The 72,089-nt window shown below is 42.0% G+C and overlaps 2 protein-coding genes across 2 annotated transcripts; both read left to right on the forward strand.

The window, feature by feature from the left end:
- Nucleotides 1–1,983: 1,983 nt before the first annotated feature.
- Nucleotides 1,984–11,418, forward strand: pxdc1 (PX domain containing 1). The gene is made up of 5 exons (XM_022748818.1): nt 1,984–2,510; nt 9,257–9,348; nt 9,446–9,563; nt 9,664–9,775; nt 10,256–11,418. The coding sequence occupies exons 1-5, from the start codon at nt 2,255–2,257 to the stop codon at nt 10,377–10,379; spliced, it is 702 nt and encodes a 233-aa protein (XP_022604539.1). The 5' UTR covers nt 1,984–2,254; the 3' UTR covers nt 10,380–11,418.
- Nucleotides 11,419–14,394: 2,976 nt separating this feature from the next.
- On the forward strand, nt 14,395–50,929 carry tmx3 (thioredoxin related transmembrane protein 3). Its single transcript, XM_022748760.1, has 16 exons — nt 14,395–14,461; nt 14,745–14,802; nt 16,334–16,373; nt 17,273–17,396; nt 18,076–18,121; nt 20,044–20,124; nt 20,598–20,697; nt 20,888–20,965; nt 21,276–21,342; nt 25,859–25,957; nt 29,425–29,482; nt 29,723–29,776; nt 37,065–37,121; nt 40,808–40,937; nt 42,548–42,616; nt 47,511–50,929. The coding sequence occupies exons 1-16, from the start codon at nt 14,428–14,430 to the stop codon at nt 47,778–47,780; spliced, it is 1,365 nt and encodes a 454-aa protein (XP_022604481.1). The 5' UTR covers nt 14,395–14,427; the 3' UTR covers nt 47,781–50,929.
- Nucleotides 50,930–72,089: the final 21,160 nt, after the last annotated feature.

The raw sequence follows: 72,089 nt of genomic DNA on the forward strand, positions 1-72,089 counted from the left end.
CTTTGACCTTTGACCTTTGACCTCCAAATTCTAATCACTTCATCCTCGAGTTCTATAGTGAAGGTTCGAAAAGTCCAACTCACTGGTTCCTGGTTGTCTTTGTTCTCCTGGTTTGGAGGGAAAAGGGCTTCACAGACGGATGGGCGGAGCTACGTAACTTCTGGGTGTGGTCAAGGGGATGACAGGTGATTTCAAATACCACAAAGCTGAATGTGGAAATGTGATTAATTTACCTTCTACAAAAGCCTGTTTTCTATTAGCATCTTACTCCAGAAGTAAGATGTAGTTCTTCCATCACACTGTTTATCTCATCTGCATTTTGAAAACCAGTCGCCACCATGAGAGAAGGAGCAACTCGAACATGCTGGCTGCTCTGCCTGGTTTTCATTTTCCAAGGGTCCACTGTGATGTATATGGATTCAAATTTATTTTCATTTAAATGTAAATGTTTCGTATATATATTATATTATTATCAATTATTTATCTTTCTCAGTATTTCTTACCGGCATTTTGCAGTTTTTCTTTCTCGTACTGTCAATGCAAATTTCCCCAGTGTGGGACTAATAAAGGAATATCTTTATCTAATCTCTTGTGAAATCACTTAGCTTCAGTGAGTGGTTTACATTTCTAGACAAGAATCCCTCACTTACTCCAGAATATTTCCCTGTCTGTGTCGTAGCAGCAGCATCTTTTCTGTGCAGACAGAAGCGATGTTGGCACCGAGGAACAATGAAACAGCTGAATATAAAACCGTCAAACATTAAAAGGGAATCTCTCCGGGCAGCTTAAACGTGGCAAATTGAAACTTTATATTTTCCTGACTGGCTCCATTCCCTTATTCAGAGCATTCACTTTTGCCACGGTGAGCCTGAAACGCTCACTGAGGTGCACTTGCGAGCTCAAAAGGGGGGCACGAAGGCAGACTTTCACACCTACAATCTGCTCTGTGTCGTAAAACATAATGTGCCCATTAGAGCTGGATTGCTCTCTCTCATCTCAGCTGCACCACTTCCAGTTTTATGCACAGATTTTCCTGCATTCATACGGCCCTCTTACCACATGTGTGCATTTGTGCGCATGTGTTTTACAGTTTTGGCATGATACTTCCTGTGCCGCATTGTCATGAATTGCTTTTACCAGAACAGTCCTTCTCCCACAGTGCACGAGTTAATTACAGCTGAATCGTCATTACTTGACATGGCCGTGGCTTCCTGTAAAACGCTTTTACTGGTCTCTGCCTCTGCACTCAAGGGAAACATTAGCGTGCTGCTCAATGGAGCTATGCAGAACAAATCAGTCACTCTGACAAGGAGACAAATAACAGTGCATCTTTTTCACTGTGGCTAACATTTGGCTATAATAGTATTTGTGTGTCGACTTGAGTTATATGAGGTCAGAAACTGCAAATCCTGCAAATAAAACTGATGCATTTCATTTATTGGCCTCTTCTTCAAATATTTTCTTGTGGGTTTTTTTATTTTCCCCCCAAACATCTCATTTCAAGATTAAGTGATTTGAGGAAGACGTGGCATCAAATGCAGCTGAAGGAATAAAGAGAAAAAAGGTTCAAATAACTTTTTTTTCTCTCCTTCTCCTGATTATAAATCAGGAGATGGGACAGTTTTGTTTTTGCGGCTCTTTGCATAATAATAGGCTCCTCTGTTGTCAAGGAGGGAGGAAGGAAGGAAGGAGGGAGGACGCAGAGGAGAGGGGAGGAAACTGTGCTGAAAGAAAACTGCTTCCCCAGACAGTGTGAAGTGAAAAGCTTCAGGATTTCGGAAACAGACGAGACAAGGGAGCAGCGCTTTGATTTCACAGATCAAACAATATCATGGAGCTTTATTTTTATTTCTTTTAAATCTTTTGCACTTTTTTTTTTACTGATGAAGTCGGAAAAAATAAACTTATACATTTTGCAGGGGGGAGGGGGGGAGGGGTGTTATCTTTGACTCTAAAGTCTATTTTTTTCTCTTTTTTTTTTTTTCTAAATCATGCCACGTTGAGATTACGCCTGTGATGAGCTGAGCAGACGCAATGATCATCCTCCTCCCGCTCTCACGCGCCGCTCACAGACCGCCGAGAGACGACGCGCCGAAAAGTTGTCCAAGTTTTCTTTCCTCATCCGCCGCATTTTCTTTTATTCTTCCACATTCCTGCGGCGTTGACTCCTTCGGTCCTGAGACCCACCACCACCGCCACCGCCGCCACCACCCTCCCCCGGCCCGCCCCAGCATGCTGGGCTGACGTCTGAGGAATGGCATCGGCTGTGTTTGAAGGCACGTCGCTGGTCAACATGTTTGTCCGGGACTGCTGGGTCAACGGGATCCGGAGGCTCATCATCAGCCAGCGGGGGGAGGAAGAGGAGTTCTTCGAGATCCGGACCGAGTGGTCGGACAGGAACATTTTATACTTGCACCGGAGTTACTCCGACCTGGGTCGGCTCTTTAAAAGACTTGTAGAGTCCTTCCCTGAGGACAGAAGAGACCTCTCCAAGTCTCCACTGATAGAAGGTTGGTATGAGGGGAAACAATAGAATGTGACACTAATGTGACCGGAAGTGGTGATAGAGCATTAAACAGTTTCACAAATGATATTTAAATTATGATCAGGGGCTTAGCTACACATTATGGGACCATATGCACAGGATTTAGGACCCCACCCCACCCCCACCCCCTTCTGTAATAATAATTGTTTTAATTCCTGATCAATAATTTGTTTATTAAAAAAAAAAGTCAGAAATAGAGAAAATGCCTGACAACAACAACCCCCAAAACTTCAGTTTCCAATGATAAAACATGAAGAAAACCAGTAAATCCTCACATTTATCTTGCAGACTTTTACACTATAACAAAAAAGAAAAAGTTAAATTATTGGTGATTAAGTTTCTGTCCACAACAACTAGTTTCATGTCATCTTTAAACTCCTTTCCCACTCTCGACACAGCTGCTGTTTCAGTGCTGATCACTGTTTTGGACTCATTGGAAAGTTCAGCTTTTGCAAATCAGTATTCGGGGGGGGGACTTTGCTTCTGCTCGCCACAGGAAAACTCCTGCAAAATGATAATCCTGTTTACATTTTTGCCTGAGACAGCTGTTGTTTAGATTGTTTTTTTTTTGTCTGGATTACAATCAGATCCTGTTTCCAGAACAGCTGCGTGAAGCAGAACTGTAAAACATTTCTAAATGTGCAATTTCTCGCCAGATACTTTTAGTGTTGGGTGTTGTACGGACAGCACAACTGGGCATCACATAATAACTCGTAACCTAAGATCTAAGATGGTGTAACTTATGGTGTTTTAAGGAAGTTAAATGAAAACAGGAAAACGTGTAGCTAAACATAATCAATAAGGTTTTAAGGGTCAATCTGACCACAGCCGCTTCAGAGCCTGGATTTACATGCTTTTGTTTGGACAGCTTAATAATTAACAAAAGTCCACGTTCACATGGTTTCCAAATCCTTCGTCAATATTTAGGACCTGAGAGATTGTGTGATCTGAAAGGTCAGCGAGGTCACCGTTTTGGGAATGCACCAGAACTACTTCATCGGACCTCTTTAGGGAACAGTAGGTGGATGTTACTGGGTCACGGCAGAAACATTCATAGATACCCAGCAGTGAGGCGAAGGTTGTTTGCGCTGTGCAAGCGTCACGGTTATCGGCGTCACATCGCTCTCCGACAAAGAATCAATCAATGAATTTGGTGATGTGTGATTCTTTACAGATCTGAAACTGAAGCATAATTTTTATTCCTTCATGCAAGTAGCAGTACGAAACGTCACTGACGATCTGAAAGGTTGTGATTCATCATCATCATCATCATCATCATCATCATCTGCTGATGCCAGCTGATTTAAGAGGGCCGTGTTCTGTCAGATACCGACCCGACACCGTGGTGCCCTTGCGTTGCCAGTTGGATTGGCAGTGCTCCCAGCTTTTTCTGTGTGTGTGTGTGTGTGTGTGTGTGTGTGTGTGTGTGTGTGTGTGTGTGTGTGATATCCCCACTCAGTCTCCTTGGCACTGCCCTTTTGTTTCTACCCACTGAGCCTATATGAATGTTTTGGAAACATCCCTTTAGTGGGGACTGGAAAGCTCAGCTTCCTGCCCAGACACTGAAAATAGCTGACGGATTTGTTGACAGCTCGCTCGCTCGCTTTGCCTCTGCCAGTGCAGCGTGCACTGCATTTTGGGAAGAGACATTTCAGAGCTCATGACTCACTTTTTCACTTCTTTTTTTTCTATTTTTTAACTGTCTGTCATTGTTCATATCCTCACTACAGCTCAGAGATAAATGGGGCGGTGATATCAGTGCTGAGGCAGATGTCAGTGTGTCTGCAGTGGTGACTCAAGCTGGTTTGACAATTTCATTGATTGATTGATATCAAGCCACAGGGTCAATAACAATCCCCCTTTTGGCCTTTCCTTAATTCGTTCCTCTGTTCAATATTTCATTTGCATCTCTTCTGATTTCCTCAGAGTGAGAGTCCTGAGACAAACCGAAGCTTTGGCCTTTCTCAGTCCACTTTGCTCCAGTTTCTGGCTCTGCTCATGTTTTCCTGTTTCTCCGCTGCACCCGGGCAACAGAGGGGGCGTGCAGAGCGTTCAGACTTATGTCATGATGACAGAGGGGAGCTGGGAGTGAGATGAACTTCCCATATTTAGTCCCTGTGGTCTGTGAAAGCCTCATAACACTTACCTGACATGTGACCTCAGAGTGAACACTGACAGGAAGTGATTGCTCACATTCCATGCAAACCAGATACCACCGGGGAATGTAGATGCAGGCTGCGTCTGAAAACTCCCACTTACACGTCTTCATGTCAGTCACCATGTTGGTTGGTCATCATCTATGAAAGGAGAAGCATTGGATCATGGGAACTTTTTTTGTTTTGGGGTTTTTTTATGAACATATATTTGGTCTCTGAGCGTTCAGTGGAAAGACCGGACAGGGACGTGTGATGTCAGTGGGGTGGGGCGAGTCAAGGCGAGTGCATGAGAGGAACGTCTACCAGTGGTTGTCATGGCGGCGTATATGCTCTACAACATAATCATCTTTTTTCTGTTATATACAGAATATGTGATGTGTGGGTGTGGAGACAGAGCTGGCCTGAGTTACAAGTCATTTTACTAATTCCTTTAGCTGTTAAGTAATTCAAGTTTTAAATGTATTCTCTTCTAACTCTGAGTGAACTGTTCCTTTAAACTTGAGATAAGGGTGAGTCACAGTGAGGCTCAGTTTAAGAGTTTTGAGAACGATGAAAACTTTAAATGTGTTTTGATATTTGAGTTTAGATACTGGTTATGTAAGTCAGAGAAAGATATGTAATTGAGGAAATATAGTGAAGCGCTAGTAAATATAGTGCATTAGGTAGGAAACATAGTACACTAGGTAGGAAATATAGTGCACTAGGTAAAAAATATAGTGCACTAGATAATAAATATAATGCACTAAGTAGGAAATATAGTGCACTAGTTAATTAATATAGTGCACTAGGTAGGGAATACAGTGCACTAGGTAGGAAATATTATGCACAAGGTAGGAAATATAGTGCACTAGATAATAAATATTATGCACTAGGTAGGAAATATAGTGCACTAGGTAGGAAATATAGTGCACTAGGTAGGGAATATAGTGCACTAGTTAATAAATATTATGCACTAGGTAGGAAATATAGTGCACTAGGTAGGAAATATAGTGCACTAGGTAAGAAATATAGTGCACTAGATAATAAATATAATGCACTAAGTAGGAAATATAGTGCACTAGTTAATTAATATAGTGCACTAGGTAGGGAATACAGTGCACTAGGTAGGAAATATTATGCACAAGGTAGGAAATATAGTGCACTAGATAATAAATATTATGCACTAGGTAGGAAATATAGTGCACTAGGTAGGAAATATAGTGCACTAGGTAGGGAATATAGTGCACTAGTTAATAAATATAATGCACTAGGTAGGAAATATAGTGCACTAGGTAGGAAATATAGTGCACTAGGTAGGGAATATAGTGCACTAGTTAATAAATATTATGCACTAGGTAGGAAATATAGTGCACTAGGTAGGGAATATAGTGCACTAGATAATAAATATAGTGCACTAGTTAATAAATATAATGCACTAGTTAATAAATATAGTGCAGTAGTTAATAAATATAGTGTACTAAGTAGGGAATATAGTGCACTAGGTAGGTAGCGACTTCAATACGCCTTCACAGACAATACTGGTACTCGTACACAGGATTACTGAATTTTGATGTTTGACTGAGGCATCCAGAAATAACATGGTGGCGTAGCTGCGGCGAGCTAGTGGTTAGGAGATAAAGTGTTACGCTGTCGACATGCGCTTATCAGATCCATGCAGAAGATAGCTGTTGCTTACAACATCTGATGACTGTTATGACAGCGTGTTTGAGGATGACTTGAACACAGCGCAGTTCCTATTGTAAACCTACTTGTAACTGTGTTATTTCAGCTAATACAGTAAACAGAGGGGCCTGCCAACATGGCAAACTGTCAGAGAACTAACAGATGGTTAACTTTAGCATGTAATTGCAACAAAAAACAAAATCAAACCTATGAGGCAGGATCATACACTAAATGTCATCTGGCGTGTGTGTAATTACTGTCATTTGTGAGATTTAACCATCTTGCTGCATCAGGTAGATAAATGTTGAAAACGTAGATTAATTATTAACAACACAAGGACCACTGTAGCCAGGAAGCCCATGCAGGAAATAGTCTCAGTTTATATGAAGACATTTTCCAGAGAACCACCCTGTAATTGTAACAAACACAGCAAATCAGAGATTAGATACACACAGATGAGTACTCTGTAGTTTTTGAGATGAAATTCACGGTGTGCAGTGGCTCAGGAGTAATACCCTAAGGCATGGTGGGTTTATTTTTTCTTTCGTTGTCTGTATTTATTTTGTATTTGGGCGATTCCCTGTGTGCCACAGTGGGAGGGGAGCTGCAGTAAGAGTGGAGTGTCAGTAGCAATCCGGTGGAGCCCTGCAATTTTGGAGTCTGGATTGATTGCATTCTGTTGCTGCCCGTCTGCGACACACACTCGCACACGTTCTGTGCTATTTCCAAAACTAATTAGCGAGGAGGCGCCTCGCATGTGGAGCTCTCTGAAATCGCCCCAGCTTGCTGTTTTTCAGCAGCTTGTGTACATGAGAGTCTCTCAGCTGATTAACATCCTTGTAGCATCCATGCGATGGCAACGAGTACGTATTGAATGTGCAGCCTCTAATCGAGAGATATGCGCATCCGTCTACATGTCACATCTACTGTGGTTAACGCGATTAAATCTTGCACAACCAGCACCAAACTGTTGCAAAAATAACTCCACATGTTTCTCTGTTTCATATTAAACAGGCCCGTTGCACTATATTTAATGGTAAAACGTAAAAACGTATGATCAGTTTAATTCCAAATAAAATTCTCCTCGCACAAAGACACAGTAACTGAACTTTCAGTAATAAGTGGAGACACAGCCTGTTGTATATTTGGCTTCCTATGATTGTTACCAGCTCCAAACACAAAAACCTCTGATTATATTTTATTATACATTCTTCCTAAACCCACCCTGGATGTCTTGTGTGTCTACAGCCGATAAATAATGTGCGCTGGTTTGCACTTGATCCATTACATAAGCAACCTACATGGCAGGAAGAGTGGATGAACTTCACTAAACTGTTTACAAGAGGAACAACTGACGAGACTGAGTGTGGGTTCTGTCTGTGGTGAAGTTTGACATCCAGGGCCGGAGACGAATAAATAAAATAGTTACACCGGCGTCGTGTCTTGAAGAAGAGCACCCGGAGGCGGTGTGAGGTTCAGACTTGGGCGGGCTCCTAGTGATGATATAACTACCCAATCACTCTTTCACATCCCCGTGGGTATGATGTCATGACTGTGGGACCATTATAAATGGATGAGCTTGTGACTGTGTGCGTCGTGTTGCTTCAGGCGCTCTTACTCAGAGCAACCGAAACCGCTGTGTGACTACGTTTCATCTGTAGCGCTTACATCAGACAGAGGCTCATCAGCGCGGCTGCAGCCTCCATCATTATTCTCCTCGGCGCAGCCCTTTGTCAGCAGGGCGGTAAATGATGCCGACTGCTGACTCACATGGGCGGCAGCCTCGCAGGCCTTCTTGCTAAAAGTGCTGATTTCACACTCCCACTACCTCTTAAATTACGCTCCTGGTTTTATGCAGGATTAACGCGTTATCACAGACGCCGTTGTGTGGAGCTTCTCTACTCTGCCATTACTCCTCTTGTACCAACACCGGCAGTTTGACAGTATCACGTTATACTGTGCCCTGTGCAGACAGTGATAAGCAGTCTATTTTTTTGCCTCCCTCTACTGTCTTGGGGTAAATATCAGGGTGCATTGTTAATAAAAAAGGTTACTGTATTTAATAGACTACCACCTTTTCTCTTGCATTCGTAGCAACCTTTTTCCAAACTTGAGATAAATACGAGCCTGTCCGGCTGTGAGTCCTGACCTATGGGTGGATAATAGTCTGTTGGCAGCAAAGGTCAAAGCAGCTTTTTTTTATCATCCAGGTACAGAAATAGTTACAGTTAACATTTAAATTGTGGGAAACTTTCTTTCAACATTGGTCTCAAAAGCTGTTTGCCAATTCAGGGGCAGCATCCTCAGTCTGGGTCTACGAAGGCCGAACCCCCCCCCGCCCTTTGCGACGCAAGGCCCTTGTCACAAAAACGTGAGGTTTTAGAGTCCTCGGTTTTAACAGATGAACCGAGCTGAAACATCATACTTACATTTAACAGTGTGATCCTCAGCCTCTCTGACGGTGTTGTTTGCTGCCATATTATTTTCATTAACCGGCGTGCAATGAATTGTGGGAAAGGTTCGGCCACGACGGATCCACCTGAAGGATCCTTCTTTGTCCAGGAAAAGAAGGATGCATTTCTTGGCATTTTTAAGTTTTAATTAGTTAATTAATTACATTTTTTTTTATTGAAAATGTATAGAAACAGGCATAGCTAAATGCTAACAACAGCATGCTAATATGTTCGCAATGATGATGCTAACGCGTTGATATTCAGCAGGTATGATATTAATTGGTTCCTTGTTGTAGTTTAGCATTTTAACATGCTAACATTTGCTTAATTAGCACTAAACACAAAGTAATGGGTTTAATGTGTTGGTCATTAATTCTGCATTTTATTTTATTAAACCAAATTATTAAAATGTCTGTACTGTATTTATTTGTTTGTTTCAGGGCTGGTAAAAATCAAAGAGGCACACGACATTGAGGAGAAACTGAACGAGGTGGAGAGACTACTGAAGAATGCCATCAACATGCCGTGCAAGGTACGACATTCAACTGCAAATAAGTTTTTACCGGGGGCCCGAAAGGTGGATGTTGGGGAAACCTGCAACTAAATCCCCCATAATCCTCTCTCCGCAGTATTCCAGGTCAGAGGTGATGTTGACGTTCTTCGAGCGGTCGCCGCTGGACCAGGTGCTGAGGAACGACAAGGTCCACAGAATCCAGCCGTGCTTTCAGAGTCCGATCAAGATATCAGGTACGACGTCTCTGTGTTTCTTTCCTTTTCGTTGCACAAAGACGGAGACGTTAGGGGCGTCGTGGCGACTCAACAGGTGATGTGACGTTGTACCTTTCAGAAATCATGCGGTCCAACGGATTCTGTCTGGCCAACACGGAGACCATCGTGTTCGATCACAATATCCCTGAAGAAAAGGAGAGACCTTCGTCCACTGACTCTGTGGAACATACGTAAGTGTTAAAATCGCCCCCCGGTGTTCCAGCGTTTGATGCCATGAAGCTTAGGTCAGAACCTGAAGATGGAGTCAAGTTTGCACAGATTCTTCGCTTGTTTACTACGTACGTAAGGATTTCTACATTTGCTCTTTAAGTGCTTCGGCCGGGGGGAAGAGGCCATTGAGTGTGAACTCACCCTGTGACCCTCCACCCTCCTCTTTATGCACCACAGGAAGTGTGTCTATGCACCTCTTCCTTCCCTGGGTGTGTGTAGGAAACAAAAGAGGAACACATTCCTCTCGGGTCTTCACACAAAACAAAACTTTACATCGCTGACATTTTTACTGATGCAATGCTCTTACCTTGTACTAGTAAAAAGGATGTAGACAGCTAACACGGGGCTTTAGATAAAAGGCATCAAAGATTTGATTCCTGGGTTAGACTACATGGGTGCTTCCTGTCCCTGCAGTAATGTGTCTGTCGTTCTGTTGTCAGGTATGAGGACGGAACAGAGTTTCTGCCAATGGAAGCAGACGTGTGCGACGAAGAAACAGAAGCGTATGTCACCAACCTTTCCTACTACCACCTGGTCCCGTTTGAAACCGACATCCTGGAGTGACAGAGGGATTTTTCACCCACAAGACGTTTTTTTTTTTGCCAACGGACGGTCGACGCTGTCGCCGCGCGCAGCCGCTCCGAGTTAACGCTGCCGCTTAGCGTAGCATCCTCAAGAGTTGCTTAAAGTTTTCTAGCTCACGTCGGAGTCGGGCAGGTGCACACAGTACGCACCGAAATACTGACAGAACGCGACGGCAGCAACACTTTATTTTATTTTTTGCCATTTTCTGTGACGTCACCGGTGTGCCTCATCCAGAGCCTTATTTAAAAACAAATCAGGACAAGAGTCTTCAGACTGACTATTAGAAGGATTTCAGGTGATGTGATGCAACCTGTGAGGACCGCACGTCGGCTGAAATTTGGAAAGGAACCAAACCGCATTGGACCGGTCACTGTTACTCATAACTCTGCTGAAGTTACCAGCACTCTTTCTTTATCTTTAGTGTTTAACCGTGCGCAGCCAGTTTCACCGGTGGACCTCGATCATAGCATCGGATGCATCTTTAAACTGCTTCCCTTCCACTGGTGTTTTGTTTGCTGTGGGAATGCAGGAGTGAAGCTTTGTGTATGAGCTTTGTTTATGGTGCAATTTACACCAGCATTTAGGGATTTCTTTTTGTTTTTTCGTGTTCAAGCTTATAACTCCGATTTGTTGCTGTGATAAAAGACGTAGCTTCTTCGGCATGAGAGAGCTCCGAGATCCAGGTGAAACTGGACGTGATGCGTTCTCATGAGAAGGTTTAGCTGCCTCCAAGCTAAATGAATAGAAATCATAGGAATTTGAATTTAAGGTTAAACAAATAGTGACTTAAAGCTGCTGTTAAATTAATTTACAGTTTAAGCTACAGAAACATTTTTCACAGTTAAAGATATGTGCTTCTGTTTCGCTTGGTTCAACTATCAATTTCAAGAACGTAAAAGAAATATGAAGTGCCATTATCATCCTGTTACAACACAGTCTTTCCAAAGTGAGAGCTCAATGCTGCCTTTTTGGATGTTGGTGAGATTTTGTTCCTTAAATAAATGTAGAATGCAATATGTGTAAATAGTGTAGCTGGTATTGTTGCTTGTTTTTAATGTGTATAAACAAATAATTTGATGTGTCTGAGCAGAGAATGAGTGCTGCCATTATGTGGATAACTGAATCATCTCACCGCTATTGTCGCCATCTGATGAGTGATAAAATGGGGCAAAGAAAGCTTTGTTTTGTTTTATGGGTCAACTGAGGTCACATCTGACCCCGTCCTGTAAGATGACGTGAGTGGGTTCAGTCAGACAGCTGACTACAGTGAACGTGGGAGTCTGCAGCTTGGCCTGCGATGGTTGGAGAGAGAGAGAGAGAGAGAGAGAGAGAGAGGGGGGATACAAGTCCTCTCTTTTTCTAAAGAAGAAAAACAACATGGCTGTACTGTGTATAGGAAAACACTTGATTAAAATGCATGCCTTTTGTATGTTTTCTGGGTCCCTCCCACAGTGAGGAGGCTGCTTTCACTTCTGCATCTAAAACCGTGGAGCTCGGTGCAGCGCTGCACGGGTTGTGAGTGCAACTGAAATGCAGAAAATACATTTTTTTGTGTGTGTGTGTAGGGTTAAATGTATGGAAGTCCGTCTGCACGCATTGTTTTGACGCTCCTGTCGATGCAGAGGTTGCATTCACCGTCTTACAATGTGGGCTAACAGCTTGTGTCCAGTTTTCTGCCCTTCTTAACACAAAGGCATTCAACCCTCACAAACTTGGCACACAAGACTCCAACAGGACGGTCCTCCGCATGAGTCTATTTAGTAACACAGTCATGATCACTATTCACCCCGTGAGAAAGTACAGCTCTTTCTCAGGGCGTGAAACTATTTCATGCTCTCTTTTTTTGGATACTGGGCCGGTACTGGCGGGGAGGGGGCGGTTCTTTCTTTTCTCTCTTCTCTCCAAGAATGACGTCTTGCATTGATGGATATTCTCTGGATGTAAAGGTTTTTCTGTTGTAGAAAACAGCCACATGAAGGCATCGATTAAGATGATTCAGTAACAAGGAAACTGGAATTTGTCATTTAAATTTTCATACTCTGCGAAGAGGCGCTTGATGTTTCCTGTGAGCTCGTATTCGGAGATCAAAGAATATCGACACCCCTCCGTCTGCCTCAAGGCCCTTCATGAGCTTAAGCAGTCGGTGCATTATAAATATTCTGCCACAGTTTCCATGAAGTTATGACTAAAATGGTACTCAGCTGATTCAGCGCAGTGACAGGAATGAGTAACAAAACACTGGTACTCCAGTTTCAGTTGTTTTTGTTTCAAACATATCACTATGCCCATCGTTGTCAGCCAGGGGTGTGAGGATTCAGATATGACAGGTAATATATGAAAATAATAATTCACAATAGGTTGTTATTTATTGTGTAAACTCCAGCCACACTCCTGTGAAGCTAACCGCTCTATGCCTTGTAACACGTATGTATGTATCTGGTGTGTAGACGTGTAAATGAAGGAACCGACCGAAGATGACCTTAATTATAAACGTTGAAGATGAAGTGTATGTTTGATAACTTTAAAGATATTCAGACAGTATTAGATACAAATTATTATTCTCGAAGCTTCTCAAAACAAATAAATACGTTTTCAATAAAAACAAATCTTCATGGTGTTTTCTTTTTCTGAGAAATGCATGATGGGAACACACTTATTGGTCTGAAGTTGTAGAACAAAACTGAATAAATTAACTGTATTTCAGTACAATTTCAAGGTATTTTCAGTTTATATTTTAATACTTTCATTTCAGTTGGAAATATTGCACTTAATTTACTTCACCACATTCATCCGACAACTATAGAGTTAATTTGCTGATTAATTTTTTAAATACAAAACATTATCTCATGTAGTATATATGATATATACTGATATAGACTAAACTTCTCAACAGGAAGTAGAGTAGCTCATGAGCAAAAATTAGCTGCTGAGGATTTTACCTTTTGATTTGAAACAGTGATTTTTAGAAGAATATGCATCATATAAACACAGTATTATTAGTAGTAGTGTGGCTTTTAATTTAATGATCTACATGCTGCTTCCACTACAGGCAGGGAATGGTTTGGTCTGTTGCCCATTTTAATTATCTTAGAGCACCACCTTGTGGTGAGTATTGGTAATCATCAGCTCAGTATCTCTATAATAATTAATGCACATAAATACACATTGAGGTTCATTAACATGTTTATCAGATAATTTCTTAAAGTCTGTTTCGCTCTGGAGCAATTTCCAAACAAAGTGAATGTATTATTATTGTTGAGTATACACACAATACACAATATATGCTATTTGAGGTAGAAATAATGACAAAACAGTAGATAAAAAGGAAAAGATAAATAAAGTAACATAAAAATAAATTGCAGATCAAACTCATGACATAACACAAGGCTGCAGTGATCACAGCTTTAGAGCTTGTGCAGTATTTCAGTGTGTCCAGGTAGGATATGAGATTCTGTAGCTACATGGTGTAAATTGAATTTTGCTTGTAAAGAAATGGAATTAATGACATGCATGTTCTTGACAGACATTTAATCGGTAACAAATACGAAATAAAATAAATTAGATTTGAAATGATGATTATCTATTGTCTGTTTAAACAGCTGTAAAGGTCAAACCACAAAGTTTCACAAAGTTAGTTATAGTTTCATCCGTGTTGTGATAGAAGGAGGGTCAACATTTAACTTATTTTTTATTTTTTACCTGAAATAACAAGATAACATCTGTGCAATATTTTCACAGACTTCTCACTTTATTAAAAAAAAAAGAAACAAATAATTCCAAAAGTAGGTTTAATAATTGTAGTAATTTTATTTATTTCTATTTATTATTTATTTATTTTTTCTAATTATATTATTTAAAAGAGAGAATATCTTCACTTAATTTTTCAATTTCAAAATAAAATCCCCCCCGAAAAATATGCAGCTGTTTGTGCTCGAGTGCGTCGAGGAGGCTGCGTAACCTCTCGCGCATGCGCGGAAGTACCTGATTTAGCCGCTGTATTTCCTGCTTGCTGTTGCAACTCGAAGCGATGGCAGAAGTGAAGGCTTCCCTGATTTCTGGAGGTACGTTCACTTTTCTATTCACACCGTGTACCTTTGAATGTTAACCCGGGTGTTATCACGGACGTCTGTTCAAGCGGCCATTAAAGCTGCCGCCGTGGAAACTGTGAGGCGGACAGATGCACAGTTAGCCGGGACGGCAGCTTTAGCTGGTGATGCTCCAGTCATGAGGTCTCAGGCTGGAGGGGAGAGCAGACTGTAAAGCTGTTGTTCACATTAACACCAACGTGTACCCTGTCTGATTTCATGTCTCTTGTTTGTTTTTGTTTTTGTTTTAATATTACAGTTATAGCGGTTTTCCTAAGTTCAGCGGTGCTTGCATTTGTTGAGGACCTAGATGACACGTAAGTGATGCACTCCCTGAATGATCCTTCAGCCTCCTGCCGCTCACACACTGTAACACGGTCTGTAATATAACTTGCTAGTGTACACACACACACACACACACACACACACACACAAACACACAAACACACTATCTGTTGTAAATCCGAGTTTACCTCGCTTTGGCTTGGCTTCCTTCCTGTCAGGCGCCAAAACACAGTCATGCTGTGCAGGTTTTTTAAGGGGCACATCACATTTTCAAAGGGCCTCAGGGTTAAATAAAACAGAAGCAGAAATGGATCTTCAACTTAAATTAAAGAATGCATTTAAATGTGTGAAAATACTTTAATAGAAAAAGTAAAAGTAGAGTGTTTCTATAATGTTGTCCATGTCATTCACAGTATATCAGTGGGGGCAGGGTATACCTCTCTGTAGACAGTGATGCAATGACAAAATAATAATACAGCTGAATCAGATTGCAGTAGTCCTACCGAGGTGTACCTAATAAACTGACAATTCAGTGTATATCATATAGTTTGAATATTATTATAATGCTTTGACAAGTGAGCAGCATTTTCATGTGCAGCTTTTTTAATCTGTGAGGATGCATCGTATTTTTTTTTTTTTTTTTTTAGTTTGTCATATGTTGTATGCAACTTTAGCTTCTGGATAAATGTCGTGCCGTAAAAAGAAGAATATATCCCACTGAAATGTGGTGGATTACAAATACAAAGTACCTCAGGATTGTACTTTAGTAAACGTACCACTGGAGGAGGAGGAGGAGGAGGTTGTCTGGATTTCTTCTCAGGTCTCCAGTTGCACACTGCCCTTTAATTGGATGCATGTGGTGGGAAGTCTCTGAAGGTTATGTCTCTAGTGTGTATTTGTGTTGGTGGGAACTGCTAATTATGTCTTTTGCAATTTTGTTACTAATGATGATTAGAGCTGCAACCCTCATTTTAATCCCTTTTTTTTTTTTTAAAGGCAGAAATGTGTTTTTCTCATTGTTACCTCACTTTGAAGTGAGCGAGCTTTTGATATCTGTAATTTTTATCCAACAAGAGAGAAGGAGTAGATTTTAGTTTAATAATTTTTAATGAGGTTATTGATTTTTTTGTTTTTGTTTTTTGAAAAACCATATCAGAGACAAATAATTATTCTAGGCAGGTGTTTCTTTTTTTTTATTCGTCCTAAAATGTTTCTTTTAAGCAAAAATACCAAACATTTCCTGGATCCAGGTTTTCAAATGTGAGAATTTAATACATATCTTTGTCATACATGAATATCTTGGGTTGAATTTATTTTCTGACATTTCACAGACAAAACGATTTATCAAGGAAATATCCCGCGATAATGATAATGATAATGATAATGATAATGAAAGAAATAGTTAGCTGCAGCCCTAATGATAATTTTAGTGTCTTACATCCATATAGCTGATAATATTATATAGCTTGTATTATTTTGTAGTGTTTAAAATGTACCAAGCGTCTCTTAACAATATACAGAATATGATTAACTTTAATATTTCTATTCTTTTCTTTCCAACAGTTTTAAAGACACCAGAGTGAACGACATCTGGCTGGTTGATGTAAGTCTGACATTACACACACACACACACACACACACACACACACACACACAGTCTGGGCCCATTCAGCTATGCTTTACTTCACGTCCAGCGCGCCACTGTCCTGATCATCCCTTGCGGAAACGGCAGCCGTCAGGGCGGGACGTGGGAGGGTGGAGGCGCAGCGGGTGTGCAGACTGTCCTCTGTGTTTGTGATTAGTCAATGAGAAGTCATGCATGCCGGGCAAAGCCTGGGGGCTCGGAGGGGTTTATATCAGATAGGAGTCTGGGTCCGTATAAGCAAATCTAGCTCGGACACTCAAAGCTGCTTTCACTGCGAGTTTGGGGATGAGCTGTGACACTGGGGCGTGTCAGTGTATTGATAAGAGGTTACACACAGTCAGACTACTCCACTAGCACATTACTGTTTGATTTAAACTGTAAATCCACTAGAAGAGGAATTTGAATTCAAAATATTTGCCAGTAACTTATGAGTTTAACTTCATATTTTTAGCTCCACTAATCAATATTTAAAACACGTTTCTGTAATAATAATAACAATAATAATAATAATAATAATAATAATAATAATAATTATAATGCATCGTGTTGAATATGGAAGGGTTGATGAATTATCAGCTAACTCAGCAGGTTTTTTCCAGTGTGTTTTTAGCCTCTTTTAGCTCGTTGTTTTGTTTTTTCAGCACTTTACACTGAATCTCCGGCTCTTATCAACATGTAAAACTGTTGATTCACAAAAGAATTTACTTATTTTTTGTGATGCCGAACCCATTTACTGCTGGTACTTTTTGATATTTTGATCATGAATAACAAATATATGTTATCTTATTTTATTATCTATTATACGTGGTGTTGAAATGTTGATCTGAAGATTGCTTTCTTCTCCTGCTCGTTCTCAGTTCTACGCGCCGTGGTGCGGTTACTGTAAAAAGCTAGAGCCGGTATGGTACGACGTGGGAGTGGAGCTGAAAAGCTCCGGGTCGCCGGTCCGTGTGGGAAAGATGGACGCCACTGCGTACTCTGGTGAGTAGATGATGAAGCAGCTGAACGTGTCCCCTCGGAGCCCGTTTGTCCCCAGGTGATTATCTCGCATGTTGGAGACGAAGGCAAAGACAAATCATGATCATTCCCTGTATGTAAAGGGCTTTCAGGTCCCATCAAAAGCTGCAGTTACAATTTTAAAGATGGATTTTTGATGATAATTTAATTATGTCACAATATAATAAGCAAATTTAATATATTTGCCACAATAAAAGATATAATAACCATAAATCAAGTCAGTCAGTGACCTTATTTATGTTCCACTTGTCTTTTAAAGGAACAGTTCCACATTTTGTTTTATCTCTCTGTTAAATATGAAGCTACAGCTAACAGCTGGTTAGCTTAACTTAGCCTGGCAACTAGGTTTCCAGCCTTTATGCTAAGCTAACTAGGCTATTTATTTATTTATTTAGTTATTTATTTGTTTATTTGATAATGACAATGCATGTTAATGAACATCAGTAGAAATTACACAATGTAAAGACGCTGGATTGAAGCAGAAATACATATTTACTTCAGTCGTCCAGAGACAGTTTCAGCTCCAGCTTCATAGGTTCCTTTAATCAGCTGTTTTCAGATGGTTTTCTTTTTTTTGTTGGATACAGAAAAAAATGTTTGTCACTTCTTCTTTGAGACGGTTTATTTCCTCTCTGTGTTGCAGGAATGGCGTCGGAGTTCGGCGTTCGCGGTTACCCCACGATAAAACTGTGAGTGTCTCTCTGAAGTTCTGGACACCCAGAACCTATAAACACAATTTTTGAAGTTAGAGAGTCAAATTATTTCGACTGTTTTCCCGCTGCCAGACTCTTCTTCACACGTCAGCGCAACTTCGAACAGGCCTGAAGAAATCCATATGAGATTAAAGGGCTCGTTGAATCTGGGTCCGGTCACAGTCTGCGGATCACCCTCGTCTCTGTGAAGCCTCTCGTGTTCCGCACTTGTTAATCACCCCTTCATCCCCTCAAGTGTCTCGACTTAAGTTTGTATTTTTGTTATCATCAGGATCCTTTTCCCCACTGTTGTGTTTTTTCCCCCCTGAGGTTTTGGCCCGTCGAGGTTCCTGTAGATGACTTACTCAGGAGAGATCAAGGTGTTGTTGCCGTCAACTCGAAGCATAACCAAGTGACGACCTGTGTTCACACCTTCTGAACTTTAATTTTATTAAGTTCGTCACGCTCAGATGTTGTTAATGATACGTTTCCTGGGTGAGGAACCCGTTTTTAAGATTAGCTTGAGCGATTTTAAATTGACACCTCCTGTTGCTTATATTTATACTTTTTCTCCGGGACAATTTATCTGGGGGAATCTGTGGATCAACAAATGTGATCCGCGTGATTTCTTTCTCCAACTGTGAGCCAACTCGTATTCTTCATCTAACTTCTGACAAATTGTTTCTTGGGGTGCGAGTGACACTGTTTTGAATAAAATGAATGAATCTTACGTAGACGCCAGCTGCTCCGGCGGCGGCGGAGCTCACGTTGGCTCCTGGAGAAAACGATCGCCTCGCGCATTACGGAGTTTTCCGACATATATTTGAAACGGAATCATCCGTCTTCACGCTGCCATAATGGCCCTCCCCATTTAGTTTCATCAAGCTCATTTGGGAAACTGCCACAGGATCACGGCAGGGTTCATAACATTAAACCAAGCAAGTGATGAAACATCCATCGACGAACACGAGACACCTCCCCCGGTGACGGAGGGAGACTTGATTTAGAGTTTCTGTTTCCCCCTGAGTTCATTAAGCCCTGTGGGCTGATGCAACCTTAGTAATCCTTAATGCATTCTGCTTGTTGTACGAGCTCGACTCGGGCACTTTCCTCCGCTGGAACTCAATTAGAGAAAGTCATTTGGTTTTTTTTTTGTCTTTTTTCCTTTTCTTATTTTTTTTCCCGCTGGAGGTGCGATGATTTAGATTAAGTTGACCTTTCTCCCTGATAGATCTGCTGTTTCATCACAACACCTCGTAAGAGACAGGTTTCGGTTGCCATGCGCACGTTTCAAGACAGAGACGAGAGTTTAATGGGCTAAAGAAAGGCTGCAGCTAATGATTATTTACATTATTGATTTAATCTGGTGATTATTTATTTATCTTTGGCTATTAAATGATCGTTCAGCCCAGAGGTTTTCAAAGTGGGAGGTGGGCGTCACCAGAGAGAGGCTCAGTGAAAGTTATTACATCAGTGATCAAAAGGAGATCAGGTAAATGAGCCTGAATGTGTGTGAGTCAGTTAAAGTGATAGTTCAGAGTCAGAAACTAATAGAAACCTCAGGACAGACCTTTTTTGTAATGTGTTTGATTAAGTCTCAGTCGTGTCAAACAGCTGTATTAGGCTTGAAATAACACGATCATGATCCCGTGGGTGTCCGGGAATTGAGGGAAACAAAGCGAGTAAACTAAGGTGGGGTGAGGTTTGTCTGAGGGGGAGACGCAGGGTCAAATCAGCAAACGTTCACCTTTTGAGAAGCTGGAAGCAGCTAATATTTGCCAATTTGCCTTGATTAGATAATTAATCAGATGTGAAAAATATTCAGTTCCCCGCGGGGAGTTAAGAGCAGAGAGCGGTGAGTGATGCTGAGCGGTTTCATAATGAAATGATCTTGTTTTGTTTCTGCCTCTCGTCCTCAGGTTAAAGGGCGATCTCGCCTATAATTACAAGGGGCCGAGGACAAAAGACGACATCGTGGAGTTTGCCAACAGGGTGTCGGGGTGAGTCGCAGCCCTTCGAGCCGCCAACATGAAACCGATCAGTCAGTGCAGCTTCCCTCATTTCACAGGAACAGACGCCACGAGAAAAAAAACATCCAAGCCCGAGCTTATTGATTGCAGAGGCCATATTTGTTTCATAGCTCAGTGGATGTCTGCCTCTGATGCTCCAGTTTAGCCACTGTATCAACTGAGCCTGACAGATTTCCTCCTCCTTAAGGGAAATCAAGCCAGATCCGTGACAGAGGGGTTGATCAAAAGCTTGGCTCTGTTTTTATTTTTTAAGTCTGAGGCTGCAAGTAGTCGAATCCCCACTGGGTGGCGCCACCAGCGCATAAAATCAGCAGAGCAACACTTGGTGCACATTCATACATTAGTCACTACATCAGTGTCTCATTTTCTGTGCTGTTTTTTAAGTTAAATACACATTTAAATAAACTAACCCCCCCCCCGCTGTGGATGTTCTTCTCCCGCAGACCGGCCGTCCGAGCGCTTCCCAGCAAGCAGATGTTTGAGCACATGTTGAAACGACACGACGTGCTGTTCGTGTACGTCGGCGGGGAGTCTCCCCTCAAAGTAAGGACCAAGCTTCACCCCCAGCGTCGACTGAATAACAGACACGCTGCTTAACAATAAACAAAGACCAGCTTGTGTGAATCACCGTGCAGAGACTCAGACTTTACACCTGTTAAACACTGATTTAATGAAAGCTTTTGTGCGATTGCTAAAAGGCCCCTGTTTGCCTTTTTTAAAAATTCTTGTGCAGGAGAAGTACAACGACGTCGCCTCCGAGCTCATCGTCTACACTTACTTCTTCTCGGCTTCAGAGGAAGTCTTGCCAGAGGTAACGCTTTGAATATACATCATTGTTTTCTCTTCTGAAAGTGTCATGTAATGCATTTCTGAAAGATTGATACTCTTTAAGAGTCGTGCACCCAGTTTCTCTTTTTAATTTTTCTAGCTTGACGTGAATAATTACATTCTTTTAGCACAGATATTTTCCTAGAAGTGCACGCACAGATCCCAGGCTTGCATAGAGCTGTAGAAGATTCACAGTCAGCTGCAGAGCCGTGCTGCCGACAGGTGCACACACACTCAGAGTAAACATGATTACTGAAACTTGAAGTATTTTTTCTTTTGTGTGTCTTCACCAGTCGGTATCTTTGCCAGAACTTCCTGCGGTTGTAGTCTTTAAGGACGGAGCCTTCTTCACCTACGACGGTGAGTGTTGCGTCACCCTGTCTCCGGGTGGTTTTTCTTCCATTAAGTGTTGAGTAGAAATGAGTTTTTTGGGAGCCACGGTGGGCCACACAGTTTCCCTCCGTCTATTCCCTCCTCCTCCTTCTCTGGTTTTAATCCCTGTAACTGGAGCCGGGGCTTCTCCAGTCTTCCCGTCCCGGCTGCTCCTCTTTCATCTTCCTCACCACACTGAGTTATGGCGAGCCTGGCCCATCATAAAGCACCCGGGGCTCTGCCCACTATTGTGTGCGCGGTGAGGCCAGTGATGTTGTGGTGGTTTGTCTTTGGGCGGACACACATAGCAAAGCGGGGTGGATGGACTGCGACGGACCGCAGTTCGGGCCGGAGGAACCAAAGCGAAGCTGTTGCTGTATATAGAGTCACACGGAGCCGAGAACTGAATCAGCCGCCAAGCGTCAGCAAACTAAAATCATATTTGACATTGAAAGTTGAGAGGAGCTGCTTTCCCTCTGCCGCCTCACCGCAGCAGTGTGAGTTCTCCACGTCCCTCCATGATGTCTTGTATCGTGCTGCCGCTGCGGGCCTGAGGCGGGAGGCGGAAGCGGAAATGAAGAGCGTCCAGGCACAGCGTCAACACAAACGGCCCCCAGTAGTGGCTGTTGGGTAGGTTCGGTGCACGGTGGAGCACCCGGAGAACAAAATCCATCTCCGCCGCCGCCGCCGCCTGCGACCTCACGTCCGTCTGTTCCACCTGACCATTCCGGAAGGCGGGCTTCCTGCGCCAGAACCTCAGCAGGAGGGGCTCGCCGCAGCAGACGCGAACGACAAAGACCCCGCTCTCCGCAGAGTCCTCCAGCACCGTGAAACGGAGGATGCGCTGAATGTCCAGCATCGCCATGGTGACACCGTATTAAGCTTGTCAAGGGTGGTGGGTGGGTGCGGTGGGGGGGTGGGTGGGGGGGGAAGCGGCGTCTAGAAAATGGAGAAAGTAAAGCGCTTGTAATGAGATATCACAGGTGAAGCGATGCGGCTGTCGCTCGTTAAACACTCACCTGCAGCGACGGCAGAAGAAATTCCCCCTTTTCCACCGCCTGTGGTCTTCAGCATCTGGTTTCCGTCCAGCTGTGCGGCGCCACGTTTCTCTCAGAGGACCGGTCTCCCTGACAATCCACCGCCTGGAGCTCCGGCTCCTTGTGTGGTTTTTTTTTTTTTATTGCTCTCACTTTGCATGATGTTCTGTCACAAGCCTTTTTTAAAATTTTTTAATCAAATGTTATTCGCCTGAACTTCCGAGACACATTTGCATCAACACCCGGTGACACACTGTGACGTTTATTCAAGTGTGTGTGAAATATAACACACACCTTTATTTATATACTGTGCATATATGTATTTTTAGGGGCTGTATTGTTTGTATCCACCGGCTACAGAAGCAGCTTTTGTCACTTTTCTTCTTGTATTTCGTGAAGATGCAGATTCAAGATACTTATTAGAAATCCAGCGCTGGTTGTTAATGTGCAGATCCGTGTTGTTGCTGATCAAAGCCGCCCTGTCCAAAACAACGGCTCCTCGCTTTGTGTCGGATGATATTTGACACGTTGTTGTGGAGCTTTGATTGGTTTTAGTGCGCGTCACAAACACAGGCATCCCCCTTTCTGTTAAAATATAGTACAGCACAGAGGCTCATACATATTTAATTCTTCAAATCCTCAGCTTCTTACTGCTACAGAGGTTCGCACTGTTATTGTGCTTGAAGAGCCTTTTTCTTTTTCTCTTTTTGATCACTGCGTGTCTGCAGCGAAAGCTACTGGGCCACATGATAGTGCTGTGAGAAAAGTAGGGAAAGATATAATTAGGATGTATGTTTGTGTACACAGTGCGCTACCACTCGCTCTCGTAGTCGTCTTCAAACATGTTAACACACACTCTGGAGCTCCACATGAAGGCTTTCCGTGTCGCGGCTGTTTATGGTTCGGCCTCGGCCCTGACTCCTTCTATGGAAGAGTATTCGACACAGCGAGGCCAGGACTGTTTTGCATATGTGTGTCGGCAGCGCTTAAATGACTGATTAACAGTCCAGGACTGTGATGACGGGATGAGAAAAAGGTGACAACACAAAGACGACATTTTTCTGACGGCGGGTCATTTGAATCGACGCGGGGGGGGCGAGGCGAGGCGAGGCGAGGCGTCAGATCATATTTCACCTTCCTTGAATCGTTGGACGGGTGTGTTAGTGTGTATTGACATGTCGTGCCCAAACACACAGGCATAAAAGTTACACTTGTGTTATTTAGCTTATTCAAGTGGAAAATCAAAGAGGAAAAACAACAACATCCCTCATGTGAAATTCAATATTTCACTGAAACATCTCATGTGACGTCGTGATTTTTCAGCTTTGCATGTGAATAGTTTTAGTTTAGTTTATTTCAGTCATTTTTCCAACTTATAAAACTCAAATACGCTGATAGATACAATAAATAAACTAAAAACAAAAGATAAACAAGAACCAGCTCGGCTTATTATTATTCTGCCGGCTGCTTTTAAATGTAAACAGAGCAATAAAAGGAAGTAAGTATTATATATTAACTTATTATTTACCCATGAACCCCCCCCACAAACTGTGATATAACTGTTTTTATTGTTGTGTTTTCTTTTTCTTGAAGTGAAACACGAGCTTTCTGTTTCTGTTTCATACATCCTCCTCCTCCTCCTCGTCCTGCGTCTCACCTCGTTGGAGTTATCTGCGACGATATCGCTCCCCGCCTCTCTTCCGTCTCTTCCCTCCGGTTCTTCTTCTACTCTATTTGCATTGTCTTGGAAGGTCTTCTGTGCCATTAACCTTCATCCTTGAAACGTGTCAGAGCCGCCTCCTCCCTCCACTCAAAACTCTTGACACATGGCTCGTCCTCACTCCTCCTCCTCCTCCTCCTCCTCCTCCTCATCTCTCTCTCTCTCTCTCTCTCTCGTCTCCCGCTGTGTGAACTCTGGGCTGACAGGCTCCTGTAGGGCAGTATGGAGATGTGCGTGGCTGGCGCCCAGGAAGAGAGCGGCTCTAATTTGTTTCAAGGTGAAGCAGGTTCAGTCCATGTAGAGGTTCATCAGGCTGTATGATCCCAGTATGGGGCCCTTCAGCTCTCGCCTCGCTTCTGGTGGGGGGGGGGGGTGGATGGAAGCTGCATGCCGTCTTTAAAGCCAGAACATCTGTGGAGAGAACTCTCTGGAATGTCTTCCATATTGACTGACTCAGCAACAGCTCTGCTCTGCACACAGCAGCAGCAGCAGCAGCAGCAGCAGCAGCAGCACTGAGGAATAGATTGCATTGCATTAAGGTCATTTTTTTTGGATGCCAGTGCTAGCAAAAGCTACGACCTTGGGCTTTTTTTTAAAAAAGCGCGTCACAGGTTTTTAGGTTGTCATGTTCGCTATTGCGCTCCCGCCTCCTTTGGGGCCCTGCAGCCTAAAGAACCATGTAAAAGTCATCAGCGTTCTTGTAATTACTGTAATAGCAGCAGAAAGGTCATGATAACTTATTAACATGTCATAATGAGGTCCCGGCTACATTCGACATCAATTATGAGCGTCCTGCAGCCTCTTTCTCTCAGCCGGAGAGAGAGCGGTGCCGTTTATCCCCGCCCTCCCGGGACGCTCTCCCAGTTGCATGTTGCCTCCAGATGTTGTGGGGGAAAACAACAACATGTGGCTCACATTCAGGAAACAATCCTTTTTTTTTTTTTTTTTTGTTTTTTCCACTTTATTTTTTATTTATTTGTTGCACTTGATGGTTTTTTTGTTTTTTTTTTTTTTGTTTCCTGATGCGTCTGTTGAATTATGCATTCACTCTCCAAATGTGTAAAAAATCTGCCAGAACTGTGTCCTGAAAATGAATGTACGTATGTGTGGAGAGTCATTTACAAACCAAATGCCTTTTCCTTTGCTTTCTGTTTTTTTTTTTTGGAAGACAGAAACATAATGGCTGTGAAAATGAGGTCAGGTGTGGCAGAATCCCAGGAAAAAAAAAAAAAACATCTATTGTGAATGAAAATTACAGGTTTTCTTTTATTCTTTATTTATTTTTTAATAGTCTTGACAACCAGCTATTTGATAAATAGAAAATTAATCTTTTACAACGTGATGATTGTGGACAACCCGGCCTGAACAAACGCTTCTTTCACGTACGTCTCGACAACCGAAGCGTTACCTTTTTGATTGTTTACATCTGGCTCGACTCCCGGTCTGCTCGCTCTGACTCACGTCACGCCGTTTCAGACCCATAATAACCTCCCTGTCTACTTAACCCGGCGGCAGCCCTCTGTCAAAATAATTTCTGATTGCTGTTTGGCTGACCTCTGTCCAGGCATGCTCAGCTTGTGTCCCGCTCTTTATTCCCTCGAGAGCGTACAGGTGGTGAACACTGTGATCTTCTCACACACTGTTCTTTCTTTTTTTTTTTAATACAGGTTGTGTGCTGAATGTCGATTGGCTGTTTTTCTCGTTTCTTCTCCTCCTGAAAGATTTCTTCTTCCTGTCTGTGTTGCAGAGTACGAGGACGGCAGTTTGTCATCGTGGGTGAACAAGGAGCGCTTCCAAGGGTACCTGCAGATCGATGGCTTCACGCTCTATGAGCTCGGGGAAACAGGTGGCGTACGCATTAGATTCTTCATCCATAAGATGCCGTTTTCTCCCAAACAGCATTTTTACTTTTTAAAGTTCAGGTTTTGCTTTTTATTACACTTGAAAGTTGTACATATTCATGACATCTTGTTTCAAATAATGCAACTAATCTATACTAAGGGGGCTGCACGATACGCAAGGTAACGATGATGATTGTTGTTGTTGGGTCTCGTACCAAACACACGTTCCTTTTTACGTCTGGAGAATATGATTTGTAGGCCAGGGCGTTTCTGTAGCAACACGATGCTTATATTTACTAACAATGGACAACAATGTTATGACACATTTGACCTTTTATCAAAAAAAATGGCAGCTCCTGCGATTTGGCCATATTGCGATTTTGATTATTCCAGTTATAATAATATATAGTAGCAGTCATAATCCATAGGTTACAGTTGCAACTTACATTTATTTCAGCCGATTATTATAAATATATATATTTTTATTTTTGGATACATTTTTTCTTCTATAAAATGCCCCAAAAAAATACTGAAAAACGTCCAACCAGGTTTTCCAGTGTCCAAGGAACAGTCCAGAACCCGCAGATTTTCAAAATAAAGTTTATTTATGTCGCGCTCTTCGCAGACATGAGTCACCAGGTGTCAACGGTCATCACAGGAATACAAGACAGCGTCCAGTACGACACACAGACTAAAAGTTCACTCTCATATCCTCACATTTGAAAAAAGATGGAGCTATGAAATGTTCTTTTTGTTTTTTTGTTTTTTTTTTTCCATTTTTGCTTGAAAAAAAGACGTCAGCAATTATCGAAATCATTTGCAGTCATCTTTTTCTTTTTTTTTCTCCGGCTGGGCGACTAATTGATTAATCAACTGCACATTTCACAGCTCCATTTTCTGTGTAAATGGCGTTGTTTTGTCAACTGTGAACATCAGCTGTGTGACTTGTGATTGTGAAAGTCAATTGACGACATTTTTTAAACTGCAAAATGAGCAGCAGCGTATATCATTTGTAGTCCATCAGCACTTTGCAAATACCTTTCACTCAGCCTGCCCCCTTCAATTTATTACATCGTTCTACAATCCCTAATATTTAGCTTCCCGCCCTGAAATATCCAATCTACCTCATGTCGACTTTGTAATTAAAAATCAAACCTATGAAAGCTGGTCTTGTAAAGACTTCCTAGTAAAAAAAAAAAAAAAAATACAAGCTTTAATTGTGCATTGGAGCCATGATGGGGAAAGAGCGTCCCTTCCCTCCAGATAGACCACGCTGCTCAGATGTTCATGCGCTTTTTCGTCCCATAGGAAATTTAAGCTGAAGAAATACAAACCGTCTCTTCAACAGCAGTAAATCGATGCAGTGCAGAGAAAACGGGGCTTTCTCTTATACGCAGTATTTTATCTCTCTCTCTCTCTCTCTCTCTCTCTCTCTGTGTGAGATCAGCGACTCTCAACTGTTGGATGTTGCTCACATTTGTCGCTGCTTAAATTCACTTTTTAGCCCATTTATGCTAAATTCGCTGCGTGGCGGGGGTTAGCTCTGCATACAAAACACTCACTAAAAGCGTCTTAATTGAGTCAGAGTGATTAAAGGCGACGCAGTCTGTGGCTTCAGTCTGTTGAATTAACTTAGCAGAGTTTCCATCAAAGTGAATTTGTGAAAACAGTGTAAGCCTTTTGTCTCTAAAGACATTTCAATCAAGTATCAGATTCCGTAGGAGAAGTAGTTCCCAAACCCGGAGGAGGAGGAAATCCAAAGGGCTGCTCCATCGACTTGTATACATGCGATTGAGCCGGTTTCAGGGAGTATGACGTGTGCAGGTCGGAAGATGGATGTATCGTAAGATTTGATTTACATCACCTCGCAACATTGAAGCGAGATCTTCGGTCTCCAGGTCGTAAAAACATCTGGACCCGTGTGTTACAGCGATCGTAAGACTCGATGAGCTTCAGTTATTCTCTCAGTTCCTCTCAACAACACACCTGTTGTTTTAATGCTCAGAAACAACACCTAAATGATACATGAACATATTTTTTAAAGGTTTATACGTGACTTTTATTTATTGTTAATAAATCTAATGCTTTGTAGATCTGTTATCTGCCCTCTGTTAGAAAACACCTTTGGGTTGCCAGGTTATGAAAAATCCATTTGGCTGGTGTTTATCCTCCTCCGGCATGACATTTGATTTGTCTTTTTAGCTCGGACGGACTTTTATCATCTGGAGACGAGATATAAAAGATCTTGACGAGTGCAGACATGATGGATTATGTTAAGAACTCTTCATTAATGACTCGCATTTATGATTGCACAGACCTCACTAACCTTTGCCATCAGCTTTTGCAGAAAGTGGGAAGACTTTGACGCTTTATTAGTGATGTTATTAACATTTCTCCACAGTAGAATTGACATTTTAGCTAGAAAAGTGGAAATGAATGAGAATTTTATTGTTGCTTTATCAACATTTCTTCATTGTTACCATGGAGAAATGAGCAAAACTGGCCAAAATAATCTCAACAACCCAAATGTTGATCGTTCCATTCGTTACAACTCTTATAGATTTCCAGATTTCCTTTTTTTTCTTTTTAATTAAACCTGAAATTGGCGAGATTATAGGCGACCAAACGTCCCGCAGCCGAGTGGCTCCCTTCGATGAATCTCTCCTGATTATCCAGGGCTGCTAATTAGCTAACTAGCTAATTCGGCTACATCAACAGTGGAATCTGTGCACCTCGTTAGACGCCACAGAGTTAATTATGCACATTTCTACAGGTTGTTTTCCCAAGAAGAGGCACTGTAGGAAAAAAATAAATAAAAAATCACAAACACAACATTTCTTAACAACCACATAAGTATGCACCAAAGGTTACTCTGGGGATGATGCATTCAGGTACATGTAGAGGATATCAACATCAACATATACAGTGAGTGCAGACATTTTACAAATACTTTCATGGATTAACTGCCTCGTCCTTTTCCACTCATCCCACTAGAAACTGTATTTGAATGTAAAATATTATTTGTCTTCACATAACCTTAACCTCGCTATATATAACTACCACCGGTGACCACCAGGGGGCAGGCTGGCACTCTCCTTCCAAGCAACAAGGGGTTTTCTAGCTTCAAATCATACAAGTCAGGGTAACAGAAGTTTTTTTTATTTTTTATTTTAAGTAGACCTATTTGTCATGTCGTGGGTTTGGGTTTTGAATGGCACTGAAATAGCTCCTCTACCAGAAAGTGACCACTTGTTTCCTGTTCAACCAAGTAGAAAGCCTAAGCTAGTTTAATGTTTGAGTGATGAATGAATAAAAAGCTCTCGCTCACCCCCCTTTGCGAGGTGATGCGTCTCATCCACAGCCTCTTAATCTGCCTGCCATTGTCTTCTCACCCTCTTTTTTTTTTTCCTGTGTGTGTGTGTGTGTGTGTGTGTGTGTGATTGTGATTTGTAATCCCTGTCTGCCACCTCAGGCAAATTGGTGGCGATTGCAGTCATCGACGAGAAGGACCCCACAGAGAAGAGTGGCAGGTACAAAGAACACCGAAATTAAAAAGCATGACTCTGTATAAATGACTCCCATACACTCCCACACTTTGCCGCAATAGTTGTGCTTAAGTGCAAGGCTTTCAAATAAAGATAAGAGTTGCTGTCATTGTTTGGATCTTCCCACAAATTGCAGGCCCCGACTAAAAAAGAAGAAGGGGAAAAAAAAAAAAGGGTTAGACGCCGACTCATGTGGTGTTTCACTCTCTTCTCATTTGCTTTTAGATTAAAGAGCTTGATTCAGAGGGTGGCGAAGGAGTACAGAGAACATTTTAACAGGTAAGGCACAGCAGACGCACGACGAGGTCAAAGATGAATATCCAATTTCTACGTTTATTGTAGGATGGTGCACTTACTGGGGGAATGCCGCCTGTCTATATCCGCAAGCAGGTTTATGCCTTTTTGTCGGGGCACGTCTGTTTTGGTTGAGGTTCAGCAGAAAGGTAATTATGCAAAATGTCAGCTTCCAAATATAGGTGTTCTTTTCAGCTGTCACTCAAAAACTCAGCACGGCTTGTATTAATTCGTAATTTTCTGTTTTCTCCGTCTTCGGTCGGGCAATAACAACTGGAGATGAGATGTTCTCTCTCTCTCTCTGCCATGTTTGACCTGTTCTTTTCCTGGAGGAACTGATTTGACAAAGCACCAAATGAATAAATTGAATAAATAATAACTTAAATTTATATATATATATACATATAATTGATTATTTACTAATAATAATAATAATAAATTATGTATGTATGTGATGATTTAGTGAGCACAGTAGGAAGGTCATCCTTCAGACGGAGAACCCAGGTTAAAGCCAACGTGTGCTCTGCTGAAGTGGTTTGAATTCAGATGAGGTCGCTGCTCTGTAGCTGACCCTTATCTCTGATCACCCCCCTCCCACCCACCTCACCCACCCACCCCCCCACACCCACAATAGGGTGAAGGGTGATTTTTTTTTCTCACAAAGATCAATTCGAAACCGAATCACATTTCTCACGTTGTGCTTAAGTTCCTTCCTTATACTCACGTCATCATCGACCATGTTGCTTCATCTGGTAGATTTCTGTATCTCAAACCGCCACGATCAAAGTGTTTCGTCCCCTCTCCAGGCATTCCCATTAGGACTGATTGAATTACACAGATCCCTATCATCAATTAGACTAGTATCCGCCACACTACCCAGTCCTGTTTTTTTGTAAATTTTTTTTATTTGAAGACTTTTGAGTTTGAGATTCCCCACTGAGATCAGAGCCGCGTGCAGCGCTCCGACACACCTTTAAACGGCACTTGTAATTACAAAGTCACAGGCTCAACTGTCGCCCCCGGTGGTGGGCGGAGGCAGCGCATTCGACAGATCATAGGTGGTGACTGACATCTGAATGAGCTGATGCCGTTTGATGCGGTAATAAATGTCGAGGTATTCAGCTCACCCACCATTTGTACCATTTTGACAGAACAGTGAATGCAAATCTCAGATCTGAGAGGGAACCTGTCTGTGTGTGTGTGTGTGTGTGTGTGTGTGTGTGTGTGTGGAGGGGGGAGGGGGGGGGGGCAGATGCCTACATGTGAGCAAATTGTACTTGTGGGAAAGTTTCATTTTGTCAGTTGGTGGGTGTGAATTGTGATGAAATCCTGCACTGCGACAGGACCAGACATGAATGTTTATCATGGGTAAAAGCCTGTGCCGTGCTTTTGCCACAAGCTGAAACACCTTTGACCCGTGACTTCCTGTCCGCAGATAATTCTGGACTCAAAGCAACGAGCACCAAGGGGGAACATTTTCTTAACATTTCAGAACAACCTTACTTAACCTTGCACTAATCAACAGTTTAACTTTAGCAATGGATCAAATTACTGTCTCCAGATAGAGGTGGAGAGTGGATGTTAAACTTTCATTTGCTAGAAACACAGCTCCAAGTGTTGCTGGATGTGTAGGTGTGTAACTGTCCGCTCTTATGAGGTGATAATAGATCATTGTTGCCACATATTTTAGCATCAAGTGGATTCAGATTCAATAAAATATTATTGAACATCAACACCAGAAAAAAAATCCCCTGCGGTTGAGTTGTCAACAGAGCGATATTACAATATTGTGTTATCATGGCAACCCTCTCTAACCTGCTCGAGAGGACTGCTGCTTCATGTGTGCATTTCTATTTATTACTTTATTAGTTTAATACTAATTTTATTCAAACTGCATCATTCAGTCGCTGTGGGTTAATATGCACACAGTCAAATGATGGAATAAAAATAGGAGTTTACATTCACACACACTCACATACTGAGGTCTCTGCAGTAGGAAGGAAACCTGCAGCTTTAAAACCAGGTTTTTACTCTGCCTGAGATTTCTATCAGCAGCTCAGCTCACAACCAGTTAGACACAGTATAGTATACATCATACACATGCTGCGGTTGTTATTTGTTGCCGACACTTCAGGTACAGATTTGAGCTTCCTCTTTAAGCCGCCACGAAGCGTAAAGCCTCTTGTTTCAAGGCCTCGGTAAAGTCAGAGCAGAGCTTTTACATGTTGAAATGCTTCATCAATGGTGAAGTATCCACGGTCTCAAAGCCTCTCTTTGCCTATGTAGATGCAAGAATGGCTCAAATCAAAGGAATCCAGAGACCTTTTTTTTTGCGAAATGCCGGTTCTCACTGTTGGAGATTTCTATCAGCCAACCACCTGGCTGACAGACAGGCTGAACCTCTGTGCGTATACGAACCGACCTCTGGCGCGACCGCTTTCAGAAGATCACGCTGACTGAAATTATCCGTCAAAAAATAGATGATGTCCTCTTTTGCCGAGACGCTGAACCAAAGAAAAGTCCAAAGAAGGTCAAAGGAAAGTCAGATGCATTGTCTGAGGAAGACGGGGCTTCGCTTTCCGGCACAAAAGACATACCTGCATGTTTATGCTTCGAATAAACAGATTGATGAACATGTTTTACTCTTGACATCATAAAAATAGATGCAGACGACATAATTGTGCAGTCGGGTTTCCTTGCAAAGGAACATTTGCGAATAGAACTTGTCAATGCGTGAAGGTCGCGTTTGTATTTACAACACACAAGGTTCAAGGTATGACGACTCCCTTAGCAGTAATTTCCCTAAAGCACATGTCAGTTATTAGCGGATTACACATTCTGCCTTTCAGAACGTGACAAAAGCTTCCTTACAGCAGGTGATACCTTCGCTTCATGTCACGGCCAGACACCCTTACCATTGTCCACCACGACACAGAAGCACCGCCGTCCGAAACGCTGTCCCCTGCCAAACAGAAACTCACCTACGAGGACCATTTGTTTGCCGAAAAGAAGAAGTACTGTCTACGTGGAAAAACTGTATCCGTGAAAGGCAGCACTTTCTGCAGTTGTCAAGCTTGAGGCCCCCAAATCAATGCGCTGATTGCTGCTCATTCTTATCAAACCTCCAAGGCTTCTTAGATTCATTGGAATCCATGAATCATCATCCCATCTTGGCCTGCAAAGATTTCACACTGTTGGACCTAATTTTCATCTCTCGGCCACAGTGCCGTGTCCGTTCGGGTGTGCTGCATCCTGTCTATTGCATATTAGGTTCTGAAAAACCATGAGAAAAGTACTGAGCCATGGCATCGATATTTGTACGTTGACAGTGTGATTTTATTTATAGATCAAAGGCGGTTTACCCCGGACTAATTTATGAGCAAAAAACAGCAAAAGCTTAAACTGCAAAACATTACTCAACGCTGAAAGTCAGTAACTTAGGGTTACGTCACGGCTGCTGCAGGGGTTGAGGGTTGAGGGTTGAGGGTGAACCTGTAAGGTCTGAGCTGTCCTTGTCTTGTTTTGAAGCTGATGTTTCCTCGTTGTGTTGTGCAGTGTCTTTTGTATCTGTGTCACTGCTCAGCTGCGATCAAACCAGACTATCACAGGGGGTTTAGTGTAGGAAATTGTCAAGATCAAGTTTTTATTTTTATTTTTTTGGCTCCAATTCCCCATTCTGAGTCCGGGAGAGTTTTGTCATTTCAACCTCTGGAAGGTATTTTCAAACTCTTCAAACCTTTTTGGGTGAAAAAGTATTCCATCTGCTGCACAATGAAAACGGTTTTTAACCCATTTCCCAAGATGCCACTCTGTCCTGTCCAACTGAGGTGCAACTCATATGGACACAATATCTTTAGGTCCAGATGGTTAAAGAGTCTTTTTGGGGTTTCTGGTTAAACCTTTTTTAATAAAAATAAGTGTTTTTAAATGACCGTTTGGGTTTTTCAAACAACAGGAGAAACTGATGGTTTCCTCAATATATGCTCATAAGTGAAAGGGATGAGAGAGATGTATAGAGAGAGAGAGAATACAGTATCAGTGAAAAGCGACTTGGTGCTTCTCTATTTTACAGTGTGAGTTAGTTTGCTCTTAGTGGCCAGAAAAACAAAAGAAATAATCAATGAATGTGGTTGTAAATCCTCTCACTTACTGCAGTATCTCACTCGTCCTCTGACTCCACGTGGCGGGAACCACAAGCGAAGAGGTTGGTAAATCTCCTCCACCTTGAAGGCCTCCTCTTCTTTTTCTCCATCGGTGTTGCCGGCAGCTCATCGGTGCGTTCGCAGCTCACCTGTGGAGACTCAGGTGCTGGTTCGGCCCTCACTTCCTCCTCCACTTCTTCCCTCTTGACGACCTCCTCCTCCTCCTGTCGTGAGCTGTTTGGTTTCTGGAGTTTGGAGTTTTCCTCTTGTAGAGCAGCGATATCTGCCCGCAAGGCTTTTATATGGTCTTCATAATCCCGGCTGCTCTCTCCTTCTGTGGTCTTCTCCTGCCTCTCTGGTTTTTCTTTAAGCTGTTGGATCATCACCTGAAGGTCGGTATTTGTCTTGCTCTCACACTCCAGGAGTGCGTTCATCTCCTTGCGTTCTTGTTGTAGTTTTATGAAGTCCTCCTGTGTTTCGGAGGCCTCGAGCTGCAGCTCAGCCGTGAGACTCCTCTCCCATCTCAGCAACGACCCGAGCTCCAGATTTTGATTTTCCAGAACTTCGCACTTCTTTATGCACCTCTCGTGAGTCATGAGTCGTCTTTTCACCCTCTGCAGTTCCTCTCTGAGCTGCTTCTCATTCTCCCTCATTTTTTCTTTAGTTTTTGTCCTTTTCGTTCGTTCGCTCTGCAGATCTTTGTTCAGCCGTTCGATTTCCTTCAGCAGCACTTTCTCCTTCCTCGCGTCTTTCTGCGAAACACAGGCATTAGAGTTGTTTGTTTTCTGCTTTGAGTACCTCTTTAACAACTCCGTCTCCCTGATCGCTTCATCGTACGTGACAAACATCTTCTTCAACTTGTCCAGATCGTCTCTGAGTGTCTCCTCGATCTCCCTCGCCCTCAGTCTCTCTTCGGCCCACTGAGCCCGTTCGCTCCGCAGAACGTTTTTGAGCCGTTCGAATTCCTCCCGTAAACTTTCTTCTGCTGTTTTTTTCTCAGTTTGCTCCTCATACTGGACATTCATGTGGTGAGCCATGAAGAGATGTTTGTTTTTTCTTTTCTTTTTTCTCAGTGTGCTTCAAATCAATTTATGAATTAATCAGTTAATTGATTAATTAAAACAGTTCACTCACAGGCGTGGAACTTCAAATGTATTCTAACGATGATGTCATGATGATGTCACATAGATCAAAAGAAGGAAATTTGAGTGATGATGATGATGATGATGTCATAGCTCAAAGGCGGGGAATTCTAATGGTGATGATGTCACAGACAAAGGAGGGGAAATTCAAGTGTTACAATCAATCAATCAACATTTCCGATATTCTGCTGCTCAGCTCACTTTCAAATTGGACCTGCAGGTCGTCAAGATTAATTAGGCGAATTTCATTAATGTTAATGTTAAAATAATAAATGATGAAATAAACCTAATGAGATTCGAGAAGAGATTAGAAGTGGATTAGTGGCCAAAGTGTATAAATTTTTAGTGCTGGTGTAAGAATATCTCGAAGCCGTTGTGAATTTAAAAAATTGTTGACTTTTGTGGCCCCTAGTGGTCGTATGAAGAAAGACACTGTGATGCCTGGCAGTGAATCCAGTACCACACCTCCCCCTGCCCATCCATAAATAGGCTAAAAACATAAACAATGCAGCATTTACTGCATTGCTTTTGTGCAATCGCTCATTGCTCGTCCGTTATTTCTCTCCACAAAAAAAACAAACAAACAAAAAAAACACCTTTTTATTTTATAGTATTTCTGCGAGCTTGAAAGCCTGCTGGTGACAAGGGTCATGTGACTTTTACTGTGAAATACTCATGTCTATTATAAACCACCTGTAACGTGGCAATCGTTTTCGAGTTTAGCTACCGAGGAACAAAATATTTTAACGCCCACTTTCCCTGGAATATTAATTCTGTTGAAATGTTGAAAAAAAACATCTTTCCTCCATGAGAAACATAAGACGTGACCAATAAGGTAGATAAATTCGAGTATAAATATTTTGTTGACCGGGTTAAAAAGGGCACTTACTCATTTCCACAGAGAACATTTAACTACACAGCGAAAATCTTCCGTTATTGCACAATCTGACGGCATTTACCAGAAAATCTGTTGCACATTCTTGCTGCAAACCTCATCTCACATACACAAGTTTCTCAGTTACTCATAGTTACTTATTTCTGTGGTTGGCCGGCCTGCTGAGTGGACGGGCCAAGACGTGTCACTGGGAGCAGGGGGGTGGGTGGGTGGTGGACATACATGGGAAACGGATCCATAAATATTTAAGTGGATCGTTTTCCAACTATTTCCAAAGCACATCTCGCACTGCTGCAGCCTTCAGAGCAAAAGTTACAAACCGACTTTTTGATGAGCTTTTATTCCCGGTCCGACCCACTGTTGTTGGCGAGAAGATCACTAACACAGAATGATTTTATCACTGCATCCGCTGGATTTATTACATACTGTGGTTCAGACTCTCCATAATCGTGTCGTTGGTAGAAGCGCTGGCAGTATTGTTTAGCGCCCACGGGACAAATGTGCTAGATGTAGCTATGACTCAATATGAATATAATATATATGTAGAGGCCTCTATAATCAGTCATTCAGTGGAAGTCACTGGCTTCCCTGGACTTGTGCAAACCCCCCCCCCCCCCCACCCCCCCCCCCCCCCCCCCCCTTCCTCGTCTACCCACAATACACTCTGCTCAGACATAGTGCAGTACAATGAGATACAAATTGAATTCCTCCTCCTGCCTTATCGTTTAGATAAATCACCTGAGTCCTTTTCTATGCTGGAAAAGATTAGGAGAAGCAGGAGACGGCAGATGACGGAGCTCTGGGGATATATATTCCCCCCCCCCCGCACCACCACCACCACCCCTGCTTATAGTGACAAACGTGATCCCAGATTTCCACAGCGAGACCATGCAATTCCATTCAACGTGATTTCATATTTGTGTCTTATTGTGCTGGGGAGTTTGTGTCCCGGTTTGTCCGAGGTAAATAAAGTCCACGGAGACGAGGGGAGGGGGAAAAAAGTGCTCGTTTTATTCTGTTGTGTGTGTGTTTCTGTTTCTGATGTTCTGTCTCGCTTTCTCATGCCACTGATTTTTTTTGTCTTGCATCTCCAGAGACTTCCAGTTTGGCCACATGGATGGGAATGACTACATTAACAGCCTCATTATGGGGTGAGTGTCTCATATCCAGCCTCCCTTCCCTCTTCTCATGTCACCCACACTCTCTCTCTCTCTCTCTCTCTCTCTCTCTCTCTCTCTCTCTCTCTCGTCTACCCACCTTCTGTCAGCTCCTTATCCAGGTCCGCGCTGACTCGAAAATGCCAGCCTCTGCCATTAAAAGATGCTCTCTCGTGGAGAAGTCAATTACACAGTCAGGAGTGTCATTTCTTTTTCAGAGCTCTCTGCAATTTTATCGCCATCACGCACAGACTGATGCACACGCTCTCGAAAATCTGCATGTGTGAGAGCAGGATAGACGGGGAATATATGAGGAATTTACAGATAAGGCTATGGATTAAATCTATAGCAGGCGTGTGTTTTTAATAGCTTGCCAGAGAGCAGCGCTAATGATTCAGAAAGACCCTGCTGCAGTTGAGCCCAGCCAGTGGCCGACTGTTTGGGGTGTCATGCTCGGAGAGGCCCCCCGCTACTGACATCCTCCACTTTTTAATTAGACAGAACCCCGCTAGTGTTCCAGGCCGGCGAGGGCCGCAGCAGCGGGCATGTCTGTTTTTTTTTACGTCCACCAACGCACAGTGTCTAATTATGTGCGTCTTTTGTAAAATGTTGTGTGTATGTTTGTGTTGAGAATCTGCGAGCACTGCAGGATGTTATTTTAATTTGAGCGTGTTATTGTTTGCATGAGAGAGATTATAGCAGACATGGTCTCCCAGGTCCTGTGTAATTAGAAATGTGTCAGTTAGTACAGTAGGAGTCGTATTCAAATCCACATTCAACCGGCACACACACACACTTAGACAGGCGGGGTGTTTATATTTAAGGATAAAAGAGGTGATTAGCCTTCCTAATTTTGTATGAGTACATACAATGTGTATTTCGCTGGGTTTTACAGGACTGAATTTGGCCGCCGTAGCACAGGATTAATTGCCCTCCTTTTAGGAATGAAATCCTGGCCTGTCAATGTCCACTAATCCTCTCCCTTAGGAGGGCCATGGAAATAAATCTGATGGCTTTTTATCCGTCTTTCTGTCATCACAGCGATTACTGTGTTCTGGCAGCGGTCTGTCTGGTGTAAGGCTGCCCTTGCTTTCACCAGAAGCACACACACACACACTCATTAACACACACATACTGTATATATATATATATATATATATATACCCACACACAAACAACATGAGCACCACTCTTAAGTCCAAGGCTGCCTCTGCCTCTGTTTAAACGTTGGATTATTGCTAACCCCTCATATGGAATGCATTGTGCGCTGTGAAGCACTAGAGGAAGATGTGAGGTGACTGAAAAGACTGTGTGTGTGTGTGTGTGTGTGTGTGTGTGTGTGTGTGTGTGTGTGTGTGTGTGTGTGTGAAGGGAAGAGGTGAATGACTAGAAAAATGCTAACTACAGGTCGTTTGATTTGTGTTCTAAAGATAGCTTTTGTGGAACCCCTGATGAATTTATTGAGGACCTGGTGTTCAGTACACAGTGAATGCCAATTTCATGATTCTTTTGTTTTTTTGTTTGAGGGTTTAAAAAAAAAAAAAAAAAAAGTTTCAACTGATTGTCCAGATTTTATGTCCACATGCAAAATCTATCTATCACAGTTTACAGTTAGGTTTTTAATTACTTCCTTTTTGCAATAATTAACGGTTTCTGGTACTAGAAAACGAAAAGAAAACTGGTAAATGTGGAAAAAAGAACTAATGAACTGCTGATAATGAGCTAGAATCTCACTAATTAGTAGAAACAACAACTAGAGACCAGATTGTGATGGACCACATTTTTGCCATGATGACTCACAAGGTGAAAACAATACCAGCCAAACTGAAAAACACCAAACAGATAAACTACTGATTGTTTTTATAAAAGATTACAGCTGATTAAAGCTGTCAAATATATGTAGTGGAGTAGAAAGAACAATATTTAAGTTAAGTACAAGTACCTCAAAATTATACTTGAATTCCTGAGAGAAAATAAAGAGGGTGACTATTATAGAAGCCAATATCAAAAAGGTAAAACTAAACCACCACAGCTAGCTAACACTAGTTAGCTTAACTGTAGCTTAAGGCTAAAGTGAGAAACTAGCTAACATTAATTAGCTAAACGGTAAAATAAATCTAAAGTTAGAAACTAGCTAAACGGTAACTTCAAGGTAAAATTAGTAACTAGCTAACATTAGCATTCATCTGTTGACAATTTTCTAAATCAGTAACTCTGAAGCTAAGAAGGTAAAGTGTATCAAACAAGCTAGATAGTTAGCTACTGCTACTAACATTTACCTTCATTGTCTCAATTTGCCTGCGTGATGCGCGGGAGCAGAGAATGTCATGGTTTAGAAAATGGTACGGTCCACTTCAGGGGTGTCTGAAATCATAGAAGATCCAGGCATGAATATGGGAAATATATTCTATGTAATATTTACAATTACAGGTAAGAAGGATAAATGTTTCCACCCCTCTGAACTGTTGCTTTTACCTCTTTTGGAGGACGTCCAAGTTTTAATCACATCAAATATGAAAATGATATTTTAGGCCAATGCCAAACTAGGCTTGGATAAAGTTTCTGCATGCTTTTAATATAAAAAAAAAATATCAGCCCTAATTATATGGCAGCTGTTTTTCGGCAGCGGAAAGGGAACAAAATGCGTGCCTTCTGCCAGTTGTAATTCTATAGAGTACAGTATATAGCCCTTCATTATGGGCAGCAAACCCCCAGCAGTCCCTCGCACACAGAGGTGAATAGGCTAATCCATATTTATTTTAAATGGGTGCCATCTGTTGGAATAGGCTGAATGTCAGATGGAGATACACATTCATAACGAGTGTGTGTGTGTACACATGTAATTGCGAATCTCAGCTGGAAAGAGTGGCGAGATGTTGTGTGTTTGCACTCCTGATCTCAGCTGGGTGGTGGACTGGGACAGTGATGGATACGTGTGCATGGGTGTGCAATTTGTTGCCGCGTTGAGTCACACGGCGGGGATGTGAGGTGGCGGCGGCGGCATGATGGACTGTTTGTGTGCACCTGTGTGTGTGTGTGTGTGTCCGAGCACTAGGATACCTTATCTAAGCCACACTTTGGTGTTGTGCAAAACATGTGAAAGAGGGATTGTTTATTTGACCTTGTTTGTTATCTCAGAGTTTTGTAATTCCTCCGCTGATTTGTCAAAATAAGTGGGCCGGAGATGGAACGGTGTGTTACGCCTCCGCCTCTGTATTTTCTGTTCAAATGCTCACTGGACCACTGGGTGTCTTTGTATATGTTTTGTATGTGTCTCAGCATTGATGCAGAGTTGCTTTTCCCCTGGACCCCCTGCGTTTCACTTGTCAGCTGTAATTTGTAAAGGTCTCTTTAAATGTGACCGGCACAGACCCATAAAGCCCCTGAGTAGCACACTGTTTGCATAAAAGATAGAGGAAATGCCACTCTGAAATAGGCCAGGCTGCGTTGCCTTTTTTCCCTTTTGAAAAAAATCCCTTCTTTGAAAGAACACCCATGGGAAAAGTTAGGTTGCTCTGAGCACAGAGGGGTTTGTTTATCTCACTATTGTGTTACCATTTGTTCTTTAAGAAACCACAATTTGTTCCCATCTAATGATGCGCTTTGATAACGGCGAGCCAAGCCAGCGCTGAGGTTGAGAAGATTAAAAGCTGCGTTTCCTGTTTTTCCCTGTCCCTCAGCGAGGTGGCGGTGCCCTCTGTCGTCATCCTCAACACATCCAACGAGCAGTACTTCCTGCCCAGCGAGCCGACGGACACCCTGGAGCAGCTGGTCCAATTCATCAGCAGCGTTTTGAAAGGCTCTGCACAGGTCCAGATCTTCTCCTCTTCCCTCCCTCCCCGTCCCTCTCCTACTTCCTGTTTAGGCATTCAGCTCGGTGGACACCCCCCCCTCTCCCTCCCCCTTCCCTGGGGTTGTACCATTGTAATCACACCAGTAGTCCTCATTAATCAAGCATGTTGCTTTGCATTTTAAGTCCCCTGTGGAAAATATTTTCCCCAGATGAGGTATATTTCCAATCTCCTTTTACATGTTTAGATTTCATATTGCCGTCCCCCCTGAACAGATTATCCACAATAATTCCATCTTCTAAGTAAAACACCGAGATTACTACATGACCCTGTACTGTAGTATGCACACTAATCTGGAAAAGAAATGTCATCGCTTCCCCTGCGCTACACTTAACGTCACCAGATGTATGAAACCATAAGCCAAACAGCCAGAGGTCCTGTCCTTTTCTTTTTCTTTTTTTTTTTCCAGGAAAGGTCTTGGCTATTTTCTGCTTGGCAAAACAAACCACCTCCCACCAAATAAACAGCAACAGAAACCTCCATGTTCCCTGCAGCCAAAACTCAGGACAGTTTCATCCTCTTCACGTCATGCTGCTAATGTCTGCCAAGAGGTGCCTCGAGGCTGGTTTGTGCTCCGTGTAGAAACACAGAATAATGTGTGATAAATGCATTAAATTTAATTTTAAGATAATGCAAACTCTGCAAAAAAAAAAAAAAAAAAAAAGTTATAATAGTGTTAGACTTTAAGGGTTTGAATTTTTCCCTAGTCATGAGCAAAGTTGTAGAATTTTTGAGTGTATTTCATAACTAAGGTACACAGACGACGTGTTTAGCCACGCATGAAGCATGAACCAGCCAGAGGATGGCAGAGTTGACAGACTGTGGCATCGCTCTAGCAGATTTTTAGGGAACCGTTTTTTTTGTTTTTTTTTTAAAATCCCTACTCTCTGCTCTTGTGTTACATAGACCAACTACAATTTTTTTTAAGTCCTCCGTCTTCTTGCCTGTTTGCAATTAAGAAAGAACTCCAGCAACATGCTTTGAAAATGTTTCTAAAAAAACTTCTCAAACTACTTATGCAGTCCTCGCACGGCGCAGGCCTGTGCAACAGCTGCTTCCACGAAAATTATCTCATGCCCACCTTCAGCTCCTTTCGCACAAAGTCCTGCTTAGTCAGAGCTCACTAATTGGCCATCCTGATGAATTAGCATCAGGACAGATCACTCATTGACTGCCCAGGTGCTTCTGCCAGCAAATGAGCTCAGACGGAGCAGAACCGCTGGACAGTGAACAAACCGGAGTCGAGCACATCAGATAATTTTGTGCAGGGAAGCGGTTAATGAAACAATATTTTAAATGTCTGGGATGTTAGTGAGCGTATAACTGGGCACCTGACACTATATTATTCAGTGTGGGTACTGTGTGAGCAGTCGGAGAAGATTTTATTGACATGTTGACAATTTATTTTGTTTGCGGATTGTCCCCAAGTAATTGCATCACATTGTAGATGCCAAACTTAAGAATGGATGAAACCCTGCCTCTGTGCTACATAGGTGGTGAATATAAAAATTGGGATGGGCTAGAAATAGAAATAGCTGTGTTTCCATTCCATGATCTCTCTCCCTGCAGGCATATGGAGGCGATGGCATCATTCAGAGGATCAAACGTGTGGCCTTTGATGCCAGATCCACCATTATGGTAAGTTGCAGAGGGTTCCTTCTGGGCTGCTACATGTAGACACTACTAGAGAGTATTTCCTAAGGGTTTACGAAGCTCCAGGTTCCAAATGCTCAAACGTAAGTGCTTAAATGAAATGCACACGAGGTTAAATCTAAACCATTTAACAATGAATAATCATATTTATAATATATTAATAAACAAAATAGTTGAAAACAAGTCGGTCTGCAGGATATCATCATCATCATCATCATCGCAGTGCGCACTTAAAATAAAGCTCCAAAAACCACTTCAGATATATTCAGTTTTAGTTATTTTTTAAGTAGATATGGTACTGAAGCTTTACTTTAAGGAGCTACTTGTAAGTTTTGCTATTGCTACATAGCCAGTGTTAGCAACAGCTGTTAACTTAGCAGTCTTGCCAAGAGCTTCAGCCATTGTTGTATTTAAAAAAAACAAGAGGTCACACTACGTCATCTGAGCAGCGCTACCTCTTCAGGGCAGCCTGGGCGCTACAGTGACTCGGTATCGGAAAGTGACGAGGCGGTTTGGCCGGACTGGAAATAGCAAGTTAGCATGCTAACTTCAGTAGAAGAAAAAAAGTGATCGAAATAGAAGCAAAACAAGAGGGTTTGCTTTTCTACCTCTTGGTGAGTAAATGAATAAAGTTCGATGCTGAACTTGCAACGTTTCTTCTAGATTGGTAATTGAACAGCTGCTAATGCTAACGTTAGCTATGTAGCAAAAGCTCAACTTACAAATAGCTCCTCCACCTGGATTAATAGATTAGTTTGGCCACTTAGGAGCAGCACAACAAGCTGTAAACATAATACTCACATAAACCTTAATAAAGCTGATACAGGAAACTTCCAGCGGACATGTAGCAACATTAGCATTAATATGAAGTTGCATTTCTGGCTACCTGATGAATTTTAGCTCAATATTCACACAACTTTTAGTTCCGTGTTGTTCCCCACCAGCTGCCGAGGGAGATATCTGGGTCTTTAGCTGCTAAATGCTCCACTACTGTGGAGACACCACTTGGTCTGTTGTTGGCTGAACAACGCTCGTCTCTCTGTGGGTCTGTCACCACTGACCTACTGCTACCAAGCTAAGATAGCTTTGCTGCAGCTCAGCTGAAATACACGTTTCTCTTTACCTCTGTAATTAAACCATTCGTTATTACACGCCTCACCTTGACCGTGTTTGCCATTAAAGGTAAATACTATATATATATATATGTGTGTGTGTGCAACCTGCTCCAAGTTCTGTAACAGTGTAGGATGAATGCCCGAGTGCCCTTCATGTTCCCGCTGGGAGAATAGCAGCATTCAGAGGACTAGACTAGACGTACAAGTGAGAATATGCAACGCAGGCAGAAACAGTGTGGGACAGAGTAACGGGCAGCAGAGTCGGAGAAGGTGGGTCAGGAGGCCGAACTCGTTTTTCCTCCCACTTTTACTCTAAAGTAGTCGGTTCTTTTGGGAGAACTGGTGTTTGTTTTAGCAATGGTTTGATAGGAATGTAAATACAGCTGCGTTGTAGTGCTCCTCAGTTGACACAGTTGTACTGTAAACACGGGTAAGGCTTAACCCTGCCCTGAACACTGTCCTTAAGGGGATGTAGAGAACTCCCAAAAGAAAATTTAGAAATAAGCTGACATAGAAAGTAAAGTGGCTTAACCTCAAAGCACAAAAAAAAAAAAGCTTTTAGAAATATTTTTTATTGATGTTTTAATGCTTTTGCTGTCAGGTTTGACAGTTGGAATAACACCTGTCAGACATAGGTGATGGTTTTAATCAAAAAAAACAAACAAATTAAGCTGTTAAAAAGTGCGCAGGATTTAAAAACATTAATCTGTTATTTGCAGCTGCACAAACGTAAGTATCCATGTGTGAAGAAAATGCCGTTCTCCTCTTGTGTTCCTAAATTTAGCGAGCTGCAGGCATCATCGTGGCCAGTCCCGCTCACAGTGACATGATATGAAACAGAGCAGATAGGCAGCGGCCATCACCTTGCCCCTGGAGAGACGATCTAAATGCAAGTCTGACAGGAGCATGAGGAAGCAGCCACATTAGGCCCAATGACTCACAGCCAGCTGTGTTAGCATAGCATACCCATCTCTACCTCATCTAGCGTCACCGAGCACCGGCAATTACCATCCCTCTTCCAGTGGCAGTGACTGGAGGGAATGTGAATATTTCTTGTCTCCTCAGCTCAATGGCTGACAGACGTTGTGACAGAATACTCCCTTCTAGGTGCATTGTCTCTGATGGATCCTGCTATATTAAGGCCAGACGAGTCCTTTGTCACCAAGCTCATTTTAGGAAGATCTTATGAAGTTGTTCTTCAGTCACTCGGCTGCTGTTGAACCCACAGGAAATGAGGGAGTGTGGGTTTTGCAGCAATCGGACCGGTTCATGTCATAAAATTGTTCAATTTCATGTGGAGGTTCAGGACATTGATGTGAATGAGAGGTGTCTTTATCACGGCAAAGACTGGCTCCACAGAGAGTTAAATTCACAATATAAAAATAGATAATAATAGTAAATAGATGAAGTGACAATTAACATGTAGTGAGGTACCAGTGATTCACTATCAAGAAACATGTAAAGAGGTTTTTAATCTTGTTAACATCCATATGATGTTTTTTTATATAATACAAGACATAAGCAGTCAACCTTGGACTTCAATGACAGTCTCATAAAAACGGATTCAGACACGCAGGGATTCATACATCACAAAACTAAGGAACCAATCCTGTCAACTTGTGGAGACAAGGGGCGGGGCTAAATAAACCCGAAACCTTGTCAGTACAGATAACGAGAGTTTGCATTAGCACAACCGCTAACACTGTGTCAACCGCTGCCAGTTACAAGCTAACAAACAGCATAAACAAATAAAACGTCTTCTAGTTGCTGATTTTAGTCACAACAAACTCCCCAAGTCGCTCCGATGTTTCCTCCGCTAACCATCTTAATACGCACTGCTCTTTCACCGGTCAACCTAGCGCAGGCAGTGGTGGTGGGCGGGGCATAAGGCCTGATCCAGAAGCGTAGATGTGCTTCCAGCCCCAGTTTTTTATTATTCTTTTTCACTTTATATGTGGGGAAAACCATTTTAAACAAAATATTAATCATAGCTGAACATTTTTACATAGTTTAAAACATGTCTGGAGGGGAACTTTAAAGTATGTGTGTGCATAAATGTAGGTAAAACATGCAGTGGAGTTACAGTGTGATCATTTTTGGTCATGGGTGGCGATGGAAATATGATGCAGAAAATATCTTCAGACAGACTGGTGTATAAAGGTGGACCTTTTGCTTGTGTTTGAAGTGCGAGAGTTCTTTATTTATTTCACTTCAAACTCCACGATGTAACAGAACAAGAGACCCAAAGGATTGCACATAAAAGAGTAAACCTCTCCAATCTGGTCATCAGCGTAAAACAAAAGGAAAAACAAACATGACAGCAGAGTACAAGAGAGAACACAAACAGTATAACATAATACAGACTTTCTAAAATTACACGACATAAATTTAATTAATGCTACGATGTTACAGCGTGCCCCTGTTTCTGCAAATGATTTGTGACCTGCCTTCTAAACACAGTCGCTAAGCTTAATGGCGTAATGCAAATGAATGAATAAATGAATGAATAAAAATGCAGTACATCCGCTAAAAACATAAAAGCCTGTCTGCGTTTTCTCCACACAAACATTTTTTTGATCTGCCCTCCAAACAGGATTTTCAATTCAGTCTACATAATGGCTAATGGGAGGCTTTTTACTACTGCAAACACCGGCTGTTTGAGAGAGATGTAACGCTTATTCCACTTATTAGTAAATAGTCAGAAACTCACTCCAGGACCGCTCTGTTATACTGAACAGGCTTAGTGGAATAAAAGACATTGAGATTCATTATTAGGGCATTTTGTTGATTAATGAGTGAACTTAAGAAATAAGGTCAGGGTTGGGTTGACTCATTAGAGCTGTGGGCCACTGTCTGTGCTTCTCGTTTCCTCTAAGCACTCATCATTTACAGTGCACATGGCAAACTACACATGGCGCCTTCATTAGATTCTGCCCAGAGCGCCAGACACTTAGCGGCGAACATTACATTACATTTTGTTTTTCTTCACTGATTCAGCTTCACATTGTATTCATATGTCAGCTCCTTGTTGTTGTGTGAAGTTATTGAAGAGGGAAACAATAACTTCACACAGATGTCTTCAGACGTATCTTTCTGCAAAGGCCATACTCGGAAATATTTTTTCATCCCGTTATTTCGAGATAACAAAGCTTTGTTTCTCGGAGTAATTAAGTATCCTATCTCGAGAAAACATAGCTTTGTTGGGATAAAAAAAGAAAAATTGAATCGAATTGCTAAAGAACCTGGAGATGTAGCTAGTGACGAGTGTGGACCGCCAAACAAAGTATTAATGAGGTAACACTTGTACGTCCTCCAGGGTGCGTCAGTGCGCCGAGCACACTTCAACCCGGTGTGAAGTAGTTCCCTAAGTTTAAATGCTGGAACTGCCTTCTGACCCTTATCACGACACTGTGCACACTTAAGTTGATTGGACTGTCGAGCAAATTAGCATTTTATCAAATTAGCACACAGTGACTCCACCGGGGGAGCTGCAGGTCAGGAATCTTGCCTGGAATAAGACCAGATCCTGAGTTTGCAAGTGAAAACGCTTTTAATTTCAGAATGTCAATATATTTACATTGTTTGCACAGTAAAAAGAAAGCTTGTATATTGTCCTCACTATCGTCCTTTCTCTCTGTTTTTCTATTGTTCTTCTTCTCTGTCAAACTTTACTTTTGTCACCGTACTCTCCCTCCCTCCCTCCCTCCCTCCCTCCCTCGTCCCCTTTTTTTGTCTTCCTTTCATCTTTTCCTTTCCAACATCAGTCAGTGTTTCGCAGCTCTCCACTGCTGGGCTGCTTCCTGTTCGGCCTACCGCTGGGTGTAATTAGCCTGATGTGCTACGGCATCTGCACAGCTGAGTCAGATGACGGTTCGGATGACATAGATGCGCTCAAGAGGGAGGGCCTGACTGACGAAGAGGAGGAAGAGGAGGAGGAGAGGCAACGCGCCGCTGAGCTGGAGGGCCCCGAAGAGGGAGAGAACGAGGAAGAGGACGCTGGAGAGAAGAATCCTGGGGAGAAGAAAACAGATTAACGCAGGGGCTCCACATAGAGGATGATAGGCCTAGTCAAATGCAGTGAAATGAAACTCAAAGACATATCAATGTATTACTGTTCTGCTTTGGTTTTCATCTCACTTCCCATCAAAGCCCCTCTAGCACAGACTCTCCTATCTACGAGTTGAGTGTAAGGTCAGCTGCTCAGTGAAGCCATCGAATCACGTTTAAAACTAACAGCCTTTCCAGTGACGGAGTGTAAACACGGGATAATAACTTTATTTGTATCGCACTTTTCAAAACAAAGTTACAACAAGAAGAAGTTACAAAGTTGCTTCACAGAGCGATGGAATAACGAAAGATTAATAATGAATAAAAACGTAGCGTAGAAACATTAAGTTACAATAAATATCACGAAACAAAATCAACGAGAAAGACAGGAAGTAGATTATTAAACATTAAAAAGTCGAGTACCTGTCGCCTCTAGTCACTAACCTCGACCATGTTACGAGAAGAAGGGATGGCTGTGAACCAAACATACACACTTATTTATTATGATTCAACCAACCAGTGGTCTATTCCATGTGACGTGTGACCCTTTCTCTGACATCGTTAGGTCGTTGTTTTGAAACCACTTTAACGCCCTCACTGTATCTTCTTTTTATTGTCACATCCCGCTCTCTTCTGGTTTTTATTTTAGTCTACTTTACTATAATATCCTACAGTAGTAGAAACCGATGACTCTTGCCTTCAAATCGAATAGAACATAAATACACTGAGAGATTTTGTATACCTCTGCCCCACCCAACCCAAAGTGTAGGCTCATCATGTATAGTGATTGATGTGTGTAGAAAGCATAGGGAAGTGCCCAAGAAGGAAAATCTGCCATAAATGAATTGTGCTTTTTTTTTTTTCTTTTCTTTTTTTTTCTATTGTCCGATATTGCCTGAAAAAATATTTCCTCTTCTTTCTCTTTAGGGGTGCAAAGTGTCAAGACAGTCACGCATTTCAACTTATTTCTCACGCCAGCCACCTGTTAGTGTCCATTTATGGCGACAGCTGATGGGGGGGGGAAAAAGCTGGAATGGTAATTGGTATCAGTCTGTCTGGTACTGGAATATGGCAAATGCACTTTTCTTTCTTATTATTTTTTTTTTTTTACCCATTTCAACCCAACATGACCAACCTGCGAAAGATTCTTATTTATAGATGGGTTGTACCTATACAGCAGACTCCTATAACATGCATCAGTAGCTCCTGCTGCTCTTAACAACTCATATTCCTCAGATAGACTGACTCTGTCTGTTTCCATATTTCAGTCTGTCCTCCATCACTGGTTTCTATATTGAATTCAGTTGGCAGGTTGACGTTTACATCCTGATGCACTGAGACATATACTAAGCACACAAAATATTAGGACTGTCTTCCTACTCCTGAGTTCTGCCCCTTTTTTTGTTACAGTACCACTATTGTCAGTCGGCTACAGGCTTAGAAATCCTTCCCTATCCTATTTTCATACCCTCGTGACCAAAGTGTATGTAATAGCAGAAATCAAGTAAGGGTTATTGCTTTCTCTTCAATTTACCTGGCCGCTTATTTCATGAAAAAAAAGAAAAAGAAAAAAGTGTTCCTAATATCTGCTACAGCGAGCTTGATACCATTTTGATGAAAAACGCACAGTTGGATTTGGGGCCAGTGGTGCTTCAGTGGCAGCTCCGGCAACTTAAAGCACCTGAAAACATGTTTTTATTATCTTTATAGTCTAATGTGTAAAATTAAATATCTTGTGTTAAATTATCAGATTTGATTGACATTGGCATTTCCGTAGCAACGAAAGCCAATTTCCCAACAGCCGTGGTTAGATTTTGCCCTTGATTGGTGCATGGGAATACTTGATATTGCCTTTTTTTTCCATCAATACGAACTGTTGAGAGGAGCACTGTCCAAACACTGATTTAATTTAAAGCAATTGTGGGAAATACGCTTATTCACTTGCTGAGAATTAGATGATAAAGTTAATGCCACTCTCATGTCTGCATGGCAAATAAGAAGCCAGTTTCCTCTTTAGTTTTTGTACAGATTAAAGGAGCTATTGTACGTTCTGCTATCGCTACCAAAGCTAGCATTAGCATTAACAGCTGTTTACTTATCGGTCTAGGAGAAACGTTGCAAGTTCAGTGTCAAATTTCATTCCTTTATTCACCTCTAGCGGTGGAAAGCAACGCCAATGTCATCTCTTGTTTAGCTTCTAGTTTGATCGCTTCTTCTGCTGAAGTTGGCATGCTAACCAGCTAGCCCCGTGCCATCTCATCACTTTCCGATACCGAGTCACTGTGGCATCCCGTCTGCCCTGAAGAAGAAGCGCTGCTCAGAGGGCGTTTTATACGCTCTTGTATTGTTAACGCAATGATGACTGAAGCTCTCGGCAAGTGACCATCAGCTGATTGGCTGCTCGCTCTAGTTTCATGAAAACTGCAGACATGAGAGTGGTGGCGATCTTCCATATATTTAATGTACAGAGCTCCGAAGTTAAGTATACGCTTGAAAAGAGTAAAAGAGGATATGTATCAAGGGAACTATCAATACATGGTGATGAATGAGCGTCAAAGTTCATTCTTGACCTTGGGAACAGTTAACAGAGTAATCCTGACTCAAGAGGTTGACTTCTTAGCTTTTTCCTGAGCTTTCAACCACACGTCAAGTAGTGACAGCTGAGCAGACGACTAAGCAGACCTCGAGTTAAGATAATTTTCAAATGGTTATGAATGTTTTGAGCTGTTTATTATATATTTGAGTAAAAGCAATCCCTAATCCTTACCCCAGTTCTATAACCTTTTTACAAAGTGTAGCCGAGGAATAAGATGGTTTCAGGTTTCGTTTTTCATTGTTACTCATTTCATTGTGCTTTTGCAGCTCGGTATATCTTGTATCTTGATTGACTTAGGCACCTCAACCTAAGCACACCTGTTTTTTTTTTTTGTTTTGTTTTTTTTTATATATACAGAGGTTATCTGTATTATTACTGTGAAACTGCACTAAAGGAAACCATGCCCTCGTCTTGCCTTCTGGTCTTTGTAGTTGCCTATCATTCTCTGCCAAACTTCCTCTTTGGGTTTGAATTGAGAGTGTCACACTTTATTACAGGTTTGAAAGATTGAAATAAAGATTGTCCTCTTTTTTTCTTGTTGACTGGTATCTTTTGTCATGTCTGATATACCTCTCTTCCATTGTGACATCTAGTTCTTCATCTATCTCCAGTTATCACTCGTATAAATGTTTTTTTTTTTTTCTTTTCTGCCAGTCCGATTTTAGGTAGAGGTGTCTACTCAATTATGGGAGAGATAATCATATTTTTGGAGATCTAGGTTTAACCGCGGCTGATTGCATTGCTTGATTTGAAACTCATTTATTTCTTCTCTTTAGGGAATGACAGGGCTCTCAAGTCAAACTGAGAAACGTGACTTTACGTAATGAAAAAGCACATTGTCACAATATACTTCCTGAAGCCTGGCCCTCACACTGATGGGGGGGGGCAGCAGGCAATGTGTTGCTGTTGGGAAGTTTGATTGGCTGTTTTCAGGTTTGACAAAGGAGGGGAACGTTCATTTTCCATTGGATGTCATTTCAGGGATAAATTACCACAAAGGGGGAGATAATATATTACTACATCAGAATCAGTGTCATTGAGTGGTGCTGATGCAAAAAGTAATTCATCGCTCAATTACCTCGCCATATATTCTGAGAATGAGTTTCATCGTGTGGCAAATGAAGGAGGGCTGCTGTCTCTTTTCTTACAGAGAACCAACAATCTTGTGCACCAGACAAGGTCAATTACACTTTGCTGCTAGTTCTGACGCCTGTCTTATGTTGAAATGGCAAATTAAGGCAAGATAGTAATCATCTCATCTCTGACTCACACGGGAGGTATTTAACGGTTTGGGGTGGCCTGTAGGGTCAAGGTAAGATGGTTATTCTAGTTAATGCTTAGGGCTTGTATTTCAAGGTTGTTCTGAGCTCAGTTTGTGCCACTCAAGATGAGAAATGGCTGATTAGCTTTGAGTCTTTGCAGATCCTATTAGAAATGCATTTTTTTTTTCCCTCCATTATGGCTGATAGATGGCTGCAGCTGCTAAAGTCAATCTGTTTTCTGCCATTCAAAAAACAAAAAACAAAAACCTCAAACACACAAATTGTTGGTGCATTTGCCCTTTTCAGATATCACATCCCATCAGAAGACCGCTCGCTTTTGTATGTGTGTGTTTTCCCCCCCAATCATCAGCAGTTAGATAATTTCTCACAGCCCCGTCTCACTATTTCTGGTGCTGCGATTTCACGTCGACGGTTCAACTGGGTTTAATAGCCGCTTGTTAACTTGTCAGAGAGATGGAGCTTGTTGCTGTTGTTTTCCTCTGAATGACCTGACATTTTGAGAAAACTTTTCTTCAGGGCTGTGTGAAAATGACTTCATGCGAAGATGTTTGCTGCCCATCAAAGCTGTTACAGATTCTCCTGCATCAAAAATCATCAAAAGCACACACACACACTCCTGCAGAGAAAGCCAGTGGGAAATAAGGTACGGGGATAACAAATTAGAGTAAAAAATACACCCCATTTCTGAAAAATAACAAGTAAAAAGTAAACAACGTTTATCTGAACTAAGCATTAAAACTTCATTATTTTGATCAGCAAAATGGAAAAAACTCAGAATATCATGTACATTTTATTGTACTTTGGGGTTTGTAACATTTAACTCTCTGTTAGTGATTATCACGGGTCGTGTGCATACACCAGCTAGCTAAGCTCTCGGATAGTTAGCTAAGCTAATCAAGCAACCGGGTGACCAGACGTCCCCTGTTTTCGGTGGCCTGTCCCCGGAAATGTCCGCAGTTTGTGAGCTGTCAGTTAAAAACCGGAAAGAGACACGTGCAGCATCAGCAGACAGGCAGGTGTCTAGCGTTACGCTTGATTTGGCCAACAGAGAGGGCTAGCTGCTAGCTATAGCTATAGCTTCACAAATCCTCCTAAAAACATCAAGAATAGAGTTATCCAATCAGGTTTTTATTTTATTTTGTTGTTGTTGTCTCTAGGCAGAGAAAGGGAAATCTTGCTCATTCATTGGTTAGGAGTTTATAAGCGGGAAGTTACCCCCCCCCACCCGGAACTTGAAGAAATTGTTTTCATGTTGGACGAAGTGAAGAAGAAGAAGACGACGCTTGACGGTCTGAAATGGACTTCACTTGACAATATTTACAACTTGGAATATTTTTTTTTAATGGAAAACCCGTTTGATTCATTTGATCGGTGGACCCTTCAGGATTAAGGGAATAAAAACAATCGAGGAAAAGACAGACGATCGGACTTCAAGATTGTCTCAAAGGTAGGGGGAAGCCATTTTAACCGTATGTGATATATTTTCCACCTAACTGGAAATGGCAACGGTTTTTATTTCAGCAAATCTGGTTATCTTTGTGTTGGTTGAAAACACTGTCTCCATTTTTCTTTTTCTTTTTTTTAACTGTTTCAAGCTGACATCATGAAACAAGAACCCTAGTCAAAGTGTCAAATATTTAAACATACATGATATGATACGATGCTAAAAGACTGATGCTAGCACCCTAACAAGCCATGTTAAAAGACAGTTGAAGAAATAAACTTTTTTTTTTTTTTATTGCAGTGTGGATGCAATATGATGACGTGTCATTCCTGTGTCCCGGACCCTGTGAACAAGTCCAAGGCTGAATTTCTCTCCCAGTCTGACCATGGAACCAATGCTAGTCTGGTTTTACCAAGATGGAGAACCCTAGGATCTGCTAAAGAGCTGCCAAGGATAAAGCTTTTCACCTGGATGTGTAAGTAACCTTCATGGCTATATAATGTTACATGTCTGTTTTCATAAGTGACTGGCACAGTAGTCATGATAATGTTAGCTAACTTGCTGTTACCATTGTTGTGAATTAGTTTGGCAGATGTTGCTATTGCTTGCTAGCTAACTGCCAGAGCTGTGGAGCAGCAGGTTGTGGCTAGGATGTTTTTTGTTGGCTGTCTTGTTCACAGGGTATTGAGTTGTGCTTATTGTTGTGCGTTTAATTGTTGTGTGTTCAGTTGGCTGACAAAGCATTTGTTTTGATCTGAGATGCTGGTGGTCTAGTGTGACATCCAGTGGCAATGAAGATTGTTTACAGAACTGTGCATAGCCCAATACACAATCACTGTGGTTACTCAAATAAAACACAGGAAAATAGACCTTGATTGATCAAAATAGAAGTAGTATCTGTTCCATCAGATGACTGAAAATGTGGCTGAAGTGTTTTCTGTGAAGACACGCTGTTATCTTTATGCTAATTTTTGCATTGTTGTATTAGAGCAGACTTTCCCTGCTGACTATTCACTCCCTAACACTTTTGATCTTATGGGTTTTGAAAAGCTACAGTAAAAAGTCAACACCCTGCAAACTCTTTATACTCCGAATATTACTCTTACTCTCAGAGCCAGATGTAGAGAAGTCCAAAGCTGAGCTATGACTGGATAGTTGGTGCTCAGGGGAGGGGTGTAGCAAACGGTCAATTATAAATCATTAAACTCAGGACGACTGCAGCTCAGCGCCTCATCTACAGTCCATATCTTTGTTTGTGAAAAATCTTTATTTATAGCTGAAGCGCACAAATGATGCACAGCTCTGTTGAGAATAACAAGTGCACGGCCCATATTATCCCTGTCACCTCTAAGTGCACTGTAAGCATTTCCCAGTGGAGTGTTTCTGCTTATCACTCTGCCAAGGAGCCGTTGCCACACAGCAGCTGCCTAATGATGTTGCCTGGGTCATGATCATTTACTGAAGGGACCTGTCCCCTCGGGGTGGTCAGGGTGACTTACAGTACCTGAGACGTAACTTGTTTCTGGAGGAGGTGACATGTGCCTGAGCGCAGCTGCTGATGCCGTCACTCCCACCGTTGCCACAGGCAATTTCCATCTTCCAACCTGATTATTCAAAGAGCATAAAAATCAGCTTTCACAGTCGAGGACCACAACAGGTTCATCAACACACGTATGAGTGTTTGCAGTATGAGCATGTGTGTGTGTCTCACAGCTTTCATAGCTTGTGTTTAATCCTTACTCCCTTCACACAGATGTTCAGGATCGTTACGTGACTCGCCTGCTGGGTCCAGAGCTTACTTCCAAGCCCCCTTATAGTGACTGTAGCCAGCTGAGTTTTAATGACGGGTACAGTCACAACACTTAAATACACTCATGCACTCTCACTGCTGATGTCAGTGCTCAGGCAACAAACTGCAGAATTGGGAGGGTGTGTGGGAACCATCTCTGAATCCCTGTAACCCCTAAAAACTGGATATCTCAGGAAGTACTACTGGGGCATGAGCTAAGTGCTATATTCTGTGAAGAAAGTAGGATTTATTTAAGTTAAGAGCTTTTGCACCATAATCCTTTCAGGGCCTGTCTAGAACATTTTGAATGGGTGGGGCTATAAGCTCAGAGGAGATGGCTGTCTGTTTATATAGAGTATACTATACATCATATTCTCATATGTATCTGTATTCATAAATAGTGAGCTGACCACATAAACCCTTAGATGTTTTTCTTAATTTAAACAGGATATGAAACTGGATCAATATATTTTCGTACAGTGATCTTAGATTCATTGAGTAGTAGTAGTGGTGGTTAAAATACCTGTAGCTGAAACTGTGTGTTTGACTTGTGTTACAGGTTTAATTAGGGTCTGGACCCACACTGGTGTGTTAAATTATTTACTGCTCGTTTGATGTCTGATATCAACCTTTTTATCTTTTATAGCAGCTGCAGTGTTTTATGTATCAGTGTTAGTTTTCTTATCGTGTCAGCACATGATGTGATCTGATTTGATTCTGTGCTAAAACATAACACACTTGACCAGATATTCACAAAACAAGGAGACAAACGCAGGCTCATTCAACTGTGGGGCATAATCAATCAACACAAATCATAACTTAAAGGACTTTGTAAACTTTGCAAGCTTCCAAAAGAGAGTTAAAGGAACAGTTTTGACATTTTGGGAAATAAGCTACAGCCAGGAGATGGTTAGCTTAGCATAAAGACTGAAGGCAGGGGGAAACGGCTAGCCTGGCTCTGTCTATAGTTGTGGTTATGTGCTGGACTACTTCTCGGCTTTTGTGAAATTCATCTTATTAAATTATATTAATCTTTACACTAACATAAGTTAAGCTAGGCTAACTGTCTCCTGACTCTAGTTTCATACTGAACCCCCGCAGGCCAACATCGTTAGATGTTGATATTTGGTTGAATGTAGGTTGTGACGCCTAGTGACCAAAATTTAACATCCAATTCCGATGTGAATTTGACATAGAACACTGACGCCAGCTCATGTTGATATTTTTATGGTTCTAAGTTGTGTTGTTAAGTAACTCAAATCCAATGTCTTCCAAAGCATGTTGACTCAAACCCGACAGAGGTTTGGTTGACAAAGAATGAAACTGCTACTTCAACATGAGGAAAAGCAGGAGAAAGTTATTCTGACAAGTGAAACACAAACTTTATTTTGAGCATGCTTAATTGTGGAGTGACAGATTCCTAGGAGGGACAATCCCAGCCTTGCTCCCTCCCCTGCATCCTCATGACACCAGAGAAAAATAATGCATTTAAAATCTTTACCAGATGTCTTTTTGAGAGATTGTGTGAACAATGGCAAGTCAAGTAGAGACGACTGCTCCTGATGTGCTCTTCTTTGGAACAGCAGAGCAAAGTGCTGTTAGTGGTCATTACTGAGCCCACTTTAGCTTCCAACACCACGGAGGAATAACAACACGGCGCCTGCAGAGAGTAATAACATCTTAGTGCTCCTGTGGCCACATTTGGCTCAGGCCAGTGGTTAACTTTGCAGTCTAATAGGAAATGTTTTCTTTTCAGCTCCCTCTGATAGCTTTTTAATTGCTTTCAGTGACACTGTCACCTCTCTCCCCCAATAGCCCGCAGACCATGTTGTGTTTTCCACGACAAGGGAGCTCTGTAATGTAATCATGAAATAATCATAATTAGGAAAACATAATTGTGAGCAGTTATTTGGTATAAAATGACCCAGAGGTACAAACTAATCTCTTAAAATATATTCTTGTTGATAGTAGATGACGTAGGAACGCATTTAAAAACAAGCAGTAATCAGGCTTGAGGGTTATTACTGTTTATAAGGACCACAACAACCAAGTGTAACAAACCCCTGTGGGCCTCCTGTTGATACTTCTGATAGAAACCTTCTGGGTTGTAATAATACACTGGGCTGTTTTCTGGCTGTTGCACTGAAATATTGTTATTGCATTAGGCTGAAAGGTGTTTTTAATATTCTCGACTGTGGGACACGTGGAAAAACACAAAGTAACCTAAAACGATCAGTTGCAAATGCGTGAATATGATAATCACAAACACGAGGCGACATACGAGACACGAGAACCTTTAGTGATTATAGTGATAGATCAATAGCATCGGTTGTTTTCTGTAAACTGATTTCCTTTCGCATTCAAAATGTAACTGAATCTGTCTTGGTGCTGACATGCAAAAAAAAAAAAAAAAAAAAAAAAAGATTCTTTTGAAATTTTAATGAAAACAGACAACGCTGAGACATTCACAGAGACCACTAAATGTCATTTTCCTGTTTTTCAACTTCTGCCGTCTACTGCCCATGAAAGCCAGGCGCAGGTTCAGGCAAGGTACCGGAAAACGAGTTGGTCTGTATAATGTGTTCCAATTACAGCCGTTGTCCTTTTTCTTTGTGTCGAGTGTCAGACCTAACAGATTTTCTACATTTCATAATGTGAATTATGCTCTGGTCAGTGCTAATTGGCTGGCTTTTCATCCTACCGCATTACCTTTTATCTATAGTAGTGTCACCCAGAGGTCATTCACTGGCTACAGATACAGTGATGCTAATGAACCAGCTTTTCTTTTTCTTTTTTTACCCATAAAGATAGCACTGATCTGAGTGAGATGGTCACTTTTGAATTCTTTATACAGGAAGATAGAACAGAGAGCTCCTTGCCTTAATTTGTGAGGACATCATACTGATAAAGATCTCTTTTTAGTACAAAAATCTTTTAGTAGTGTTACACCTAACTTTCTTTATTATACTGAATATGTCAAGTCAAGTCAGAGAGTGTATTCAAATGCAGGAAATATGGTCACAATCTCCCCTTCCTGATTTACAGCGTTGAATAACCGGAGGTGTTTTTGCAGAACATTATGATTTCATAGTGAAGTTGTTAAATTGAGTTATAATTAGTAGCAGCAGTAATAACAAGTGAGTGTTTGTGTCAAATCTAAACAAATGTCTTCAAGGTGGTCTTGATATACCACATATTAGAGGCAAAAAAAAAAACATGTTATGTGAGGTCATTGTGACTGTGAACTTTGACCTTTTGACGCCCAAAATCTAATCAGTTCATCCTTCAGTCCAAGTGAATGTTTGATGCCAAATTTGAAGAAATTCCCACAAGGCGTTACTGAGATGTCACATTCACAAGGCCGAAACCGGTCACTGCAACCTTGACCTTTTGACCTTTGACCCTCAAATTCAGTCGATCAGTTTACTGAGATATCGCATTCATCAAACTGAAAAATATAATGCCTCTGTGACGCCTCCGTGGGGCCTCTCGTCTGTGAGGAGTCTCACTGTGGTAGTTGGACATTTTCCACTGTTCAACACTAGAACAAACAAACAAAGTATTTTAGTATTTGGTCATTATAATGCTGTTTATTTTCTTGTCGTTTGAACGTGTCAAGTTTGCATTCGTGCCAGAGCAGCTGTTGTGAGCGTTGTATTGTCACTGTCGCTATAATTGCGAGCTGAGTTGTGTCGTCCAGCAGCTAATGCGGATCGAAACAAACACCCAGTGACCTACTAAGTTTCCGCAGCTTAGCAAACAAAGGTAGAAACTCAAATAATACGTCCTGAAAACGGCATCAAAATAAAGTGAATACCGGATATAAAAACAACCCCACAATGTCATTGTCAGCCGCCATTGCTTTTAAGGCAGTGACATGTGCTCTCTGTGGGGACACGAGCAGCCTGGATGAGTGGTGCAGAAGTTGTCAACCATCCAGATAAATCTTCTCAGAGCTCCACGCTGCTTAGACCACCCAGGAGGATCTAGCCTGGAGGTTCGTCAAGGACAGCCAGAGGCAGATTTGGAACTGGCCCTCAGCCCTGTTTTTTTTTCTTTTTTTTTTTTAAACCAAAACTGGGTTGTCTGCTGTGGCTCCAGTTCTGTGCGTCTCTCTGTGTATGATGTGAATGCCCCTGTGGTGTAGCTGCATATAGGGCAGAGATTGTCTGTTATGCATTTCCGCATATCTGAACTTGGTTTAAACAGAGCGGAAAGTGAAAGCGCCGCTCGGCGTCGGCTGTGCTGCTCAGCTCTGGCCCACGATGACAGAGGGGGGAAAAGATGGGGGATGGCGCACCTGGAGTTAATGAAAAAAATTTAACGCCCGTACGCAACATGAAGGGTCCTGCAGGATCACAGCCTGCCACAGCCACTTAGAGGCTATATTTGTCACGAGCAGAGAACCGGGAGCAGGCAGGCAGGCAGGCAGCGTTGCCTGTTACACAGTCCTCTGCTGCAGCAGTTTGTATCAGTCAGCTGGTCCTGACAGCAGCATGAGACAGGAAGAGAAACAGATGCCAACTGTCCTTACCTGAAAGACGTCCGCCGTCATCAATGACAGGGGCAGTTTACAATCCACGTATTATTTTCATGCCAATAATATTTTCCAATGCAATTTAAAGACATCATCATTTGTTACTTTAATTGAATGTCTCGCATTGACTCATGACTCAATAGTAACAGCATTTACTTTAATAGCAGTAATCATATTGTCACAGCTTTTTCAAATGCTACATGCGATCGCTCATAAAAAATGTGTGGTATTTTAACAGCACGATAGAGCATCATTTTTACATCTGTACCAACCTGAGTGTTCTTGGAATCTGCACTTTATACTGATATTTTATTCATCCTGCAGAGTGAGACATAAAACAAAATGCAGAGCCTGGCGCTGCTGAGCTGCACATCTCTGTGTTATGTGGGGAAGAGCATAATACAATTAAGAGGACAATCTTCAAAATGATGAATGCTGTTGCTCTTGCTCCAATGCTTTATCCATTTATCTTTCTTTGTAAATGACATATTTTTGTTCTGAAATCCTCCCCCCCTCTCCATCAAATGGAACCAGAGGACACAGGGGCTATTTGTTCTGTTATGGTTTGTTTTTCTTCTACATTCTATCTACATTTTATTTTATTTGAGCTTTAAACCACACATCTACTGCTGATGGAAATCAGCTGGCGATATTCAGAGCAATGCATCATATTAATATGACAACATGCATATTAATGCCCCTTTTTTGAAAAACATTCTGAGTGAAGAGCAACTAGCTGACCTGCAAGTAAAGATTTCATTTCCAGAGAGCTTCATTTTTAAAATTTTTTTTTTTGCGGAGGAAGAAAAAAGTTTTACACAGTTTAAAACTGAAAACTCTTAAATAATCGTGTGTTCGTTAAGCCCCACTGCCCTTAGTTACTGTTGCTATGCCTGTCACGTTTTTCATTCTGCCGTAGCAACGGAATGCAGATTACCGTGACAACTACTCGAAATTTTTTGCAATTTCTGAAATAATGGGCCTTTCATTTCACACAGAAGTAAACAAAAGCATCTTCTCATTATTACGACCTGGCGACTGTGGATTTTGTTGCGAGCGCGTTTTATCAGTTGTAGCTAGCTAGCGCAAGCTAACGATGAATGAAATGCAAAACCTCGTGTCCAGCTGACTTTTAATATCCATCCACGAGCACAAATTATTAAATCGCTTTCATAAATTACATTTTTTTTCTTCTTCTCCACCTCTCAGATTCACTCTGATGTACTGCAGTTGCATCTTGGCTGGTGGACGTACCACTCCTGAAACGTGACCTGTGACCCTACTAAGTAATATAGTTAGCTAGGTTACTACTGTAAGCTAGTTAGCTGCACATGCTAACATTCTCAGCTTACGTTAGTATTACACAGTATTTAATTCTGCTTTGGTTTAAAAGCTAAGAAACACACCAGCCTCCCCACACTTTAAATACATATAAGTACGTGTTCAACATGCAGAAAAAGATTTGCTGTGTTTTATGGGTTGACCACTGAGCGAAGCTGCCGCTGTGGACGGAAAAAGGAAGGGTACAGAGTGAAATTTGATGTCATATACCAAACCTATAACCAGTGAAACGCAATTTATTACTTCCTAAAATGAATGTGGCACAAACAAAATTGTCCATTTTCATGGTCTGTGCAGGTATCAGCAAGCACCTTAACTTGCTTATTCACATGGGTACAACTACCCCGAGCAACTGAGACTTCTGTATGGTTTATGGTAGATGACATGTCCACTTTATGCTGCTGCGGAAACACCTGGTTTTTTAACACATAATATCCCCCATGACTGACACACACACACATGCACACACACACTTTCCCTGCTGCCCATCCTGAAACAACCTCGTCTTCTTTAATGTCAGAAATGCTTATCAGAAATTGCAGTTGCTCTCTCATGATGCACGTGAGCAGACAGGTACATGTGCATATATGCACAACCCCGCTCTTCCCTCTAATAATTTATTCCTCCCTCTCACTTTTGCTCCTGTCAACACCGTCTGATATCAAGAGTGAATCTGAAAAGTTGTTATTCTTGGCCTATTAGCATGCAGCAGCAAAACCATCTTTTTGCATATGAATAAACAGTTATTAAAATTTCAGTCTGAATCTCAAGAGGATCAAAGATTAAACAGTAACACTGACTGACACATTCTGATCCCATTTTAAAGGAGCGAAACACACATTTAAATAACCCAGTGTTTATTCTAACCTCAGGCAGCTGGGTGACTTATTGTGCAGTGATAACCTTCAACTGGTGGCTCAAATACTGCAGAACACCAGCTTTGGCAGTGTTGGACAGTCCAAGGTTATTACCGTTAACTAACACTAATGAAATATCGTCTAGATGTGGAAAAACCTTTGTTAACTAAAATAAAAATGAGGCTTTATTAAAACAAAAAGATAACTAACTGAAACTGTATTATGTGTTTACAAAAGTAAAACTAGAGAAAACGTCTTTTAGTTTTCGTCTTGGTCAGTTTATTTGCTGACCAGTACATGTGCACTTTAAGTAACATTCACTGCATTAATGATGTCCGGTATTTTATGGTTTATTAACTGCAATAACGAGCCACAAAGCTGCAGCACCTTCAACTAAATGAACGTCTCACCTCAGAAACACAACTACACACATTTTTTACTTCAGGCTTCTTCTTGTGTTTATATATTTGTGCCCGGATCTTTTTTTTCTGACCCTATTGAATCTCGCCCCTAATGAAAAATAAACTAAAACTAAACATTTTCAAAAAATATAAACTAAACTCAACTACCACACCTGCTTCAAATAAGTTATAAATTAAATATAACTAAACTGAAATTGAAAACAAAAAGTCGAAATGAAATAAAAGCTGATGAAAAATCCATCAATACTATAACCTTGGTACAGTCGCCCTTTTCCATCCTTTTTCTGCACGGGACTTAGAAAGTTTTTCTTCTTCATTCAAGTGCATAACAAAAACACAGTTTGCTATTTCCGAAACTTGTGATGATGCTCTACCGAAGTCGTCTTCTTCTATGGTTTGCAGTCAAATTGCTAGCTATAAAGGCAAAGTGAGTGCACACACCAACCAAAGATATTGTTTGCGTCATCATGGCATGCTTTATAAATGTGTGAACTGACTTGTAAAGCGTTAATCAACGTTAATGAAGACATCACAAAGGCTATTCTCTAAAGAAAGTGCAGTGTGATCGCTGGAGGACAAAGTTTCCAGCTGCAAATAAAGGAGCAGCTGAAGCTGGTTGAGCTGTAGTAAAAGTGTTAATTCAGGTTTTCTGGAAACTGGCGCCGAACACAACACTGACATTTTATCACTTTTTAAGCTGATATGGCAAATTTGTCAGCAAACAGTTTCCTATTTACACATCCTGCAGACTCATTTGGAGTCATATTTCTGTCCATGTGATGGATGTAAGTCCAATATTCGCCCTCTTTTTAGTGCTGTTTTGCTTTCCATCAACCCCAGAGGGAAACATCTCGAGTTTTAGCTGCTGATGACAATCGCTAACTTTGTCCGTCTGCTGTTGGGTGCTGAGCTGGTGATGTAGAGTGTGGCCATAAATGCTGCTGTGATGTGCAGTGAGACTGAACCGAAATGGTGAAGTTGTGAGCCGCAAAAAATCCACAGCAATGAGCTGAAAGATGCTAAAATGCTAACAGCTGAGAGAAAGTGCAGAGTCAGACTCACACAGAGGACTCACTATTTATTGACAATATCAAAACATTAATTACACTCCCCAGAGCGTGACGCTTCTCATGAAAATTGTTGTCTCGAACATATGTCAAACTGAGGCTTGGCGAGCGTGCTGCTGACTTCAAGAAATACAGCGATGCAGACATTTTTAAACTGTCTTTGCAACAGCTCCACGAGCCGAGAAACTGCTGCTCATAACTCAGCTGTCACAGAGATAAAGCTACTAAAGCTTTTGTCTGGTTTTAGATGGTGTCCTGTCAAAAACTGAGGGAATGTTGATGATGGAAGGACTTGAAGCAGCAGCCCTGGTAAACTGCCCAGCTTTTAGTCAAACACAAAGCGGAGACGTCTCCCTGCCGATGTGTCTGCCGCTCTGAATTCAGAGGATCAGACATCAGTGTGCCTGTGAGAGATAAACACAGCGATGACTGCTTCCCCAGTGTCAAACACTGGAGTGTCTGGGCTGTGGTCTCAGCCAGTGATAATGAGGTGTTGTTGTCTTGGCTAACAAGCGCTCTCTAACCGCCGCCGCTGCCGCCGCTGTACGCCCTGCTCTCTCCCCGCAATCCTTAACAGCACACGATCACATGGCCTCCACATTAGCTTGTAATATGAATAATGTCTTATTGGCAGCAGTCGTGCCATGACACTTAATGTGATCGTAGCAGGATACTACTCTCTCCCTTTATATCGTTCTTTGTCTCTCTCTCTCACTCACTCACTCACTCACACACCACAAGCACACCAACACAACAGAGCACGCGACACACAAACACTCTCAGGAGGTATTGCTATAGTGTGACTTTGTCTGCTCCACGAATGTCGGATTGTGCGCCTCAGCATGAATTTTATTGGCACTGCTGCACATACTGTGGCATTATTCACTGGACCAAATGAATCTATGAGCTGTGAAATCATTCAAGGGGTGTAATGATGAGCTATCACAGATCTGCTCTAGCTTTTGTAGCAATAAAACACACTGACGGAGTTGGGCCTTTGAATATGCTGACACTTTGGAATATGAAAAGCTGCAATAGCAGAGTTAGGATGCACCGTGTGTCTCCTCTTTTTTTTTTCTCTTCATTCATCTTAAAACATATTTCCTCAGAGCCAGTGGACATTTTTATTAAACCCCCAAAAGCACCAAAAGGATGTCCATGCTCACTTTATAATGAATAACGTACATATTTAATTTTACACTCATACATGGCCTGACAACTTTCTGTATTTATTCTGAAACTTAGTGTCTTGGAGGCAGCTACAGAGAAAGAGTTCGCAAAGCAAATTGTGTCTTTTGATCATTTTCATACTCTTATTTTATACTTTCATACTCTAATTTATTATTTAGTCTTGAAGTGAACATGATGATAATCCCTTCACTAACATTAACCAAACCTTTTTGGTCGGCTAACCTTTACCATATATTATTCATACAGTGGTTGCCAGATGTGGAAAGCGGAGAAATCATTTAAAAAAAACAAAACAAGTATAAGTAGTGCATGTCTGGACCGCCTGTGGTCAAATGCTGATTTTATAACTGTGACGTCGTCTTCAAACACATAAATTAAAGACAAAGATGTCAGATGTTTAGTTATTCCTCTGCCTCATTTAGTAATAATGATAAATATAGTTTATTTGCCGTAATGGAGGCGAGGCTCAGTGTATTGGAAGTGCCACTCCTTCCCTCAGGTTTTATTTTTGGAAAAAAAAAAAAGTCTAGCGAGAAATGTTGGCAACACTGCAGCTTTGCAGAATCCTCCATTATCCATGTTCTGATTTGTGACTGGAGTGTTGAAATTAAATTCAAACTACAAACTAAAATGGCAGAAACCTGCAGTTTCTTTGCAAAGCCTGAAATGTTTACCATGGAGCCAAGTTCTATGTAGTTTACAGTGTTGATTTCAGGGTGTGAAAATATTAATCCTGTACTATATGGATGTTGGCGTAGAGGCCAGATCTATGTCTATATTAATAGAAGAACTGAGGAGAGAGAAAGATGTGGAGCGATGTGCAACAAAAGTTTGTGTATGAATACATATGAACATATACTGTATGCATATATGAATATATTTATATATGTGTAACGTCTACAAACTGTGCAGGTCACCAAATCATCACTAACCAAGTAAAATCAAATGCATGCATGCACAGCTCACCCCCCCCCCACAGGATGTGCTGCTCACTTCGAAGACAAATGTGCCTTTACTTCATGTGCATTCCCCGCCACAGTTCACAAGGTGAGGCAAGGTGATGACGACGACTTTGTTTCAATACGAATGAGCGGTCAAGCGCTGCACAGGGGCCTGACGCACAACACCAGCCAAGTTAAATATAGGAATAGGAGACAGTCAAAACTCTGCTGTGATAAAATATCCATTCCTCTACTTATCTGTATTTGAGACTATTCTTCCTGGCGGGAACATTTCCCTGTGGGTGCGCCGGAGCTCGAGCACCTATGGATGACAGCCTCGAGCAAAAGATTTGATGACCTTGCCCACCTCTGGGTTTTTGAGCAGCGTAATCCCCGACAGAAGTAGGTTTTCTGCGGTACAGTTGGCAACTAATCAGGTCTGACCCGATGTTTAATCATCAAAAAGATGTTTTAAACGGGGTCAAACTCGTAACTGGCACCAATTTGGAGTTCTCATGTTATGATCTGCCTCTCCTCTGGCAGGATCTCTCATCCACAGCTTTCGTCTGTCTGACTTACGTGACTGATACCCCTGGGTGAATCATAAGCCTGTTGCCTAGCACTGTATCGCCTACCCATCATTCTTTTCACATGTCCCTCCCCTCTTCTCCCCCCACCCCCTCCCCCCTCCTTTATGGGTGGCTCATTTCTGTCACCACACGCTGCCTGTCGGGGGGGAAAGTGACTGCCACACAGGTCTCCGGTATCTCGGCGCCCATCTGTCATCACCGGTCAGCCCGGTTCCACACTGTGTCCAGGGAACATCAGGCGTGGGCCGGCGGTCCCGCCGGGTGGCTTGATGACTTCAGTGTCCGCTCACAGTTACAGAACTACCCACAGATTGGATTTGTGTCAAGTCGAGCAGCGGGTTTTAGCAGATATCAGCTGTAATCTGTGTGAGTTGGTGTGGGGCACTGCTGACGGTTTTTCACAGCCTCAGCAGTTATCACGTACTGCATGATGGGATGCGACTGAAGGACCTCCGCTCGCGTGATGTAACTCATAAATGTGACGGCCGCGTGGCAGGATGGCAACTGTACATGATGTGCGTCGCCAATTTAGAAATAATTCAGACTTAATTCTTTCCAGGAAACACACGGACAGAGTGTCCTTCCTGAAATTAAATTATTCAAACATTTTCCGGTCTCATAACTGAGATTTATCTTGAAAAGAGAGCTCCTATTTTTTTTTAATGCAATGTTTGAAGGTAACATACATTTTTAAAGACAACAACATGTGATCAGTTTACAGAATATGGCAAATTAACCCAAATAAACAGTATGAAAGGAGGTAAAACGAGCTCTTTTCTACCAGATATGACAGTAAAATGCTGCTTAAAGAGACAAGCTTTAATGCTGTCTGTGAGGGTGGTGGTGGTGTGGGGGGGGGGGGCTTGATGTAGTATCTGCCGTTCCCCCCTCCTCACTCCGGCTGGCTGTTTCCTGAGGTGACGAAGGTTCTTTGAACTCCTGAACGGACGGACGAGGATGTGGAAGTTTCAGCTTGTGAATTATGTTAGCGTTAGCCTGAGCTAGCTTGCTTGCAAATAAAGTCTTGTCGTCATGGCATCTGAATACTTTCTTTACCACTGATATTTTATAACAGGTGTGTTAGGACTTAGGTCGTTACAACACAAGCGTTAATGAGAACGTAAGTCCGTCGCCAGGTGTCACGCCGCTCTCTACTACTGAGCACATGAACCTCAATTCCAAACATTAGTAAGACTCCTCAGTTTATGTGAAGATAGTGCGTGTATCCCATTTTCCAACAGTCCAAGTCCTGAACACGTGATTCCATCAAAGGCACATTTCCAGTGTTTTCTAAATCACTCTCTAACCCAGATTTGGTCTCCACTGAATCCCAACCCAGATCTGGCGTCTTGGCCGCTCCACGAGACGCTGGATGGGGCGATTTATCAATTGTTGGAGCGAAATGATTTATGACTTTTATTCTTTTCTTCTTCTTTAAACTTGAATCTTATTTATGTCACTGCCTCTGTTACTGCCACTGCCCTCTCTCTCCCTCTCTCTCCCTCCCTCTCTCTCTCTCTCTCTCTGTCTCTCTGTCTCTCTTCTCTTGTCTCTTTTGCTTTACGTCTCTTGCACTTTAGAGGTCACGCCGGTGAAGTGTAACGTAAAGCCTGATGGGTAATGCTAATATATGCTGAAAGTTTTGGGAAGCGCCCGTGTGATCTCGGTCAGCTCTTAGGACGGATCAGAAGCTGGAACTGTGTGACGTTTACTCTCGATCAGCTCTGACGCTCGTCAATCCCAGCATGGTGTTCGTGCAGGGATGGACGTGATGTGCACACACACACACACACACACATGCACACAGACACACACAGACAGACACACACACACTTGCACAGGATAGTGTCAGACTAATTCAGTGCATTGGCCAAAGCATTGCAAATGCAAGTTATTGCTTATCCTCTCTTCCATAGAGCATGTGCACGATGAATAAAACATCTATGAATAAACACATATATTGATTTAAATATAACTCTATGAATACACTATAGATTGCTCTTGAGATTTTCTCCTCTTCCTTTGCCTTTACCCATCGTTCCATAATCACTGACGTGAGCATATTTCTCCATCTCTCTTTTTCCATTTCACCCCTTTTTTCTATCTGTGAAAAATGAATTGGACTATTACCATCATGCATTCAGGAAGCGCAGCCTGAAGATATAAATTGGCCAAATGCAAACAAGTGGGATCCGCTGATCCTAAATGTGAGTCACTAAGTCGTGAATTTGGGGCCTTGAAATGTCTGACAGCTTAAATCACTGTCACTCTGGGCAATGATGCAGAGAGAAACTGGAGGGGGGAGGGGGGGGGGGTAGAAGGAGAGAGACAGTCACAGAGGAAGAAATAATGAGTTTTCCCATAGCAGTGTATCTGAAAGGCCGCAAAGGCCACAGTAAATATGAACAGCGTTTAAATTTAAGCTTGTCATCTGTGGCTCTGTGCCAGATGACCACACTTTGGCTTCATGCCTTTTTCATGAACGCCTGTTGATAAAAATTCATAAACCCTGATCTGCATTCTCTGATCAAACGCCCTCCTGAAACATGCAAACAGATTGTCACCCCCGTCTGAAAAACAGTTTTCTCAGTGAAGAGTCCGGGTAAAAAAAAAAAAAAACAAAAAAAAACACTGCGGGACACTGGGCACTCTTTCAGTATGAAAATGATACTTGAAAGGCGAGATAAAATATTCACCGGAGAGGAAATATGGGGAGATAACGCATCGCCTTGAGCGAGCAGGGCTCCTGCTGAGAGGTGCAGGAAGACAGAAAGAGATAGAGGAGGAGGAGGAGACACAGGAGAGAGGAAGCTCGGGAGAAATCGAGGGTGGAGGGAATGTGAAAGAGTTACTGAAGAGAGGATAAAGAAATATATAGGTGACAGAATGACCAGTGGGCAATTAACACCTCATGAATGTAAATCTGACTCGGTGCCCATTAAATGTTACTTTTCCTGGAAAGGTCACATCTGTTTACAGATTTCTCACAAAGTTCAGAGAGGAAGCTGACACGTCCCTAAAGCTCTTTCATGACATGTCATTTCTTACCCGTTTATGTCCCAGTTCAAGTGCAGTTTACCTCCAGATTCAGCTAAAGCACAATCTAAAAGTGGCACAAATCTTCCACCTGACATTTTGTCTCTGCTCCCCTGAGTGTCAGAGACAGACACATCCTAGAGATCATTAGATCATGGGAGGAAAGCATGATGTATTGATTCAGGACAGAAAATTCTAGGTCACCATTGATTAGCAGTAACAGGCTTTTTTTTTTTTTTTTTTTTGCTTTCCTCTCTGTCATTGCCGGGCCGTGGCTTTATTTTTAGGCGCGGTGGCTGATCAATAGGAGGTCGCTTTGTACGAGTCTTGGTGGCATTGTGACTCCCCGTGGAGCCCCGCATAGGTCAGACCAAAGCCTTTCCGAAAGGTTGAGCCAATGATGGGAATCAATGGATGGGAAATGTCAACTAACATGGCTGTTTTACTTCACTGAGGGACACATTTTTTAGATACATATTGTTTCATGTGAACTGACGTTTGAACCCTTTTAAAAAAAAAAAAAAAAAAACAACCGTCTGCCAGATATAAATCTAGGACAGCTGCTGGCTAAAGACGAAACAAATGGTTATGACATTTTCAACCTATGCAGATAAGAGTGGGTTTGTTTGTGCAGTCAGCTGGCTCACATCCTGTTACTGCAGCAACTATTCCTGCTTTGGTTTCAGTAGCTATGTGCTAATTCCCTCTCAGCCTTAATTACTCTGAATTAACATCGCAATTATTTATTATATTCATGAAAGAATTGTTTTCCTCAACTACCTTTTTAAGAGGTTCAGTGCAACACCCTTAAGTAACTCCCTCAGCTAAGGAGAAATTGAACCTTAAGTGTCATACTTAAGGTGTTCTGTGCAGTCGCTGCTCTTAGCTGCTAAATGCTTCACCAGCTAGTTGCTAATTTTGTCCAATTTGATGCTAGGCAGGTATCTCACAGTGTGTTCATCAGAACTACAACCACAACATTAAAGCTGCGGAAGCTGCAAAACCAAAACAATGAGCTAAAAGAAACTAGAACGCGACACACAGTGGAGCTCAGGGGCGACGGCACAGTCAGGTGATAATTCTCTGAGGGTTTGAAGCCACCATGACTGAACACTTTCACGCCACACACAGTCATTCCAACTGTTGTTAATGTAAAGATATTGATAAGTGCAGCTTTAACGTCTCCAGCGAATTACCATGGAAGCAAATGTAATTGTAATAACAAGAGAAATCAATATAAATGATTAAACAGCTAGCTAAAAGACATCAAAATCAAACAGCCACTTCATAAAACAGGTTGCATGTAATGTGTAGAATTGTATTATGTGTATTACATTCAAGTTATAATGGCTAATAAAGATAATATAGGTGAATATCTCTGATACCAGTGAATAAACTATGATATTTTTAATAGTAAATGTGGCTGGGAAACTATTTTGGCACTTTCAAGCTCATTAGATCCGGTGTTTCCAGATCCGTTATCCACTCTGGTAATTTGCCTAATGATCTCTGCGCTGTGATGAGCAACACGGTCATGAAAACAACATATTACACAATTAAACAAATGTTTTTGAACAAAGGTGACCTGACAGCCCGATGATCACTCCCCGCTGTTCTCCTGCTTCACTCTCTCGTCCTCTCCCGTTTCCAGTGCGAGGGTCCACTCATGCGGCGCACATCCACCCACTTGTGTGAGCCGCTCGAACCGCTCGATGACTCAGCGGCGATACACAGTGAAATCACAATCTGTTTTTGAGAGGCACTTAAAGATCCTTAATCCATTCTGAAATTGGCCCTGATGCAAGTGGCTGTTTTCACATTGTGCTGTGACAAATTGTTTGTTTATGGTTTTTGGTTCAAAGTCGCTTGTTTGTTTTTTTGTTTTTTTGTTTTTTTTTGTGCAGAAATACTCAGGACAGCAAGTGACGCAACCATGAGGAAAACTGTATCAACTGTATTTATTCCAAAGTTGTAGTTGTAGGCTCTGGGTTCTATGTCTGAAATGTCAGTAGAAATGAACTGGAGAAGTTTTCATATTTAATGCATTATGAATTTTCGAAGACATTGCTTGCAAACACTCACCAACAATGCTGGAGTGTTAAGCTAATGTTGCTAAACCTGCTTTTATTGCAGCTTTGAAACGCGATAGAAAGGAACTCGTATACGACGAAACATATTTCAGGTGTAGAAAACAACTGTTTCTTTTTTTTTTATATTTCCCTTTGCTTTGTTCTTATTTAAAAAAAAAAAAAAAAAAAAAAACGGGATCCAAACTCAGGACAGTGGGGAGTGGCGTTAAGAACTGAAAGCCATAGGTGGATGCAGGGGCGGAGGTGAGGTGTTTGAAATGCCTCACCAGCAACGGCAGCGGCGGTAGATTTCAGGGGAGCGGCGTGGCAGCATCAAAAGAGCGAACGGAGCACTCCTGGCGGCTCACGTGCACGGAGACGAGAACAAGGAGTGGATGCTGCAGTGAGACTGCCTGAACCGGCTCGCAGGCGTTGCTTTATTTAAAATCAAGAAATCAAGACTGAATCACTATTGACGGTAAAATCCATCGCAGAGCAGATTATGTTCCTCTAAGAGGAATAAACATGACTTTATGACTTTATTCATCGTCAAAGCTTGTTACCTATTTAAACTGTTCCTTTTTAGATGGAGCTACATACATATATATATATGTATATATGTAAGAGTGCAGTTTCCTATTATGAATTCATTATGCTGTGCAGACTCTGGCCTGGTTGGGTAGCCCCCCCCCCACCCTCCCCCCACGCTTCTCTTCTCTCCACAACTTTCCGACGTCGGTTGATGAGGCTCTGCAACTTTTCAAAACCGGCAATCGAACATTCACACCCACTTCACCCACTTGAACTTCCCTCTGTAGCTCTTTTTCTTTTTTGAATGCAGCCACTTTCTGGTGTTTTTCATGTAAATACACCCATTTTTTTTTTTGCCATTAACTCTCAGTTTGACGACTAATTCCTTCCTTCAGCCTGAATCCTGACGCTGTGCAGCTTCACCGTGGAGCGTGTGAACTAAACGTGAGAGCACAATGTTAAACACAATAACGTTGCAGGAAGACGTGTGGAATATTTCCCTACATGCACGTCTCAGGAGGCAACTCTGCAGCAATAGATAAATAATTTTAGGCGTTGTCATGTTGCCTGAATACATCAGTAGCAAACCTGCAGGGAGACTG

This window comes from Seriola dumerili, unplaced genomic scaffold (assembly GCF_002260705.1).
Source record: "Seriola dumerili isolate Sdu_G_001 unplaced genomic scaffold, Sdu_1.0 BDQW01000129.1, whole genome shotgun sequence".
In the NCBI taxonomy this organism is placed as follows: Eukaryota; Metazoa; Chordata; class Actinopteri; order Carangiformes; family Carangidae; genus Seriola; species Seriola dumerili.

What these genes read in the sequence shown, in the direction of transcription:
- tmx3 (XM_022748760.1), top strand. Translation starts at nt 14,428, where the DNA reads ATGGCAGAAGTGAAGGCTTCCCTGATTTCTGGAG. An exon ending in GGCTTCCCTGATTTCTGGAG is followed by an intron (nt 14,462 to 14,744) that starts GTACGTTCACTT and finishes TTAATATTACAG; the next exon opens with TTATAGCGGTTTTCCTAAGT. An exon ending in TACAGAGAACATTTTAACAG is followed by an intron (nt 29,777 to 37,064) that starts GTAAGGCACAGC and finishes TTGCATCTCCAG; the next exon opens with AGACTTCCAGTTTGGCCACA.
- pxdc1 (XM_022748818.1), top strand. Translation starts at nt 2,255, where the DNA reads ATGGCATCGGCTGTGTTTGAAGGCACGTCGCTGGTCAACATGTTTGTC. An exon ending in CAAGTCTCCACTGATAGAAG is followed by an intron (nt 2,511 to 9,256) that starts GTTGGTATGAGG and finishes TGTTTGTTTCAG; the next exon opens with GGCTGGTAAAAATCAAAGAG. An exon ending in CCATCAACATGCCGTGCAAG is followed by an intron (nt 9,349 to 9,445) that starts GTACGACATTCA and finishes CTCTCTCCGCAG; the next exon opens with TATTCCAGGTCAGAGGTGAT.